The 72089-nt window shown below is 29.6% G+C and overlaps 1 protein-coding gene across 1 annotated transcript; it reads left to right on the forward strand.

Moving 5' to 3' along the window:
- The first annotated feature begins 33586 nt into the window (after positions 1 to 33586).
- Positions 33587 to 51255, forward strand: LOC139901012 (uncharacterized). Its single transcript, XM_071883755.1, has 4 exons — positions 33587 to 34790; positions 49899 to 49979; positions 50181 to 50372; positions 50444 to 51255. Exons 1-4 carry the CDS (start codon positions 33587 to 33589, stop codon positions 51253 to 51255), a joined length of 2289 nt encoding a protein of 762 aa, XP_071739856.1.
- The last annotated feature ends 20834 nt before the right edge of the window (positions 51256 to 72089 follow it).

The raw sequence follows: 72089 nt of genomic DNA on the forward strand, positions 1-72089 counted from the left end.
AATATTTAAAAACTGACGCGCGAGCAGAATTTTCTATAATGAACCTGAACTTGAGCCTTTCTGATATTGGACTTTTATTTATCGTATGTGGCCCTGGATAGAATTTTTGGAATTGATTTTAAGTCTAGTTATGATCTGGAGTTGATCATAATTTTATGAATTATGTGCTATGCGCTATGAGTGTATTTCTTTACGACGTATGATTTTCGAAGGTTTACTTTAAGATGTGAAAAATGCGATTTACTAAATTACGAGCGATAACATGATATATGACTTAAGTATGATTCATTGACTATGTTTGTATGACTTATTGAGATGTTTGACTTTAGTTGACCTAATTGACCGAGTTGACTTTTGGTTTGACTTTGGTTGACTTTCATTGACTTGCTTGGATTAGTTGACTTTTGCATGTTTGTTGAGTCAGTCTGAGCACTAGGACTTTACGTACACTATGGGTTGACTAAGTCTGACCTATTAGTGTATACTTAAGATGATTTACTTATTTAGGTTGCGTTGTTCAGTCAAGAGTTTCGACTACAGTACAGTTGCTAAGATCTTTACGAGTATGAAGAAGGCTGTAGATAAATCACAAAGATGGAACCTACCTTCAAAGAATCCAAATGATTCAGTGTTTGCTGAAGTTATGATCGAATACCTTGCCCCTGACTCTATACCCTTGTGGATGATATTCTTCATCATCCTCTGATCTTAGATATTGTAAGATATCATCATATCTTTCATTATAAATATCCTCCATATTTCTGAAGATATTTTCATAGCCATTCTTATCTGAAATCATTTATCTCTTCGCGTTATCTGTGTTACATTATAAAAGAAACTATTTTAGTTTCTAAATCCTGAAACTTTCGAGTTTAAAATAGGAATATTTTTGAAGCAGTGTTGGAAGCTGATGCATGAGTTAGTATAATATAATGACACTTGATCAACGTCATTATATTACAGTAATTCATGCTGAGTTTCTAAATGAAATGTGATGATTCACATATCCTAACGTCATCAGGTGCCATATTACACGACTCTTATATTCTATTTAACCTCTATCATATCAAGAAGAAAAAATATTTTCTTGATGATTCGGTCTTTTCCCGGGTATTCTGGTAATTTAACAAATCGAGATCGTGCCATTACCATTCCCTTCTTAGAACATTAACAAATGTTCATTCTGAAACTTATATCTGAGAATTCTAGACCATTACAAGAGATGCTTAATCGTAAGAATAAGAAACGGAGGGACAAGGTTCCGAAACAGAAATTAGAGTATAAATCGCAGCAAATAGGGGGAGTGTTAACTGTGGATGACAGTGATTATAGGAGACAGGAATAGGGACATTGAAATATAAGGGAGAATATAAAGCCCGATAACAACACATAAATTACAAACTGTGTATATCAATGTTTATCGCAACATAAAGACACGGGAGAATTATAAGTACTATAACTCCTAAGGCAAAGTAGAAGTAAGCAGATTCCTCTGATGGAAGTTGGAAAAGGAGAACAATTGTTGCGATAGTAAGGATAAGGACAAGGATTAGAACTGGATTAAGCATTTTCATAATCTTTTGAATTTAGGAATTGAGTATAGGAATGATAAAAATAATGGAAGGTGTAAGTTAAAAGGAAACGAAGGAGGTAGATTTATAGTAACATACCCGACGAAGAAATCGAGATGTATTATCGCATTAAATTGAAGCGGATCCTAATTTCCATAATCGCCGAAAAATCAAATCTTGTGTAGATTACAAAGATTTTCTTTAATTCAAAGATCAATCAGGATGACGTTAAAAGATAAGGCAAATCTCTATTATCTCATTTCATTCTTTTACGATAGCTTCATTCATACGCTTCAAGAAATTAAATTATTCTATCCGTATTTCCAAATCATGAATAAAACTCTATGTATCAGCTTATAATCATCATAATAACATTCTCATTGTTAACCATGACGACCTCTATCAAATTTCGGGGACAAAATTTCTTTAACGGGTAGGTACTGTGACGACACGGAAATTTCCGACCAAATTTAAACTTTGATCTTTATATGTTTCCGACACGATAAGCAAAGTTTGTTAAGTTAAATCTTAAGAATTTTAAACTATGTTCATACATCCATTTAACCTCGACCAATTCTTGATGATTCACGAACCATTAAATGAACATATATGATTAAGTATGTATATGTGTATATATATTTTAACTTGAAAACGTCAACAAAATAGTTAAACGAATAATACTTTACATGAACGTACTTTGTTTCAATACAAGTTATTATAGTTATCAACAAGATTAAAAGATAATATCAAATGATTGATTAATCAGATACATTGAATTATGATTACGAGTCCCTGTTATGAGGTCCACATTGATTTGAGAAATCTTTCCATTTTAACGATATTCAGAAAATGATAAAGTAATTTGTATGTAAGAACAAAGGTGTTTATTATCGAAAATTAGACAAAAGTTAGTGGAAGACTAAATTACATAATAATTGATTTAGTTCAAAATGCTTTACGATATAATAGAATTCGATTATTTAAGATGTCTTTGATTAAATAACGTAAGATGGAATATTGGTTGTAGATAACTTACAACGTGTATTTAAAACGTGTTTACAAATATTGAAGATACATATATAGATTCAAATTAAGTAACACTTGATTGATAATTAGATATGTCATCTACGACATTTGATAAACGTAGGCGCATAGATGGAGTACGCCAAAACAAGTTTTAAAGTATAAACGACAAGTATTATTTTATTTTCTAAATAAAATTTAAAACGCACTTTGAAATATAATTGATTTTTAAAGACTAAATATTATATTATTAAATAAATGTTTCAAACATATATATTAAAAATTCTAAATAAATAAATATATATATATATATTTTTTAACTTAGTCATAAAACGTCTCGAATTAAAATAATATATTTTGATAAACAACGAACCCCTGATTTATAGAAGCAAATGACCACAACACTCAAAAATATAAGTTACATTTCTTATAATATGATTCATTGACATTTAAGTCTAATTTTTGTAAAAGGTACACGTCGCGTAACGTAAACGGCTAGTTTTCTAAACGTACGAAAGTGCGCTCGAAAAACCGAAAGTGGTACATGAGTCGTGAGACCACGACCGCGTCATTTTTGTAAAAATTATATTTTTACCATGATCGTAAATATAATATAATATTTAATTAATTCTAAAGATTAAATATAGTAAATATTAAATAACATATAAAAGTTATGTATGTGTAATATAAACGTGAGTGTCGGCAGGAGAAAAGAGAAAAGAAGTGCATATGAGCTGTATTACTAACTCATGCAATCGCATGACTATTTGGGACACGACCAATCTATAAAATCCAATTCATTTCACTCGGATTACACACACATATATCTTATTACTCCGTATACATTTATATTTATATTATTATTATTAATAGTATTATTAATATTAATATTAAGATTGTTATTAATCTTAACTAGTAATATTAAGGTTATTATTCTTAGTGTTATATATAAAATACTACGACGAGGTTCTGCTCGCGTGTTTTCCAAAACGGTTTTTATGAGCGGGATAGAGCTAAGGAAATTATGAGTTATAGCTATGGAGGTTATTATGGATCATGGGTATGCTCATGAGGTCAATCTAGTGTTTATCATCTTCGTCACGTCTACGTACCTTTCCTGCAATATTGAATCTCAATATTGATACGTGAGCACTCATAACTTAACTTATATATATTAATAGTGTATCCCTGACTAGTGCTCGAGTATTTAGGATTATGCATGCTTGTACTTTTGATATTACCCTTAGTTATGTTATGTTGAATCTCGAATTAGTTACACCTACGGTTGAGATAAGGTATAAGATATGCATATCATTGGAAAGCTAGCGGAAAATTAAGAACTTTTCCTTTAGATGTCGAATAGTTTCGATGAACGGATTAGAAGTTATAGCCAATTGAATTTTTGATATTATTATTAAAAATGATTATTATTATCGTCGTTATTATCGTCGTTCTTGTTTTTATCAAATTACTATTATTATGATTATTATGATTATTATTATTATTCTTATTATTATTTTTATTATTATTATTATTATTATTATTATTATTATTATTATTATTATTATTATTATTATTATTATTATTATTAGTACCATTATCAATAAAAATTATTATCATTAAAAAAATTGTTATTTTTATTATTATTACTAACGTTATTATCGTTAAAGTTATAATTAAGTATTATCATTAATATTATTATAATATTTATTATCATTAGGATTATTACAATTAAAAACTAATAATAGTAACACCTAATTATTATGATTACTATTATTATCATTAATATGAACATGATATAAAAGACGATTAAAAACTATTAAACGAATCAATTAGGAAATAATGAGTATAAGTATCATGATGAAATTAAAATATTTTAAGATATTGATTTAGATAAAAATTAGCGTTCTTATTATTTTTATCATTTTATTATTATTAAAAGTATTATTAATATTTTTACTAAAAATATCATTTATAATAGAAATGTCATTATTATTATAAAATATCATTAATATTACCATTTTAAATAAAATTATTATTTTAAAGTTAATATTAAAAAGTATCATAAATATTAAAGTTATCATAATCAGAATTATCGTTTTATCATAATATCACTTTTAGTAAATAAAAATATTGATATCTTTATTAATAGAATAATAAGAATTATTATTACAAAAAAAATACAACTTTTACTTAATATTATTATCAATGATATTTTACCAAATAAATATGTAACACGAAGATATTTTATTACGTATAATATAATTACCTTATTAAAACCTATCATAATATTTTTATGATATTAAATGAGCTTTATAAATTTTATTATTTAAGATATATAAAAGTATATTATTATATAAAATTTTATTTATTAATAAATCAATTATATTATTTACTCTAATAAATTTTTTAAAAATATTTAAAAATATAAAACGACGATATTTAAACTATATAATAATCATGTATAAATTTTGGAAATCATTTGAGTTAAATTGACTTTTAGTGACTTTTGCATATTAGACTCGAGCATTAGGATTGTGGTACACTATGACATAACCTAAATTGTTAGACAAATTTTAACCAACATATAAATATATATAATTAATATAGGTTCGTGAATCCAAGGCCAACCCTACACTTGTTCAATGATGTTATATGTATTTTTACTGCAAAATACAGTATGGTGAGTTTCATTTACCTTTTTACCCTTTATATTTTTGGGTTGAGAATACATGCGCAATTTTTATAACTGCTTTACGAAATAGACACAAGTAATCGAAACTGCATTCTATGATAGAATTATCTGGGATTGGGATTGGTTATTATGACACGTATTATCACCGGTTTATTTGGTTAGAGCGAATGAGCTCCCGAGCCGGGTGGATGGTTTATTACTTATGATATTTTGGCACCGGTTATCCTATATTTTATATACATGTGTTCAGCCATGGGGGAGTAAAGACCGGCACAGAGGTTCTATATTTTGAAGGCACATGTATTCAGCCGTGGGGTGTAAGACCGGCACAGATGGTTACTATTATATTTTGAATCTCCACCAGGTGTTCTTCATATGAATGATATTTTTGTACAGTTGGAATGGGACTTCTGTACATTGTATTATAATATTTAAAATTTTGTGGTCTATTAAAATGATGGAAATGAATGATTTAGATAAACTAATGAACTCACCAACCTTTTGGTTGACACTTTTAAGCATGTTTATTCTCAGGATTGAAAGAAATCTTTCGTTGTGCATTAACTCATATTAAGGATATTACTTGGAGTCCTTCATGACATATTTCAAAAGACGTTGCATTCGAGTCCTTGAAGTTCATTAGAGATTATTAATAAGTAAATGATAGTTTAGGTCATTTATAGTTTGGATATTATGAAATGGTATGCACACCTGTCAACCTTCGATGAAATGAAAGTTTGTATTTTAAAAACGAATGCAATGTTTGTAAAATGTATCATATAGAGGTTAAATACCTTGCAATGTAACCAACTATTGTGATTCATTTGTAATCGATATGGACTTCGTCCGGATGGATTAGAAAGGGTCCTTTCAGTTGGTATCAGAGCGGTGGTCTTAGCGAACCAGGTCTGCATTAGTGTGTCTAACTGATAAGTCGTTAGGATGCATTAGTGAGTCTGGACTTTGACCGTGTCTGCATGTCAAAAGTTTTGCTTATCATTTTATGTCGAAAATCATCTACTTACCATCCTTAGGAAACTATCTGCTTATCATTCTTAGTCTAGACACGTCTTGCTGCATTAATTGCATGACTAGTGTATAGACAAAATTCATATCTTAGCGTATCTGTTGAAAGGACCCGTTCATATACATTATAAACGATTCACAATAGTTGATTACATTGCGAGGTATTTGACCTCTATATGATACATTTTACAAACATTGCATTCGTTTTTAAAAGACAAAATTTCTTTACATCGAAAATTGATAGGCATGCATACCATTTCATAATATCCACTATCCAACTATAAATTGATTTAATAATAATCTTTGATGAACTCAATGACTCGAATGCAACGTTCTTCGAAATATGCTATGAAAGACTCCAAGTAATATCTTTAAAATGAGCAAATGCACAGCAGAAGATTTCTTTAACACCTGAGAATAAACATGCTTTAAAGTGTCAACCAAAAGGTTGGTGAGTTCATTAGTTTATCATAATCATTTATTTCCATCATTTTAATAGACCACAAGAATTTCATTTCCAGTTCTCATAAATATACGTCCCATGCATAGAGACAAAAATAATCATTCATATGGTGAACACCTGGTAACCGACATTAACTAGATACATATAAGAATATCCCCTATCATTCCGGGATCCTCCTTCGGACATGATATAAATTTCGAAGTACTAAAGCATCCGGTACTTTGGATGGGGTTTGTTAGGCCCAATAGATCTATCTTTAGGATTCGCGTCAATTAGGGTGTCTGTTCCCTAATTCTTAGATTACCAGACTTTAATAAAAAGGGGCATATTCGATTTCGATAATTCAACCATAGAATGTAGTTTCAATTACTTGTGTCTATTTCGTCAAACATTTATAAAAGCGCATGTATTCTCAGTCCCAAAAATATAAAGGGTAAAAAGGCAAATGAAACTCACCATACTGTATTTCGTAGTAAAAATACATATAATGTCATTGAACAAGTGCAAGGTTGGCCTCGGATTCACGAACCTAAATTAATTATATATAATTATGTGTTGGTCAATATTTGTCTAACAAATTAGGCCAAGTCATAGTGTACCACAATCCTAATGCTCGAGACTAATATGCAAAAGTGAACAAAAGTAAATTTGACTCAAAATAATTTCCAAAAATCGATACATGATTAATATATAGTTTAAATATCGTCGTTTTATATTTTTAAATATTTTTAAAAGATTTATTAGAGTAAATAATATAATTTATTTATTAATAAATAAAATTTTATATTAAATTTATATAATATAATATACTTTTATATATATTAAGTAATAAAATTTATAGGGTTCATTTAATATCATAAAGATAATATGATAGGTATTATTAAAGTAAGTTATTACACGCAGTAAAATATGTTTGTATCACATATTTATTTGATAAAATAATATCTATAATGATAGTAAGTAAAAGTTGTATTATTTTGTAATAATAATAATTATTATAAAAATATCAATATTTATAATTACTAAGATGACATTATGATAAAACGATAATTCTAATTATGATAACTTTAATATTTACGATAATTTTTAATATTATCTTTAAAATAATAATTCTATTTAAAATAATAATAATAATGATATTTTATAGTAACAATGACATTTCTATTAAAATGATAATTTTTGTTAAAATGATAGTTTTAATACTAACGATATTTTTAATAATAATAGTAATGATAAAAATAATAAGAACGATAATTTTATCTAAATCAATATCTTATAATATTTTAATTTCATCATGATACTCTTACTCATTATTTCCTAATCGTTTCGTTTAATAGCTTTTAATCATCTTTTATATCGTGTTCATAATAATGATAATAATAGTAATCAAAATAATTAGGTGTTACAAATATTTGTTTTAATTACACTAATATTAATAATGATAGTTACTATAACATTTTTAACCATAATACTAATAATTATCTTAATGATAATATAGTAATAATAATAATAACAATGACAATATCCATTTTTAAATAATGATATATATATATATTAATAATGATAATAATAATAATAATACTAATAATAATAATAATAATAATAATAATAATAATAATAATAATAATAATAATAATTGGATAATAATAATAATAATACTAATTATAACTTTAACAATAATAACGATAGTAATAATAAAAAAAATAACAATTTTTAATGATAAATCCATTTTATTGATAAAGATAATAATAATGATAATAATAAGATAAAACTAGAACGACGATAAAAACGATGATAATAATAATCATTTTTAATAAAAATATAGAAAATTCAATTGATTATAACTTCTAATCCGTTCATCGAAACCATTCGATATCTAAAGGAAAAGTCCTTAATTTTTCGCTAGCTTTCCAAGGACATGCATATCTTATACCTTATCTCAACCGCAAGTGTAACTAATTCAATATTCAACCTAACCTATCTAAGGGCAATATCAAAAGTACAAGCATGTATAATCCTAAATACTCGAGCACTAGTCAGGGATACACTATTAGTATGTAAAAGTTAAATTATGAGTACTCACGTATCAATATTGAGATTCAATATTGCAGGAAAGGTACGTAGACGCAACGGAAATGATAAACACTATATTGACCTCACGAGCATACCCATGAACCATACTCAATCACCTCCATAGCTATAACCCATAATTTCCTTAATCCTATCCTACTCGAAAAACAATTTCGAAATCACTCGGACAGCACTCCGTCGTAATATTTTATGTATACTAATAATATCTTGAAATAATACGGAGTAAATATATATATATGTAAATCGATTGAGAGAGTTTAGAGAAAAATATTTTCAAGTTTCTATGAAATAATGAAACCTATTGAATTCTATTTATAATAGATTTTTGAATTATTAAAGTGAATTATTAAAGTATGAATTATTAAAGTGAATTATTAAAGTATGAATTATTAAAGTGAATTATTAAAGTATGAATTATTAAAGTATGAATTATTAAAGTGAATTATTAAAGTATGAATTATTAAAGTGAATTATTAAAGTATGAATTATTAAAGTAAATTATTAAAGTTAAAGTAAAGTAAAAATAAAGTAAAGGTAAAGTTTAAGTATAGTAAAAGTATAAAACTATGTACGTATAATACGCGTATAAATATATATAATATTAATTTAAATTGTTATATATATTTAATAAAATAAAATATAAATATCGTTATCTTTATCATACTAGTTAAGTAATGAGTTGTCAAAAGTGGTTCTAGATATTTATAAAAGTTATATACATTTTAATAATAAAGTTCTTTTTAAACTGAAAACGTTTTTGTACGTTTGAAACTAAATAGATCAATCGAGTCTTTATGAGATTCAATCTTCCACTATCCTTTGTCTAGTTCTCAATGATTGACAATTTGTTCTTATTTATAAATCACTTTACCATTTTCTGAATATTGTTAAAACGGAAAGATTTCTCAAATCAACGTGGGCCTTTCAACAGAGACTTGTAATCATAATTCAATATATCTGATAATTCAATCATTTGATCTTATCTTCTAATTCCATTGATAAATATTTTGAAACAGATACAATCATATAAAGTATTTAATCTAATATTTTGTTTATGTTTCAAGTTATAATATATATACACATATACATATATAATCATATTCGTTTAATGGTTCGTGAATCGTTGGACCATGGTCGAGGTTGAATGAATGTATGAACATAGTTTAAAATTCTTGCAATTTAACTTAACAAATATTGCTTATCGTGTCGGAAACATATAAAGATTAAAGTTTAAATTTGGTTGGAAATTTCCGGGTTGTCACAGTACCTACCCGTTAAAGAAATTTCGTCCCGAAATTTGAGTGGAAAGGTCGTGAATGATAATAAGTATGTTTTCATGATGCATACGGGCTGAAAATTAGAGTTTTATCATCAGCGAATAATTTGGATAAACAATCCATTTATATGAAGAGTACGAATGAAGCTAACATAGAAGAGTGAAATGAGTAAGTGTAGATTCATCTTATCATTTAACGTAGATATGATTGATTCCCAGATTTCAAGGGATTTGAAGAAAATCTTCTTAATAAGATTTGACTCTCCGGTAATTAAGGGAATTAAGAACTGCTTTAAATGCGATCGTCCATTTTAATTGTTCTGTAGGAGATTTTCTTATAAATTCACCTCCTTCGTTTCCTTACAACTCACACCTTCTGTTGATGCATTTTATGCAAGTTCCTAGACATCTACCCGCGTCCATTGCAGGTACAACAGTTTACAGGCCACCATGATTGCTCGTTATTATCCTATCCGTGTTTGTATGTGGTTACAGGAACTGCAGGAACGAGATTTAGATGTTTAACTATGTTAGACTTAGTCAGACGTACGAGTGAAGCCTCACTAGTACAGCTGACAGGCTCATACGCACGGTTGATGCTGAGCTAAGTCACAATTACAACCTAAATGAGAAGACACGAGTGAGTGATCACCCGTACGACTGATGAAGCCAACTCGTACGTGTGATGAATGAATCGTATAGGTGAGTCAACAGCAGGGGTATATAAAGTCTTATGTTCTTCATTTTAGGTTAAGCCTCTCATTTGTTACACACACTCAGATCTAGTGAGCTCCTCCGATTCTCTCTCAGTCCAAATCACCCAGGTGGTGAATAATAGCTCTAGGTGTTGATCTAATCACACTTGATTTAGTTGTGGTTTGACTAAATTAATCAAAAAAAAACTTAACCTATTCACTAGAGGGTTTGATTCACTTATTTCGCCATTGTGTGAGTTAAATCTGTTGATTTCTAAGTTCCTAGTCATGTTTCATCACCTTCTATTCTTTCCCCCTCAACTCATATTTTAAAGTATTCATCAATATGCTCCATCCAGTTCTGATTCTCGATATACTTCTAACTTTCATATCGGTCATTCTTCTTTTTCATCTACCGCCGGAAGAATCTATTTACTTCTACTATACTCTTGGTTTTATAGTGTTTTTAGTTCTCCCGTGTCTTTATGTTGCTATATGCATTGATATATACGGTTTGTGATTTCTGGGTTGTTGTTGGGTTTTATATCTTCCCTTATATTTCAAAGTCCTTGCTTCTTCTATAATCATTGTCATCCACAGTTAATGCTCTCTTCTATTTGCTATGATTTATACTCCCATTTCTAGTTCGGAGCTTTGTCCTTCCGTTTCTTCTTCTTGCGATTAAGCACCGCTTGTAATGGTCCAGAATTCGTAGATATAAATTTCGGAATGAACATTGTTAATGTTCTAGGAAGGAAATTGTAATGACACGATCTTGACTTGTCAAATTACCAGAATACCTCGGAAAAGGCCGAATCATCAAGAAATATTTTCTTGATATTTAGAGATCAAAGAGAATACAAGAGTCGTGTAACATAGCACATGATGACGTTATGATCTGTGAATCATCATGTTTCATTTAGAAACTCAGCATGAATTACTGTAATATAATCACATTGATCAAGTGTCATTATATTATACTAACTCATGCTTCAGTTTCCAACACTACTTCAAAAACATTCATATTTTAAACTCAAAGGTTTACAGAGTATAGGAACTAAACAGTTTCCTTTTTGATGTAATACAGATAGCGCAAAGAGATAAATGATTCCAGATAAGAATAGTTATGGAGATATCTTCAGAAATATGGAGGATATTTATAATGAAAGATACGATGATATCTTAGAATTTCTAATATCAGAGGATGATGAAGAATATTGTCTGTAAGGGTTTAGTGTCAGGAGCAAGGTATTCGTTAATGACTTCAGCAGACACTGAATCATTTGGATTCTTTGAAGGCAGGTTCAGTCTTTGTGATTTGTCCACAGCCTCCTTCATACTTTGCTCAATCCGTTTTCCAGTTCCAAAACTTCTCTATTTCTGAGCTTTGTTAATACACTAATCTTTATCATCAAACTTTTTACTGCTAAGGTCGTTTACAGTTTTTGTTGCTTCATTAGCATTTCGAGAACTAGTTCGCGGTTCAGAGTGTTTTTCAGAAACTTCACATTCGAAGTATGTAAGCCTTGGAAATAGACGTTATGTATAACTGTTGGCGTCAACATGCTGTGAGATTTTAAAATACTGATTGCTAATTCCCAATGATTCGTATGGCAATTCTCGTTACAAGAGGCAGATGAGTAAATGATGAGGTTTCGATAAATATAAAGATTCTTCGGAATGCCCAAGATCAGTGAAGTTGTTGGTAAGTTTATTGCTAATGTGGTGGAATATGAAAGGTTCTCCAGTAACAAAAGGGTAATCACATATATCAAAATTATGATAAGGCTACCCCGAATGAAAAAATCGAAGTTGTCTTGCTGGAGCTGTGATATAATTTGCTACTTTGCAAAGGAATTGCAAGGTTATTTTTTGCTAATAAATGCCAAAAGATCTGACACAGATATGTGTTGAATTATGACTTTGGTTTCGAGAACTTTTTAAGTACATAACTGTGGGTAATATGTGGTTGGATCATCATCTCGATTGCTCATTATTTGAAGTGTCTTCAGAGATTTTCGAAGGGTTTGAACACAGATTGTAATTGTTTGTATACGTTTGATGTTCTAACACACTTTTGAAGTCAAAGTATAGCTTTGAAAGATGTAGGAATCTAAAAGTGATGGTACCGGTTATATCTCGAATTGAATTCTGAGATTTTAAAATCAGAATATGTAATTGGGTTTGAATGAGTATGGTTGTTTTGATTTCTATGAAAGAATGTATATTATTGTGAAAGCAGGAAGTATAATTGATAATTTGCTTGATCTGATTCGAAGAATGTAACATATTAATTGTGAATTTATATATATCTCTCGGGTATTACCTACCCGTTAAAAATTTTTCACAATTAATATTTTGTACATAAGAATTTTATTACAGTCTTTATGAAAATATATATGTATATATTCTCCTCAGATGTAACATAGATTTTAATGAGTTAATACTAAATTAAACTCATTCGATTTACGGTTGGAACTAGAATTGAATAATTCCTTGAAGGCTTTAGAGGTTACATAAGTATTTCTTCAATAATATTGAAATTATGAATCAATACTTCGTTATTTGTTGAGATGTGATGTTGGTTTTCGTTAAATTCTTGTGAACTTCTCAAAGTACAAATGATGTTATCTGAAAAGTTTCGGTTACATCAATGATGAAGTGTAATATCAAATATATACTTGATTTATTAGGAATTGGAATTTGTTGAATTGAGACAGAGATTGTAGTTAACGATGGTTAAGTCGCGAGCGAGGGACGTACATTATTGCATATTTGTAATATGAATTAACCGAGTAGTTAAGATTCACACACAATAGCTTAGCACGGAAAGATTTATTTTTTATTTCAAAAATTATATATATAAAATATATATATAATTTCTTCAGAGGGAAGGAGTTAATTCTTCATAACTTGTTGATACAATATACGCGTTATTGATTCGTAATGATGTCCACAGTGATTCTTGAACTGACGGAGTTTGTGATATTATAGGTGTTGTTGATTCTGATGTTGACTGTACTGACGATGCTGGTGACGTTGACGGTACTGTTGATGCTGTTGGTAAAACAAGTTTAACTTGTTAATCACACACCATTTTTGTCAGGATTTCTACTCTTCCTTCTATCATTTTGGTTCGCTTAACTGATTTATGGTTAGTGCTAGATTAGATAATCTCTAAGACTTTAGAGATTATATAATCGCCGCGGAATGTTTCTCCAATGAAGTTATGAATTAATGCTTCGTCAGTTATTGTTGTTGGTACTCCTTGGTATCTATGGTGCGTATGACGTTGATACTAGTGGGACAGATTGTGAAGTTGAGGTTTACAACGCGGTTGTGGTTGGAGGTGGTAATGGTACTGTTGGCATTGATGATGGTGGTACTGGTTATACTGCTGGTGCTGCTGCTGGTGTTTGTAATCTCTGTACCATATTCTCCAAAGCCACTACCCAAGCGCGAAGTTCGTTGACTTCTTCTATTATTCCAGGATGATTGTCGGTCAGAACGAGAGGATAAATAAAATCTAGAATTTGATGGAGTATATAATCGTGACGAGATACCCTGGAAATGAGAGAGAAAATGGTGTCTCGAACAGGTTCGCCGGTAAGTGCTTCAGGTTCTTCGCCAAGAGGGCAATGTGGTGGATGGAAAGGATCGCCTTCTTCTTGTTTCCAATGATTGAGGAGGCTACGAACCCATCCCCAATTCATCCAGAATAGGTGATGACTGATTGGTTGATCCATTCCGGTCACACTGCTTTCGGAGCTTGAGTGAGATTCCATTTCAGAATCCGAGTGACTTGAACTGATGACAAATTCCATTTCGTACGATTGGATAAAGGATTTTCGATATAAAATGATTTTTCCGCTATCGGGTGGTATTCTATTTACATAGGATATCTATATATAGAGATCAAAAGATTTCATAGATTACGGAGGAATTTGCGGGGTATGTCAGGCAAAGTTTAAAGTAACAAATACGATAAGATATGATTTAGCAGATACGCTAAGATATGAATTTTGTCTATACACTACTCATGCAATTAATGTAGCAAGACGTGTCTAGACTAATAATAATAAGCAGGTAATTTCCTATGGATGATAAGCAGATGATTTCCGACTTGAAATGATAAGCAAAACTTTTGACATGCAGACACGGTCGAAGTCCAGACTCACTAATGCATCCTAACAACTTATCAGTTAGACACACTAATGCAGACCTGGTTCGCTAAGACCACCGCTCTGATACCAACTGAAAGGACCCGTTCATATACATTATAAACGATTCACAATAGTTGATTACATTGCGAGGTATTTGACCTCTATATGATACATTTTACAAACATTGCATTCGTTTTTAAAAGACAAAATTTCTTTACATCGAAAATTGACAGGCATGCATACCATTTCATAATATCCACTATCCAACTATAAATTGATTTAATAATAATCTTTGATGAACTCAATGACTCGAATGCAACGTTCTTCGAAATATGCTATGAAAGACTCCAAGTAATATCTTTAAAATGAGCAAATGCACATCAGAAGATTTCTTTAACACCTGAGAATAAACATGCTTTAAAGTGTCAACCAAAAGGTTGGTGAGTTCATTAGTTTATCATAATCATTTATTTCCATCATTTTAATAGACCACAAGAATTTCATTTCCAGTTCTCATAAATATACGTCCCATGCATAGAGACAAAAATAATCATTCATATGGTGAACACCTGGTAACCGACATTAACTAGATACATATAAGAATATCCCCTATCATTCCGGGATCCTCCTTCGGACATGATATAAATTTCGAAGTACTAAAGTATCCTGTACTTTGGATGGGGTTTGTTAGGTCCAATAGATCTATCTTTAGGATTCGCGTCAATTAGGGTGTCTGTTCCCTAATTCTTAGATTACCAGACTTTAATAAAAAGGGGCATATTCGATTTCGATAATTCAACCATAGAATGTAGTTTCAATTACTTGTGTCTATTTCGTCAAACATTTATAAAAGCGCATGTATTCTCAGTCCCAAAAATATAAAGGGTAAAAAGGCAAATGAAACTCACCATACTGTATTTCGTAGTAAAAATACATATAACGTCATTGAACAAGTGCAAGGTTGGCCTCGGATTCACGAACCTAAATTAATTATATATAACTATGTGTTGGTCAATATTTGTCTAACAAATTAGGCCAAGTCATAGTGTACCACAATCCTAATGCTCGAGACTAATATGCAAAAGTCAACAAAAGTAAATTTGACTCAAAATAATTTCCAAAAATCTATACATGATTAATATATAGTTTAAATATCGTCGTTTTATATTTTTAAATATTTTTAAAAGATTTATTAGAGTAAATAATATAATTTATTTATTAATAAATAAAATTTTATATTAAATTTATATAATATAATATACTTTTATATATATTAAGTAATAAAATTTATAGGGTTCATTTAATATCATAAATATAATATGATAGGTATTATTAAAGTAAGTTATTACACGCAGTAAAATATGTTTGTATCACATATTTATTTGATAAAATAATATCTATAATGATAGTAAGTAAAAGTTGTATTATTTTGTAATAATAATAATTATTATAAAAATATCAATATTTATAATTACTAAGATGACATTATGATAAAACGATAATTCTAATTATGATAACTTTAATATTTACGATAATTTTTAATATTATCTTTAAAATAATAATTCTATTTAAAATAATAATAATAATGATATTTTATAGTAACAATGACATTTCTATTAAAATGATAATTTTTGTTAAAATGATAGTTTTAATACTAACGATATTTTTAATAATAATAGTAATGATAAAAATAATAAGAACGATAATTTTATCTAAATCAATATCTTATAATATTTTAATTTCATCATGATACTCTTACTCATTATTTCCTAATCGTTTCGTTTAATAGCTTTTAATCGTCTTTTATATCGTGTTCATAATAATGATAATAATAGTAATCAAAATAATTAGGTGTTACAAATATTTGTTTTAATTACACTAATATTAATAATGATAGTTACTATAACATTTTTAACGATAATACTAATAATTATCTTAATGATAATATAGTAATAATAATAATAACAATGACAATATCCATTTTTAAATAATGATATATATATATTAATAATGATAATAATAATAATAATACTAATAATAATAATAATAATAATAATAATAATAATAATAATAATAATAATAATAATAATAATAATTGGATAATAATAATAATAATACTAATTATAACTTTAACAATAATAACGATAGTAATAATAAAAAAAATAACAATTTTTAATGATAAATCCATTTTATTGATAAAGATAATAATAATGATAATAATAAGATAAAACTAGAATGACGATAAAAACGATGATAATAATAATCATTTTTAATAAAAATATAGAAAATTCAATTGATTATAACTTCTAATCCGTTCATCGAAACCATTCGATATCTAAAGGAAAAGTCCTTAATTTTTCGCTAGCTTTCCAAGGACATGCATATCTTATACCTTATCTCAACCGCAAGTGTAACTAATTCAATATTCAACCTAACCTGTCTAAGGGCAATATCAAAAGTACAAGCATGTATAATCCTAAATACTCGAGCACTAGTCAGGGATACACTATTAGTATGTAAAAGTTAAATTATGAGTACTCACGTATCAATATTGAGATTCAATATTGCAGGAAAGGTACGTAGACGCAACGGAAATGATAAACACTATAATGACCTCACGAGCATACCCATGAACCATACTCAATCACCTCCATAGCTATAACCCATAATTTCCTTAATCCTATCCTACTCGAAAAACAATTTCGAAATCACTCGGACAGCACTCCGTCGTAATATTTTATGTATACTAATAATATCTTGAAATAATACGGAGTAAATATATATATATGTAAATCGATTGAGAGAGTTTAGAGAAAAATATTTTCAAGTTTCTATGAAATAATGAAACCTATTGAATTCTATTTATAATAGATTTTTGAATTATTAAAGTGAATTATTAAAGTATGAATTATTAAAGTGAATTATTAAAGTATGAATTATTAAAGTGAATTATTAAAGTATGAATTATTAAAGTGAATTATTAAAGTATGAATTATTAAAGTGAATTATTAAAGTATGAATTATTAAAGTGAATTATTAAAGTATGAATTATTAAAGTGAATTATTAAAGTTAAAGTAAAGTAAAAATAAAGTAAAGGTAAAGTTTAAGTATAGTAAAAGTATAAAACTATGTACGTATAATACGCGTATAAATATATATAATATTAATTTAAATCGTTATATATATTTAATAAAATAAAATATAAATATCGTTATCTTTATCATACTAGTTAAGTAATGAGTTGTCAAAAGTGGTTCTAGATATTTATAAAAGTTATATACGTTTTAATAATAAAGTTCTTTTTAAACTGAAAACGTTTTTGTACGTTTGAAACTAAATAGATCAATCGAGTCTTTATGAGATTCAATCTTCCACTATCCTTTGTCTAGTTCTCAATGATTGACAATTTGTTCTTATTTATAAATCACTTTACCATTTTCCGAATATTGTTAAAACGGAAAGATTTCTCAAATCAACGTGGGCCTTTCAACAGAGACTTGTAATCATAATTCAATATATCTGATAATTCAATCATTTGATCTTATCTTCTAATTCCATTGATAAATATTTTGAAATAGATACAATCATATAAAGTATTTAATCTAATATTTTGTTTATGTTTCAAGTTATAATATATATACACATATACATATATAATCATATTCGTTTAATGGTTCGTGAATCGTTGGAACATGGTCGAGGTTGAATGAATGTATGAACATAGTTTAAAATTCTTGCAATTTAACTTAACAAATATTGCTTATCGTGTCGGAAACATATAAAGATTAAAGTTTAAATTTGGTTGGAAATTTCCGGGTTGTCACATCTGTTACTGTATACTTTGCCTGACGTACTCCGTAAATTCCTCCGTGATTTACAAAATCTTCTGTTCTATATATATGGATATTCTATGTAATTAGAATACCATTCAATATTCGAAAATCAATTCATATCAAAAAATCCTTTATTCAATCGTACGAAATGGAATTCGTCATTAGTTCAAGTTCCTCAGATTCCGAAATGGAATCCCACTCAAGCTCCGAAAGTAGCGTGACCGGAATGGATCAACCAATCAGTCATCACCTATTCTGGATGAATTGGGGATGGATTCGTAGCCTCCTCAATCATTGGAGACAAGAGGAAGGCGATCCTTTCCATTCACCACATTGCCCTCTTGGAGAAGAACCTGAAGCACTTACCGGCGAACCAGTCTGAAACACCATTTTCTCTCTCATTTCCAGAGTATCTCGTCACGATTATATACTACATCAAATTTTAGATTTTATTTATCCACTCGTTCGAACCGACAATCATCCCGGTGTAATAGAAGAAGTCAACGAGCTTCGCGCTCGGGTAGTGGCTTTAGAGAACATGGTGCAAAGGTTACAAACACCAGCAACAGCATCAGCAGCATAACCAGTACCACCATCATCAACGCCAACAGTACCATTACCACCCCCAACCACAACCGCGTCGTAAACCTAAACTTCACAATCTGTTCCACGAGCATCAACGTCATAAGCTCTATAGATAACAAGGAAGACCAACAGCAACAAACGACGAAGTTTTGATTCATAACTTCATTGGAAAAGCATTTTGCAGCGATTATATGATCTCTAAAGTCTTAGAGATTATCCATACTAGCCCTAACCATAAATCAGATGAGTGAACCAAAATGATAGAAGGAAGAGTAGAAACCCTGACAAGAAGGATGCATGATTTTCAAGCTAGATTTGCTTTACCAACAGCATCAACAGTACCGGCACAGTCAGTGCCATCAGCATCGTCAGAATCAGCAGCACCTATGACATCACAAGCTCCGCTAGTTCAAGAATCACTGTGGACATTGTTACGAATCAACAACGAGTATGTTATATCAACGAGTTATGAAGAATTAACTCCTTTCCACTGAAGGATTTATATGTATATCTTATATCTTATATATATAAATCTTTAAATCAAAACAAATCTTTCCGTACTAAGCTATCGTGTGTGAATCTTAATTACTAAGTTAATTCATATTACTAATATGCAATGATGTTCATACTTCACGACTTAACCATCGTTAGTTACAATCTCTGTTTTAATTCAATGAATTCCAGTTCATAATAAATCAAGTGTATTATTCAAATATATATTTGATTTTGCACTTTCATCATCGATGTACTTGAAATTTTTTCGATAACATCATTCGTACCTTGTGAAATTCACAAGAATTTCACGAATGCCAATATCATGCAAAGTATTGATTCATAATTTCAATTACATTGAAGAAATACTAAATTGGTAGGGATTATTCAAATCTAAATTCAACCAAAAATCGAATGAGTTTATTTTAGTATTAACTCATTAAAATCTATATTACATCTAAAGAAAATATACACATAAATATTTTCATAAAGATTGTAATAAAATTCTTGTGTACAAAATATTAATTGTGAAATTTTTTTAACGGGTAGGTAATACCCGAGAGATATATATATGAATTCACAATTAAAATGTTACATTCTTCGAATCTGATTCAGCAAATTATCCATTATACTCCCTATTTTCACAACGATATGCATTCTTTCGTAAGGATCAAAGCAACCATTCGCATCCAAATTAGATTACATATTTTGATTTTGACAAATCAAAATCCAAGTCGAGATATAACCGATATCATCATTCTTAGATTCCTATATCTTTCGAAGCTATACTTTGACTTCAAAACTGTGCTAGAACATCATATGTATATCAACGATTACAAACTGTGTTCAAACCCTCTGAAATTCCTGAAGATACTTCAAATAATGAGCAATTGAGATGATGATCCAACCACATATTACCCACAATTATATACTTGAAAAACTCTCGAAACCAAAGTCATAGTTTAACATGTACCCATGGCATATCCTTTGGAATTTATTAGCAAAAATAACCTTACGATTTCTTTTCAAAATAGCAAATTTTGTCACAGCTCCAACAAGTCAGCTTCGATTTTTCGGTCAGACTAACCTTATTATAACCTTGTGATATACGTTATAGTTACCGGGGAACCATTTATGTTCCACCACATTATCAGCAGATGTACCAACAACTTCATTATCCTCTAACTTCAGTCTCTCCAAAAAGTCATTATATTTATTTATTAAAACCCTATCAAATACTCATCCGCGTCTTGTAACAATATTTGCCACGCCAATTACCGAGAATCAGCAATCAGTATTTTGAAATCTCGCAGCGTTCTACTTCAACAGTTATATATTCACATATAACGTCTACCTTCAAGACTTGCAGATTGCGAATGTGAAGTTTCTGAAAAACACCCAAATCTACGAATCAGATCTCCGAATTTTGGAAAAGCTGAATGAAACAGCAGAAACTGTTGACGATAGTAACAGTAAAAAGTTTGATGATAAAGAATAGTGTGTTGGTAGAGCTCAGAAAAAGAGAAGAATTGGAACTGGAAAACGAATTGAGCCAAGTATGAAGAAGGCTGTAGATAAATCACAAAGACGGAACCTACCTTCAAAGAATCTAAATGATTCAGTGTTTACGGAAGTTATGATCGAATACCTTGCCCCTGACTCTATACCCTTGTGGATGATATTCTTCATCATTCTCTGATCTTAGATATTGTAAGATATCATCATATCTTTCATTATAAATATCCTCCATATTTCTGAAGATATTTTCATAGCCATTCTTATCTGAAATTATTTATCTCTTCGCGTTATCTGTGTTACATTATAAAAGAAACTATTTTAGTTTCTAAATCCTGAAACTTTCGAGTTTAAAATAGGAATATTTTTGAAGTAGTGTTGGAAGCTGATGCATGAGTTATTATTATATAATGACACTTGATCAACGTCATTATATTACAGTAATTCATGCTGAGTTTCTAAATGGAATGTGATGATTCACATATCCTAACGTCGTCAGGTGCCATGTTACACGACTCTTATATTCTATTTAACCTCTATCATATCAAGAAAAAAAAAATATTTTCATGATGATTCGGTCTTTTCCAGGGTATTCTGGTAATTTAACAAATCGAGATCGTGACATTACCATTCCCTTCTTAGAACATTAACAAATGTTCATTCTGAAACTTATATCTGAGAATTCTGGACCATTACAAGAGATGCTTAATCGTAAGAAGAAGAAACGGAGCGACAAGGTTCCGAAACAGAAATTAGAGTATAAATCGCAGCAAATAGGGGGAGTGTTAACTGTGGATGACAGTGATTATAGGAGACAGGAATAGGGACATTGAAATATAAGGGAGAATATAAAGCCCGATAACAACACATAAATTACAAACCGTGTATATCAATGTTTATCGCAACATAAAGACACGGGAGAATTATAAGTACTATAACTCCAAAGGCAAAGTAGAAGTAAGCAGATTCCTCTGATGGAAGTTGGAAAAGGAGAACAATTGTTGCGATAGTAAGGATAAGGACAAGGATTAGAACTGGATTAAGCATTTTCATAATCTTTTGAATTTAGGAATTGAGTATAGGAATGATAAAAATAATGGAAGGTGTAAGTTAAAAGGAAACGAAGGAGGTAGATTTATAGTAACATACCCGACGAAGAAATCGAGATGTATTATCGCATTAAATTGAAGCGGATCCTAATTTCCATAATCGTCGAAAAATCAAATCTTGTGTAGATTACAAAGATTTTCTTTAATTCAAAGATCAATCGGGATGACGTCAAAAGATAAGGCAAATCTCTATTATCTCATTTCATTCTTTTACGATAGCTTCATTCATACGCTTCAAGAAATTAAATTATTCTATCCGTATTTCTAAATCATGAATAAAACTCTATGTATCAGCTTACAATCGTCATAATAATATTCTCATTGTTAACCATGACGACCTCTATCAAATTTCGGGGACGAAATTTCTTTAACGGGTAGGTACTGTGACGACACGAAAATTTCCGACCAAATTTAAACTTTGATCTTTATATGTTTCCGACACGATAAGCAAAGTTTGTTAAGTTAAATCTTAAGAATTTTAAACTATGTTCATACATCCATTTAACCTTGACCAATTCTCGATGATTCACGAACCATTAAATGAACATATATGATTAAGTATGTATATGTGTATATATATTATAACTTGAAAACGTCAACAAAATAGTTAAACGAATAATACTTTACATGAACGTGCTTTGTTTCAATACAAGTTATTATAGTTATCAACAAGATTAAAAGATAATATCAAATGATTGATTAATCAGATACATTGAATTATGATTACGAGTCCCTGTTATGAGGTCCACATTGATTTGAGAAATCTTTCCATTTTAACGATATTCGGAAAATGTTAAAGTAATTTGTATGTAAGAACAAAGGTGTTTATTATCGAAAATTAGACAAAAGTTAGTGGAAGACTAAATTACATAATAATTGATTTAGTTCAAAATGCTTTACGATATAATAGAATTCGATTATTTAAGATGTCTTTGATTAAATAACGTAAGATGGAATATTGGTTGTAGATAACTTACAACGTGTATTTAAAACGTGTTTACAAATATTGAAGATACATATATAGATTCAAATTAAATAACACTTGATTGATAATTAGATATGTCATCTAGGACGTTTGATAAACGTAGGCGCATAGATGGAGTACGCCAAAACAAGTTTTAAAGTATAAACGACAAGTATTATTTTATTTTCTAAATAAAATTTAAAACGCACTTTGAAATATAATTGATTTTTAAAGACTAAATATTATATTATTAAATAAATGTTTCAAACATATATATTAAAAATTCTAAATAAATAAATAAATAAATAAATATATATATATATATATATATATATATATATATATATATATATATATATATATATATATATATATATATATATATATAACTTAGTCATAAAACATCTCGAATTAAAATAATATATTTTGATAAACAACGAACCCCTGATTTATAGAAGCAAATGACCACAACACTCAAAAATATAAGTTACATTTCTTATAATATGATTCATTGACATTTAAGTCTAATTTTTGTAAAAGGTACACGTCGCGTAACGTAAAAGGCTAGTTTTCTAAACGTACGAAAGTGCGCTAGAAAAACCGAAAGTGGTACATGAGTCGTGAGACCACGACCGCGTCATTTTTGTAAAAATTATATTTTTACCATGATCGTAAATATAATATAATATTTAATTAATTCTAAAGATTAAATATAATAAATATTAAATAACATATAAAAGTTATGTATGTGTATTATAAACATGAGTGTCGGCAGGAGAAAAGAGAAAAGAAGTGCATATGAGCTGTATTACTAAATCATGCAATCGCATGACTATTTGGGACACGACCAATCTATAAAATCCAATTCATTTCACTCGGATTACACACACATATATCTTATTACTCCGTATACATTTATATTTATATTATTATTATTAATAGTAATATTAATATTAATATTAAGATTGTTATTAATCTTAACTAGTAATATTAAGGTTATTATTCTTAGTGTTATACATAAAATACTACGACGAGGTTCTGCTCGCGTGTTTTCCAAAACGGTTTTTATGAGCGGGATAGAGCTAAGGAAATTATGGGTTATAGCTATGGAGGTTATTATGGATCATGGGTATGCTCATGAGGTCAATCTAGTGTTTATCATCTTCGTCGCGTCTACGTACCTTTCCTGCAATATTGAATCTCAATATTGATACGTGAGCACTCATAACTTAACTTATATATATTAATAGTGTATCCCTGACTAGTGCTCGAGTATTTAGGATTATGCATGCTTGTACTTTTGATATTACCCTTAGTTAGGTTATGTTGAATCTCGAATTAGTAACACCTACGGTTGAGATAAGGTATAAGATATACATATCATTGGAAAGCTAGCGAAAAATTAAGAACTTTTCCTTTAGATGTCGAATAGTTTCGATGAACGGATTAGAAGTTATAGCCAATTGAATTTTTGATATTATTATTAAAAATGATTATTATTATCGTCGTTATTATCGTCATTCTTGTTTTTATCAAATTACTATTATTATGATTATTATGATTATTACTATTCTTATTATTATTATTATTATTATTATTATTATTATTATTATTATTATTATTATTATTATTATTATTATTATTATTATTATTAGTACCATTATCAATAAAAAGTATTATCATTAAAAAAATTATTATTTTTATTATTATTACTAACGTTATTATCGTTAAAGTTATAATTAAGTATTATCATTAATATTATTATAATATTTATTATCATTAGGATTATTACAATTAAAAACTAATAATAGTAACACCTAATTATTATGATTACTATTATTATCATTAATATGAACATGATATAAAAGACGATTAAAAACTATTAAACGAATTAATTAGGAAATAATGAGTATAAGTATCATGATGAAATTAAAATATTGTAAGATATTGATTTAGATAAAAATTAGCGTTCTTATTATTTTTATCATTTTATTATTATTAAAAGTATTATTAATATTTTTACTAAAAATATCATTTATAATAGAAATGTCATTATTATTATAAAATATCATTAATATTACCATTTTTAAATAAAATTATTATTTTAAAGTTAATATTAAAAAGTATCATAAATATTAAAGTTACCATAATCAGAATTATCGTTTTATCATAATATCACTTTTAGTAAATAAAAATATTGATATCTTTATTAATAGAATAATAAGAATTATTATTACAAAAAAATACAACTTTTACTTAATATTATTATCAATGATATTTTACCAAATAAATATGTAACACAAAGATATTTTATTACGTATAATATAATTACCTTATTAAAATCTATCATAATATTTTTATGATATTAAATGAACTTTATAAATTTTATTATTTAAGATATATAAAAGTATATTATTATATAAAATTTTATTTATTAATAAATCAATTATATTATTTACTCTAATAAATTTTTTAAAAATATTTAAAAATATAAAACGACGATATTTAAACTATATAATAATCATGTATAAATTTTGGAAATCATTTGAGTTAAATTGACTTTTAGTGACTTTTGCATATTAGACTCGAGCATTAGGATTGTGGTACACTATGACATAACCTAAATTGTTAGACAAATTTTAACCAACATATAAATATATATAATTAATATAGGTTCTTGAATCCAAGGCCAACCCTACACTTGTTCAATGATGTTATATGTATTTTTACTGCAAAATACAGTATGGTGAGTTTCATTTGCCTTTTTACCCTTTATATTTTTGGGCTGAGAATACATGCTCAATTTTTATAACTGCTTTACGAAATAGACACAAGTAATCGAAACTGCATTCTATGATAGAATTATCTGGTATTGGGATTGGTTATTATGACACGTATTATCACCGATTTATTTGGTTAGAGCGAATGAGCTCCTGAGCCGGGTGGATGGTTTATTACTTATGATATTTTGGCACCGGTTGTCCTAAATTTTATATACATGTGTTCAGCCGTGGGGGAGTAAAGACCGGTACAGAGGTTCTATATTTTGAAGGCACATGTATTTAGCCGTGGGGTGTAAGACCGGCACAGGTGGTTACTATTATATTTTAAATCTCCACCAGGTGTCCTTCATATGAATGATATTTTTGTACAGTTGGAATGGGACTTCTGTACATTGTATTATAATATTTAAAATCTTGTGGTCTATTAAAATGATGGAAATGAATGATTTAGATAAACTAATGAACTCACCAACCTTTTGGTTGACACTTTTAAGCATGTTTATTCTCAGGTTTGAAAGAAATCTTCCGTTGTGCATTAACTCATATTAAGGATATTAGTTGGAGTCCTTCATGACATATTTCAAAAGACGTTGCATTCGAGTCCTTGAAGTTCATTAGAGATTATTAATAAGTAAATGACAGTTTAGGTCATTTATAGTTTGGATATTATGAAATGGTATGCACACCTGTCAACCTTCGATGAAATGAAAGTTTGTATTTTAAAAACGAATGCAATGTTTGTAAAATGTATCATATAGAGGTCAAATACCTCGCAATGTAACCAACTATTGTGATTCATTTGTAATCGATATGGACTTCGTCCGGATGTATTAGAAAGGGTCCTTTCAAGTATAGGGTAAACGAAAGACGTGGGCTCGGCCTACGCAAAGGTTAAAGTTTTATAATCAAGTGCTCATGATAATGTATACTTTTCCTATGATGTTTTTCAAAAACATCTTGTGGCCTAACTTACAAATGATTTTCTAAACCTGTAGATTTACTCAACGTTTTTCTTTGATGTTTTGCATGTTTCATCTCAGGTACATAGAGCTAGTGCTTCTGCTTTATTTGAAGTTATGTGCTGTTTGCTGCTAGAACTGGACAGCGTCCAGCATGATTTCTATTTTTATTTCAAGAATAAATATTCGCATTTAAACAGTTTTCTGTGATGTTTTGGGTTTATATACTTTAGTCATTGATGTCAAATGTTTCCAGTTACATTTTCTTTATTAAATGACTTTCTTTTCATGATTAATGCGAATACTTTTCGGAAATGTCTCAAATAGAGGGCGTGACTGCTAAACTATGGGGCCAGGAGTTAATATTCCGTTAGTGGATTCTGACGGGATATTACATTTAGTATCAGAGCAGATCGGTTACCTAGGACTAGGCTGCATTAGAGAGTCAAACGTTAGGATAACTAGTGCGTCTAGACTGTAACCGTAGACTCGTTAAGTTGCACGAACCCTAATAGATGAAATTGCTATGATTACTTGGTATCTAATATGTATGATTACTAAGTGACTAACTTTGTGTTTTCTTTGAGTGCTAGATGACTTCTTCTAATCCTATCATTCTTACCGACTCCGACACGGAATCCGAGGAAACCGTGCAAGCGCAAGGAAACACGATACTCGAGTTTGTGGATGATACCGAATCAGAACCCGAGATGGAGACCGAGCATGAGAATGAGCCTAAAGGAAAGGAACCTGCAGAGGATTCCGGAGAAGAATCGAAACGCGAATCCGAATCCGAATCTGATGTACCCGATTCACCCCAAACACCTTTTGCTAAACCCGATTATGTTAACCCCTATGGATCGAGAGGCCACCGTAGGATAAAGAAAGGACCTGCTCGGCGTAATAACCCATTTTATAATAGTTTTCGTTATGATAATCAGTCACTTGAGATGTGTCACCGTTTTCATCCCTATGATGCTTCTACATCTACTCCTAAGCCTAGTACCTCCACTGCTGCTACTAATGACAACAACCCAAATGATCTCACCGTGCGAGTTGAAAATTTGGAGAAAATGGTCAAGTACTTGTTGAAGGAACTCCAGAAACGCAAATAGAGATCGCTCGACTAGATTATTCCACGCAATCAAACATTATTTGATTATTACTATTTATTATATGATGTTCACACATACATTATTAGTTGTGGCTTTACTTATGTGGTTTTACTTATGACATGAGGAATATGTTACTTTTACTGGTTATGCATGAATTTTGGAACAAGAAGTTTATTTCTTTAAGTGTTGGTTTACTAATGGCAATTTGTGTTAGTGATAATGTTACTAGTGTACATTGTTCTTACTACTGCTACTACTAAACGTTATGTATCGCTATTATATATCACTAGTGCTACTAGAATCGCTACGATTTAATATTAGTTACTACGCATCGTTCCGTTGCTAGTATATTTTATATGTCGATTTCATTGACACTAACCGAATGTGTTATCTTGACCAGAAAGAAAATGCCGCCCAAGCCAGTTTCCTAAGCTAATGTTCGTCAGTGGATTTCCGAAGGAATAACCGAAGCTGTGGCAGAACTCCAAAATGGAACTAATAGTAACAATGTAAACGCTACAAATTAGCACAATCAAGATACGACTAATACTCAAAACAATGGACAAGTAGGGTGTACGTACAAGACTTTCTTGAGTTGTGAACCACACTCGTTTAATGGCACCGAAGGTCCAGTTGGTTTGACTCGTTGGTTTGAGAAGCTTGAGTCAGTTTTCCGTATCAGTGGTTGTAGAGAGACGGATAAAACAAAGTTTGCGTCTAGTATGCTATCTGATGGTGCGTTGACATGGTGGAATACCTATGCAAACTCAGTAGGTATGGATCAAGCATTTGAGACCTCATGGGAGGATTTGAAACGACGAATGATCGCAGAGTATTGTCCCTACGCCGAAACTGTTAAGATGGAGCGAGAACTCCAAAACCTGAAGCTAGTGGGTACTGATTTGACTAGTTACAATAAGAGTTTCTTTAAACTTGCCCTTATGTGTCTACATATGGTTACTCCCGAACGTCGCAAAATCACTCTTTATGCGAACGGTTTGACCGAGAAGATTCAAAGTGGTGTAACTACTTCGAAGCTGAGAACTATACAAGAAGCTGTTGAGATGGCTAGTGAGTTAATCGATCAGGCCGAACAGCGAGGAAAGACTCCTGCCTCAAATGAGATTAAAACTCATGATAACAAGAGGAAATGGAATAATAACAATAACTCAGGGAAGAATTACAATCATTAGCTCTTTAAGAAACAAGATACTGCTAAGAGTAATGCTGCAATCCCAAATGCTAATACTGGTTATAAGGGAAAGTCCCCATTGTGTGCTAAGTGTAATAGGCATCATCTGGGGGATTGTTTGAAAAAGTGTGATAAGTGTAAGAGGAATGGACATTTGGCTGCCGAGTGTAAGAATGGTACGAATATGTATTATGGGTGCGGAAAAGAAGGTCATTTTCGGAAGGATTGCCCAACTACTAGTAAGACTAATGAACCTGCAAGAGGAAGGGCTTTCAACATTAACTCCAATGAAGCTCGTGATGATCCTAAGCTAGTCACGGGTACGTTTCTTCTCGATAATCAACATGTTTATGTACTTTTCGATTCTGGAGCTGATAGAAGCTTTGTGTCTAGAGATTTTTGCCATAATCTTAAAAATGATGTATCGTCATTAGAAAATTTATATTCTATAGAACTAGGAAATGGTAATCTAATGAGTGCAGATAAGGTTTACAGTGATTGTACTTTGACTTTCGCTGGAATGTCATTTAAGATATATGTGATACCTACTAAGCTAGGAAGTTTCGACCTTGTGGTTGGAATGGATTGGTTAGCCGAGAATAGAGCCGATATTGTCTGTCATCAGAAAGCGATTCGTATTCCTGTTGTTGAAGGTGAACCTTTAATGGTGTATGGAGAGCGAAGCAATACGCCGTTACATTTTATTAATTGTTTGAAGGTGCAAAAACACATGAGGAAGGGTTGTATTTCTATGTTAGTTCATGTAAGTAAAACTGAATCTGAAGGCAAGAAACTCGAAGATGTGGCCATTGTTAGAGAATTTCCCGATGTTTTTCCAGATGAGTTACCCGAATTACCTCCGTATAGAGACGTAGAGTTCCAGATTGATTTAGTTCCCGGAGTAGCATTAGTAGCGCGTGCGCGGTATAGACTTGGCCACCCGAATTACAAGAATTGTCTAGTCAACTGCAAGAGCTTTTAGATAAAGGATTCATTCGACCGAGCTCATCACCGTGGGGAGCTCAAGTACTGTTTGTGAAGAAGAAGGATTGATCCATGAGACTCTGTATTGATTATAGAGAGGTGAATAAGTTGACTATCAAGAATAGATATCCGTTGCCTAGGATTGATGACTTGTTTGTTCAATTGCAAGGATCAGTATGTTATTCTAAGATCGATCTAAGGTCAGGTTATCATCAAATGAGAGTGAAGGAATCAGAAATAGCGAAGACAGCGTTTAGGACACGCTATGGTCATCATGAATTTACAGTAATGCCGTTTGAATTGACGAACGCACCGGCTGTGTTCATGGATCTCATGAACCGTGTGTGTAAGCCATATCTAGACAATTTTGTGATAGTATTTATTGATGATATATTGGTATATTATAAAAGTGAGAAAGAACATGAACAACATCTCCGTTTGTTATTAGAGATGCTCAGGAAGGAGCAGTTATACGCGAAGTTTTCAAAATGTGACTTTTGGTTGCGAGAAGTGCAATTCTTGGGTTATATTGTAGGTGTCAATGGTATTCAAGTTGATCTTGCAAAGATAGAGACAGTGAAGAAATAGGAGACTCCTAAGTCGCCAACTCAGATACGACAATTTTTAGGTCTTGCTGGTTACTATAGGAGATTCATTGAGGGATTTTCTACTATTACCCGACCGTTAACAGCTTTGACTCACAAGGGTAAGAAGTATGAGTGGACAGAATTGAATGAAGCTGCATTTCAGTTGTTAAAGGAAAAGTTAACGACTGCGCCGATTTTGTCTTTATCCGAAGAACCGAGGATTTCGTAGTCTACTGCGATGCTTCACGGAAAGGTTATGGTTGTGTGTTAATGCAACATACGAAAGTGATTGCATATGCATCCCTTACAATGGAAGATACACGAATTGAATTATACGACTCATGATCTAGAACTTGGTGCTGTAGTTTTTGCATTGAAGATGTGGAGACACTATTTGTATGGTACGAAGTTCACTGTATTCACGGATCACAAGAGTTTGCAACATATTTTCGATCAGAAACAGCTTAATATGAGACAGAGATGTTGGATTGAGTTGTTAAACGATTACGACTACGACATTAGCTATCATCCTGGTAAGGCTAATGTAGTGGCATATGCTTTGAGTAGGAAGGAGAGAATTAAGCCTATTCGAGTTAGAGCATTGAACTTGAATATTCCAAGGAACCTTACTTCCTAAATACGTGACGCAGAGCTAGAGGCCTGGAAAGAAGAGAATGTTGCTACCGAATCACTTCGAGGAATTGATAAGAAGTTTGTCACTCGAGATAATGGAACCCGGTATTTTATCAATAGAATATGGGTACCGAAATTTGGCGGATTAAGGGAGCTAGTGCTAGAAGAGGCACACAAGACGAGGTATTATATTCATCCTGGATCCGACAAGATGTACCAAGATCTTAAGGAACTGTATTGGTGGCCTAATATGAAAGCTGAAATTGCTACTTATGGTGGTAAGTGCTTGACTTGTGCTAAAGTTAAGGCAGAGCATCAGAAGCCGTCAGGACTACTGACACAACCAGAGATTCCCCAATGGAAGTGGGAGAATATTACGATGGACTTTATCACTAAGTTGCCTAAAACGGTAGGAGGTTATGACACGATATGGGTTATCGTGGATCATCTTACGAAGTCTGCTCATTTTCTACCGATTAAGGAAACGGATAAGATGGAGAGGTTGGCACAGATTTACATAAAGGAAGTAGTTTCACGACCAGGGCCGGATTTTGGGCCAGGCCCAAAGTGCAACCGCACTGGGCATCATAAATTAGGAGGCATCAAATTGTTAGTCCAACTTCTTGTATACTAGGCTCAGTTAAGGTCCAAATTTTAGCCCAAAGTCCAGGTTATAGCCCAACAAGAAGTTATACGGGGTTTTATTCCCTTCCCCCCTTCTGAATAAATTACGGAGTAAATTAAAGGGGCGCAAGAACTCGGTCATTGAATCGACCAAATCAAAGAATTAATTTTCTCCCAATTTCCAATTCAAGATCATCTCCATCGGTTTATTTTCTCTTACATTAAACACCATAAATAATCCCTCCACCACCATGATTCAGGAATATTTTTTGTTCTATACCTTTTCCCCAATTTGTTTGATTGATTCATTGCTCGATTCAATCCTGATTTCGTTACTGATTCAAGAATATTTTTGTTCATCTTCATCTTCTGAATCGTTGGTTTATCTTCTTCCTCGATTCATTACCGATTTTGTTACCCTCAACAATCAAGGCTGCAACAATTTTTTTGAGTAAGTATGAGTATTAATTTTTATGTTTTAATTTATTTAATGTATTATTCTCCGAATTCTTAACTAACGATATTTCAACCTAAAGCAGGAGAAGAATACATAAATTAGTGCTTAATTGTTCTATCTTTCTCTATTGGCTATTATTATTGATCGATTATGGATGTTTTTTTATTGTTATTGGTAACTGGTAATGGTATTATTATTGATCAGTTTGTTCAATTGTTCAATATGTCAATATGTTAAAATCAGTATGTTTAATTTTTTTCAATATGTTAAAAACTTAAAATCACAATATGAGTTTGTTTAATTTGTTTATCAGTATGTTTATCACAATATGACAGTTTGTATTTGTTTATCACAATATAAGTTTGTTTAATATGTTAAAATCCGAGTTATTAAAGATGAGTTTGTTAAAATCTGAGTTCGTTAAAATCTTAGTTTTCTAATCAGCTTGTTAAAATCTTAGTTACTGAATCTGAGTTTGTTAAAATTTTGATGCTTTATTCTGAAACAGTTTGTTAAAATCTGAGTTTTCTATTTTTGCCTATTAATGTTTATGTTTCTGATTTAATTTCTCTTTGTAGGAAGAAGAAAATATCCAGATTGATATACTTGCTTAGGTCATAACTAAGGATTAAGGAAGTAAGAAAGATTGAAGAAGAGAACTAGAAAAAATAAGGTGATATCTTTCCTTGATTTTTGCTTGTCTACATTTTTTATTGGTTTATATAAATTTCGTTAATATATATTAAAATTATGCATCGTACACAACCATCCGGTGCTCAAAATAGAAAAAGAAAAAGACAACAACAAGCACTTACCCAATCTTTACAAGGATCTTTAAATAAGTTTTTTGTTAAACCTCAAAGTAATGTTAATGTTAATGAAAATTTAGTTGAAGAAAATAATGTGGTAGAAAATGATATTGAAGTAAATGATGGTTGTGAAACTTGTGTTGAAGAGAATAATGTGGATGATGAAAATGAAAACATAAACGAAAACGAAAACAATAAAACATTTGGAGATAATGAAAATCAAAGTCCTATTAAAGAAAATAATGAATGTCTAGATAGTTCTTGCGATAATAGATTTAATTGCAATATTTTTGATGTGAGAGTTTGGGATGGTTTAAGTTCAAACATGAAAGATTTACTTGTAAGTAAATGGCCCGTTAGAGAAACTATTTTAGATTACCCAAGAGATAAATCAAATAGACACTTTTCTAATGTATATTATGTACGTACGTTACGAAATAATGACACAATTGATAGAAAATGGTTAGTTTATTCAAAAGAGCTTGATAAAGTATTTTGTTCCAAGTTATTTAAGAAGCCTATATGTAAAAGTGAATTAGGAAATGTGGGAATAAATGATTGGAGGCATCTTAGTGAAAAGTTAAAGAATCGTGAAAGTAGTTCGGAACATATGCAAAATTTAGAAAATTGGGCTGAGTTACGGTTGAGGTTGAATATGAATCAAGCAATTGATAAAGAGTTACAAGAGCTTATTAAAAAGGATACCGATCATTGGAAAGAAGTTTTAGTTCGAATAATTGCTACTGTTAAATGTTTAGCTATATATAATTTGCCTTTTCGTGGTACAAATGGAAAGCTTTATGAAAATTCTAATGGAAACTTTTTAGGAATACTTCAAATGATTGCTGAGTTTGATCCCGTAATGAAACAACATTTTCGTAGAATTGAAAACAAAGAAGCTCAGTTTCATTATCTTAGTCATAAAATTCAAAATGAATTAATTGAAATGTTAGCAACCGAGGTGAAAAAGGCAATAGTTGATAAAATTAAAGAATCAAAATATTTTTCAATAATTCTCGATTGTACTCCGGATGTAAGTCACAAAGAACAAATGACCTTAATCATAAGATGCGTTGATGTGTCTAGCTCACCAATAAAAGTGGAAGAGTTTTTTTTAGAGTTTCTAGTTGTAGAAGATACATCAGGTGTGACGATCCGGAAATTTCTGACCAAATTTAAACTTAATCTTTATATGGTTTCGACATGATAAGTAAAGTCTGTAATGTTGAAGTCTCAAAAACTTTGAATTGTGTTCATGTATCCATTTACCCTTTGACTATTCCCGGCAATTCACGAACAATTAATTTTAAATAAATGTGTATATATATTATATTTTTCTATTTAAAACTTAATTATATCAATTGTGTGTATTTATAAGGATGTATACTCATTAACTAATCATAATATGTGGCTACCATATCCACTAATAATGTTCTTTGAAAGAAACCTCATATTGCAGAATGATTCACTAAATGTAAGTACAAGGGTCTTGTGTGTCTTACACAATATTTTGTTTATTCTAACATTATCTTTTAACCGTAGAAGATTCACAACCAGACTAAAAAATTTTGGTAATAAAATAAAGTCCCATATTTTAATTATTTTTTTAAGGATAAAACTTGAACATTGGCAACTTTAACAAATAGTTACGGTTTTTCCTACAAGCACATGGCAGTTGTGTTAAGTTTTGCAAATATTGTTTTGTAACCAAATGTGATATAATATGTATCATTTCATTCATCTGACCACTTGTAAACTTTCTCTTATTCTTAATCGACAATCTTTACCAACTCACTTGTTTTCATTTACTTTTGTCAAACTAGGCACATCACTTACATATAACTAATTATATATTACTCCCTTTTGTGACTTAAACACACATACATGTATCATTCACTATCACTTTTAATTTTCTTTTTCCACCACTCAAAACACACTCATACAAAAATTACAACTTAAAAATGGATTCAATTTCTAATCAAACAAACAAGCGTATTATTCTTTACAGTAGCATCTCAAGGTCATGTAAACCCAATGTTAAGATTAGGCAACCTTCTTGTATCCAAAAGTTTTCATATCACTCTTGCTACACACGATCACGACCTCAACCATCTCCACCACTCGATCGAATTATTTCTATTTTGGTTCGAACCAACACCAAACCGTCACTGCACCCCACATACAACTTGCAAACACCACCACTTTCTTCACCAAGATCACCATCACGACCCGCCAACTTTAACCACCATAGACCCACGACAACCCATGAACAACCTGCCCTTTTCTTTCTGTTTTCTTACTCGATCAAATGACTAAACATGATCACCAACCCTGGTTAAATTGCTATATGGTTTCATCAATGTTTCATTACTATCATAACAACCATACCATCTTCACTATATTTGTCATCACTGTCTAGTACACGAGCTGCAACTGCAGCTATCCATTTTGCTGCTACTCGTATGCAACTGATCTACTTACTGGCAGCAACTAATGTCTGTGTTTCACTTCCAACGAATCAAAACATCAACAAATTATTAATACTATTTTGGGGAGTAATCAAGAACTAAAACACGCACCATATACATATGATTTCGATCAAGAGCACCTCCTATTTCTATTACAAACCTGTTGGAACTTTGGCAGCTGCCACTATTTGGTTTCAGTTTCCTGTTCGATCATCAAACTATACAATCTGCAACTTTTGTTACTAAAATAGTTGCTTCTAACTTCTGTTCAGGTACCACCATAAAAACCTATATCAATAACTAATTAGCCGACCACATATTATTACTTCTTAATTTCTGTTTCAATCTAATAACATATGCTGCTGATGTTCTACATTATTCATTATTGCTGCAAATAATAAACAAAACCATAAACAAGCCATTAATTATAATTGATTATCACCAAACCCTTCAAGAATATCAATTATTACAGCTCATGTTCAATTTATTTAAAATACAAAAAATATATAAATGGATGGAGAAATTAAGAGAACATCAAAGAACCAAATATCTAATTAATCAAGTGATGAACCGATTACCTAGTCGATTGATAAAGGATGATAAGATAATGATTATGATACAATAAAGACTGATAAAGATGACCAATTATTAGGGTTGATTGATGTTCGAACGATGATGAAGATGATGAACCAATGACCTATTAAACATCGATGGGTATTGCGTAATCAATTGATCAATTGTTGAACCAAGGATCCCAGGAACCATCGTGATATTCCTTTCTGTGTTTTTGCTTCTACTTTCTCGATCTATTTGGAGCCACTAACAGAACCCACAGTTTCCCTTTGTATTAGGTATTATTATTATTATTATTATTATTATTATTATTATTATTATTATTATTATTATTATTATTATTATTATTATTATTATTATTATTATTTTTATTATTATTATTATTATTACTAATATAAATATTATACTCATTATTATTATTATCATTAAAATTCATTATTATTATCATCATTAAAATGAGCATTTGGATTATTAGTAGTTATTACTATTATTATTACTAATAATATTATTATTAGTATATCCTTAAAATTATCATTTTTGAAATTAATATTATTAACCAAAGTATTTTTATTAAAATTATCATTTTCATTATAAGTATTATTATTTTTATTATCATTACTAACATTATTATTACTATTACTATTATTTTTTACCACTTTTATTATTATTATTTTCATATAACATTTTTATCTTCTTATTAATATTAGTAATATTATTATTATTAAAAGTATTTTTTATTATTTATCATTTTTATTAGTATTATTATTGAAATTAACATTTTTTTTAAAACTATCATTTGTATTATTAAAAGTGTCACTTTTATTACTATTAGAAATATCATAATTTTTATCATAACTAGTTTTATTTTTATCATCATTATTATTAGTATTATTAATTATTAATATATCAAATAAAGATTTACTATATAAAAAATATATTTATGACATAAAGCCTAACTGTATTTATACTTTGGTAATAAATGTTAATTGTCTATAAAAAAATTAATTATATCTAATTAAGTTATTAATAAAATACATGATATAAAATAACAATTAAAATCACTAATAATATATATATTTGTTCGATTTCCATTATACGTGTTAATATACATAATTGAATATAGGTTCGTGAATCCGAGGCCAACCATACACTTGTTCAATGTTGTCATATGTATTTTTACTACAAAATACAGTATAGTGAGTTCATTTGATTCCCTTTTACTCTTTACATTTTTGGGACTGAGAATACATGCGCTGTTTTTACAACTGCTTTATTAAATATTTTTGAAATATATTTTGAACTGCGAATACATGAAATGCTTTTATAAATGTTTGACGAGATAGACACAAGCAAAACATTCCTCGAACGAATTATTATGCAGACAGAAGTTCTGTGGATTATTATTGAATTATGTGGACTTGATAATTGCCACTAATTGTTGTGAATATTTTTTCCCTGATTATTATTGGTTTGTAACCTAAGAATTTGGGAACATCACTAATTTTAAGAATTAGTGCACGCCTAATTGACGCGAATCCTAAAGGTAGCTACCGGGTTTAACACCCCCACCAAGAATGTTCACTAGACGGAAGGGGTAGTGGGCGTGGTGTTTAGTACTTCGAAGTTTATATGATTATTATACAGACTAGATGTTCTGTTTTGGGGATATTATTTATGCGCATTATATGTTAAGGTCGGTTACCAAGCCAAGCTATGAAAGAAATGAAAAATTAATGTTATGTATCGAGAGAATGATTTTTATACACAGGTTACGTGTATGTTATTTTTGTGCACAAGATATGTGTACGGTTACTAAGATTTATGAAAGATGATTTCGTACACGAGAAAGGTGTACTGTATTTAAAAGATATCGCATGTACATTACAGGTGGGTATAGGATTCGGGCCCATTTGTACCATGCAGGATTTAAATCTTGTGGTCTATCAAAATGATGAATTTTATTGTTTTATGATAAACTTATGAACTCACCAACCTTTTGGTTGACACTTTAAAGCATGTTTATTCTCAGGTATGAAAGAAATCTTCCGCTGTGCATTTGCTCATTTTAAAGACATTATTTGGAGTCGATCATCGCAATGGGACCAGATGTTGGTGACTTCGTCCAGATGGATTAGGACGGGGTATGACATGTGGTATCAGAGCAGTGGTCTTTGCGAACCAGGTCTGCATTAGTGTGTCTAACTGATAGTTGTTTAGATGCATTAGTAAGTTTGGACTTTGACCGTGTCTGCATGTCAAAAGTTTTGCTTATCATTTCGTGTCGAAAATTACTTGCTTATCATCTTAAAGTCTAGACATGTCTTACTACCTCTATTGCGTAGATAATGTATAGATAAATTCATATCTTAGCGTATCTGTTATTGTTACCTTTGTCTGACAGCTTCCGTAGATTCCTCCGTAACTTATGGTATTTTAGTATTATATATGCATATGTAAAATTATGCATTGCAGGGTACTAATCTACATCCTATAATCTATTTCTTATCAAAAATCCTTCATCTGATCGTACGAGATGAATCCCTCAACCAATTCGAGTCCCTCAGATTCCAATAGCTATTCTGATAGCTATTCTGACAGCTATTTCGACATGGATGTTCACCTAAGCTCCGGAAGCAGCGTCACCAGAATGAATCAAACAATCAGCTATCCCCAATTCATCTGATAGGTTCGTAGTCTACTTAATCAATGGAGACGCGAAGAAGGCGATCCATTTCACCAACCAAATTCACCTCTTGGCAATTAACCTGTAGAACATACCGGCAAACCAGTCCGAAACACCATATTCACCCTCATTTCTAGGATATCTCGTAATGATTATATGATATCCCAAATTCTAAACCTTATTTATCCGCTCGTTCCGACCGACAATCATCCCGGAATAATAGAAGAAGTCAACGAACTTCGCGCTCGAGTAATCAATTTGGAAAACATGGTGCAAAATGTAACAGCTTCAACAACATCACCGACACCAACAGTACTACCAATATCAACAGTAGTACCACCAACAATCCAAGTATCAACAATCCATGCCTCAACATCTTATTCTGTACCTCGAGCATAATCATCATTCTACATGACGTTCTGCATCATTTATCTTCGTTCAACATGGCGAATATGTAATCTCTAATGTTTTAGAGATTATATATTCTTGTTCTAACGTAAATCAAATGAGTTTAATATCATATTAACTCATTAAATCCATGATTGCATCTGAAGAAAATATATATACAAGTATATTTTCATAAAGATAGTAATTAAAAATTCTTTCGTACAAACTGTTAATGGTGAAAATATTTTAACGGGTAGGTAATACCCGAGGAATATTTAGATTTCACTTTAATAAGTTACACTGTACACTCGACGAAGCTGATTCAACAGTCATTTACTATCCTACTTACAACCACCTATATATGTATCCGTTCACCATAGAATAACTATTTTCATTCAATTTCATATTTGGATTTTGACCTATCAGAATCCAACAAGTGGCATAATGAAGAAAACCTTTGACGAAATAAAAATTTGATAGAAACAAACAAATTAACTACGAAAAAAAATTTTTTGTTAAGAATCCACGCTAACTGTTCCTAACTAACTGTTCCTAGCTAACTGGTTACATTTTATTTATATCAATTTAATTATCGCAATTTATATTCTCGCAATTTTATTTATCGTCATTTAATTTCTCTTATTTATTTTACGCACTTTAAATATCGGGACATGTATACAAGGTTTTGACATATCATATCGACGCATCTATATATATTATTTGGAATAACCATAGACACTCTATATGCAGTAATGCTGGAGTTAGCTATACAAGGTTGAGGTTGATTCTACAATAATATATATAGTTTGAGTTGTGATCGAGTCTGAGACATGTACACGGGTCACGATACGTATTAATTAATTCGAATATTATATATTAAATTATATATGAATTATTGGACTATTAACTGTGGACTATCGACTGTGGACTAATGACATTGGACAATTAAAATGAATTAAAATATTGATTATATCATATGAAACTAAACATTTCTTCAAGTTTGCCACTTGATTTCATCTTAAACCTCATTTGTATCTTGACGATTACAATCTGCGTTCAACCCTTTCCTGATTCTTGAAAACACCTCAATCGAGAGGATGAACTAACCGCACATCATTTATGGGAGGAAAGATTTATCCATATAGTTATGCACCTGAAAAACTCTCGAAAACTTAGTAAACGTTTAACACGTAGTTGTGCTAATTCCTTTAGTGTTATTATTACCCAAAATATCTTTGCAGTTCTTTTTCAAAATAGCCAATTTTGTGACAGCTCCAACAAGACAACTTCGACTTTTCATTCGAAACAACCTTATTATAACCTTGATATATATGCGTGCTTTTATTGTTACCGGGGAACTTTTTCATATTCCACCATATTACCATCAGCGTTTAATCATCTAAAAATGCAATTCTCCTGAAAACACCTTGAATTGATAACCGATGATTCAGATATGGTAGCAGTAAATGCAGAGGAAACAGCAAAATTGTAGATGGTTTAAACGGCCAAAAGTTGATAAAAAGGAACAGAAGGTTGGAAACGCTCAATAGAAAATTTAGTACCAAAAAGAAAATTATGCGAAACTATGAAGGAAGCAGTGGACAAATCACAAAGACTAAACTCGCCTTCAAAGAATCCAAATAATTCAATGTCCGATGCAATTTTTAGAGAATATCTTGCTCCAAAGTCATGTTAAAATCTTGCGAAAAAATTTTCTTCATCAACCTTCGAACTTAGAAATTCCAAAATATCATCATAAATATCTTTGATATTTCTGAGGATATTTTCACAAATATTCTTGTCCTAAATTATCTACCTCTTCGTGTTTTCTGTATTCCATTATATTGGAAACTTCTGTAAAATCTAAGTATTAATTATGAATGAATTGTGGAGAAGTATTGGGAATTGAAGCATGTGTTAGTATAATATAATGACGCTTGGCCAACGTGATTATATTACAGTAAGCCATACTGAGTTTCTAATGAAACGTGATGATGGTTCACAGTAGATCATACCATTATCATGTGCCATGTTACATAACTCTTTCATTCTACTTAATTTCTGAACATATCAAGAAAATGTATTCTTGATGGTTCTATCTTTTGTGATATTGATAAATTTGAAAATCAAATCGTGCTATCACGTTCCTTCCTGCTTAGAACATTATAATCATTCGAAATTCTGTATCACCGAATTCTGGACTATTATTCGCTTGACTTGAAGTCGGGAAGAGAAAACAAAAGCATAGAGCTTCGAAATATAAGGGAGAATATAAAGTCCGATAACAACACATAAATTAAAAAATGTATGTCAATGTTTATCTCAACATAAAGACACGGGATAATTAAAAACACTATAACCCCAAGGGCGAAGTAGAAGAAAGCAGATTCCTCTGGTGGAAGATGGAAAAGGAGAATGAATGTTGCGATAGAAAGGATGAGGACAAGGATCAGAACTGGATTAAGCATTTTCACAATCGTTTGAAGGTATGAATCGAGAAAAAAAGAATTGGAGTAGTGAAAATAATGGAACGAAAGAAGTTCATTTATAGAGAAGATACCAGACAAAGCAATCGAGACAGATAATCGCATTAAATTAAAGAGGATCCTAATTCTCCATAAATCCCGAAGAATCAGATCTTATAGACTTCCAAGATTTCTTGTAAATTCCTTGAATTCCGGAATTCATCCATGACTACGTCAAAAGTAAAGACGAATATCTATTACCTTATCTCAATCTTTTGTGATAGCTTCACTCGTACACTTCGAGTAATCTAATAGTTTTATCTAAATTATTCAATAGTGATAAAACTCTATTTATCACCTCATATTCGTCAGGAAAACATTATTATCGTTAACCATGATGATCCCACTCAAATTTCGGGACGAAATTTCTTTAACGGGTAGATACTATGACTACCCGAAAATTTTCGACCAAATTTAAACTTAATTTTTATATGGTTTCAACATGATAAGAAAAGTCTGTAATGTTGAAGTCTCAAAAACTTTGAATTGTGTTCATGTATTCATTTACCCTTTGACTATTCCCGGCGATTCACGAATAATTAATTTTAAATAAATGTGTATATATATTATATTTTTCTATTTAAAATTTAATTATATCAGTTGTGTTTATTTATAAGGATGTATACTCATTAACTGATCATAATATGTGGCTACCATATCCACTAATAATGTTCCTTGAAAGAAACCTCATATTGCAGAATGATTCACTAAATGTAATTACAAGGGTCTTGTGTGTCTTGCACAATATTTTGTTTATTCTAAAATTATCTTTTAACCGTAGAAGATTCACAACCAGACTAAAAAAATTTGGTAATAAAATAAAGTCCCATATTTTAATTATTTTTTTAGGATAAAACTTCAACATTGGCAACTTTAACAAATAGTTACGGGTTTTCCTACAAGCACATGGCAGTTGTGTTAAGTTTTGTAAATATTGTTTTGTAACCAAATGTGATATAATATGTATCATTTCATTCATCTGACCACTTGTAAACTTTCTCTTATTCTTAATCGACAATCTTTACCAACTCACCTGTTTTCATTTACTTTTGTCAAACTAGGCACATCACTAACATATAACTAATTATATATATTACTCCCTTTTATGACTTAAACACACATACATGTATCATTCACTATCACTTTTAATTTTCTTTTTCCACCACTCAAAACACACTCATACAAAAATTGCAACTTAAAAATGGATTCAATTTCTAATCAAACAAACAAGCGTATTATTCTTTACAGTAGCATCTCAAGGTCATGTAAACCCAATGTTAAGATTAGGCAACCTTCTTGTATCCAAAAGTTTTCATATCACTCTTGCTACACACGATAACGACCTCAACCATCTCTACCACTCGATCGAATTGTTTCTATTTTGGTTCGAACCAACACCAAACCATCACTGCACCCCAAATATAACTTGCAAACACCACCACTTTCTTCACCAAGATCACCATTACGACCCGCCAACTTTAACCACCATAGACCCACGACAACCCATGAACAACCTGCCCTTTTCTTTCGGTTTTCTTACTCGATCAAACGACCAATCATGATCACCAACCCTTGTTAAATTGCGGTTTGGTTTCATCAATGTTTCATTACCATCATAACAACCATACCATCTTCACTATATTTATCATCACTGTCTAGTACACGAGCTGCAACAGCAGCTATCCATTTTGCTACTACTCGTATGCAACTGATCTAATTACTCGCAATAACTAATGTCTGTGTTTGGCTTCCAACGAATCAAACCATCAACAAATTATTAATACTATTTTGCGAAGTAATCAAGAACTAAAACATGCACCATATACATATGATTTCTATCAAGAGCACCACCTATTTCTAATACAAACCTGTTGGAACTTTTGCAGCTGCTACTATTTGGTTTCAGTTTCCTGTTCGATCATCAAACTATACAATCTGCAACTTCTGTTACTAAAATAGTTTCTTCTAACTTCTGTTCAGGTACCACCATAAAAACCAATATCAATAACTAATTAGCCGACCACATATTATTTCTTCTTAATTTCTATTTCAATCTAATAACATATGCTGCTGATGTTCTAAATTATTCATTACTGCTGCAAATAATAAACAAAACCACAAACAAGCCATTAATTATAACTGATTATCACCAAACCCTTTAAGAATATCAATTATTACAGCTCATGTTCAATTTATTTAAAATACAGAAAATATATAAATGGATGGAGAAATTAAAAGAACATCAAAGAACCAAATATCTAATTAATCAAGTGATGAACCGATTACCTAGTCGATTGATAAAGGATGATAAGATAATGATTCTGATACAATAAAGACTGATAAAGATGACCTGTTATTAGGGTTGATTGATGTTCGAACGATGATGAAGATGATGAACCAATGACCTATTAAACATCGATGGGTATTGCGTAATCAATTGATCAATTGTTGAACCAAGGATCCCAGGAACCATCATGATATTCCTTTATGTGTTTTTGCTTCCACTTTCTCGATCTGTTTGGAGCCGCCAACAGAACCCACAGTTTCCCTTTTTATTAGGTATTAATATTATTATTATTATTATTATTATTATTATTATTATTATTATTATTATTATTATTATTATTATTATTATTATTATTATTACTATTATTATTATTATTATTACTAATATAAATATTATACTCATTATTATTATTATCATTAAAATTCATTATTATTATTATCATTAAAATGAGCATTTGGATTATTAGTAGTTATTACTATTATTATTACTATTAATATTATTATTAGTATATCCTTAAAATTATCATTTTTGAAATTAATATTATTAACCAAAGTATTTTTATTAAAATTATCATTTTCATTATAAGTATTATTATTTTTATTATCATTACTAACATTATTATTACTATTACTATTATTTTTTACCACTTTTATTATTATTATTTTCATATAACATTTTTATCATCTTATTAATGTCATACCCCCAAATAGGGCCGGGGAAATATGACTTCACAATATCACAACACAAGTATGTATAAACGAGAACGACTCTATATGAGACGTTTTATTTGATAACCAATGTATTAAAGCAGCGAAAAGTGTTAAGTCATTACAATTGTAAACTTTAATGTTCTAATGCAATAATATGATTATATAAATGCGGACTCCAAAAGCAGTAAGGTCCAAATAGCAAATAATCTTTAGCAATCTTCACCTGAGACAAAACATGCTTAAAGTGTCAACCAAAATGGTTGAGTGAACAACATAGGTTTAATAATTATCACAAGTTTTAGACCACAAGATTTAAATAAGCGGTTTAATCAGTTCGGTAGTAGTGCTGGTGTATATGATATCGATACTAACCATAAGTTACCCTAAACACATCACGTTCGTGTCATTTATCGTTATTATGTATCCATTGACCAGCGGTCATCCGGATAGAGACGTCACCCTCAATAGCGCTATCACAATAACTAAGCTTACCAAATTTCAGTAATTAACGATATCATGGTAGGGATTAAGCATGAATCAAAGCATGTTAGCAAACAATTTGAACTGATCAAAAATAAAGTTTGAGTACTTGTGTCTAAGCATAAAACAGTTTGAAAGCAAGCATATGTCTCACACCAAAGTTATAAAACAGTTAAGAAATAGTAAAAGAGGGGCTATGAAGTTCACCTTATTAGCAGATAGGTATTCCACGCAAGTAGTAAGAATGGAGTGTGTAAGCGGAGATCTCAACCTAGAGATGTAATGTTCGATTAGGTAATGTCTAATAGACATATAGCTTGTTTATTAATATAGTAAACTATATTAACAGTGACCGTTTTCGAGAAATTTATATGTATATAAGTGATATTATACTTAGTGTTATAAGTGTTACTATATAGGTATGTGTACATGTTATACTAATAATAGTATTATTAACTACATTAATTATTCAACTATTGTGTAAGTTATCATTATATGTTACGTATATAATTATATCTATGTGATACTTACATATATATTCTTTATTATTATTATTCATGTATGTGTTCAACATTATATGATACATATATAGTAGGCGTACGTGTTACGTATATACTAGTGTAAGATGGTACATATACATATAATTATTACTTATATAATACACGTCCATACATACATACTCACGTACATACACATACATATATACACATACATATACACGTATGTATATATTTTCATATACACACACACATATACATACAGTGTATACATACACATACGTACGTATGCATGTATACATGCACATGTATTATTATTATCATTACATAAAATCATAATCAAATCTTTTAATCACAATCTTTATAACTTAACATAAAATCATATGTTTTTAACTTAACAACTAGTAATCTTTTTAATCAATTCATAATCTTTATCTATTTTAATCTATTTTCAACACAAAGATCATGATCATATTTAACCCAAATCTTTTATTCATAACAATACCTTTTCATTACCTATCTTATTCGTTATTATTTACAAATCAAATATTATCATTAACTACTTATTAATCAAACACTAATCTTCTTTTTAACAATATTAACTCATATTCATAATCCACTTTAATCTTTTTCACCTACATAAAATAATAAACCTCATATTTGGATTAACCATATTATTAACATAACCCTTACAATTTAACCTACTTATCTCATTATCATAACATCTTTAACATAAAATCATAATCATTCATCTTTTATTAACTAGCTTGTTGTTAACCAATAACCCTAATCATTATCCTTTTAATCTTGATCATCTCCATAACATTCATAAATCTTTATTAACTTATTATAATACTTGATCAACATCACTTCATACTCATAATCTTTATTCATACTTGCTAGTTATCTCATAAAATCATAGACTACTTTCATAATTTATTCACATTGCTAATCATAATTCATACTTAATATAATACTTATATGAATAACTTAAAAGTAGTAAATTTAAATGCATGTTTAAGCTAGGGTTTATTAGTTATACCTTAGGGTTTAAGATCAAGATTTGATGATGGGTTTGGCACGTACAGAAAAACAAAAAACAAGCAGCAGCAGCAGCAGGTAAGCACGACCCAAAAAGAGGCTTTCTTGACCCGTTTGATTACCACAGAAACCAGCAGCAACAGCTCGACAGATGCAGGTACAGCAGCAACAAGAAAACGGGATGATTATGGACACCTTGGGTTGTTTGATCACGACAATCACAGCAGGAAAAGCAGCAACAAGAACGCAGCAGTTATGCAGCAACAGAAATGCAGAATACACAGCAGGTTTGTAGGCGAATTGCAAAAGGGTTTGACGATTGCAAGTAGGGTTTGTGTGGAGGTTATTGTCAACAGAAAACTAGGAGGATTGCAGGAGATTGGACCTACTGAATTGGAGATGGTTTAGGGGTTTTTAGTTGACAAGAATCTGGAGACAGGAAACTAGTCGACACTTTGCAGATTGTTTGTGGTGAGTTAACATGGAAATCATGAGGCTTTATATAGGTTATTTGGGTTTCCTAATCCTACACAAAAACTTGGTGATCAAGGATGCTTAATTGTAGTTTATCTAGGATATGGAAACTTAAGGATCAAGACTAAAAATCCTACAGCATCTAAACAGCCGAATTATATGTGCATTATATTTATTTTTTATTTTTTACGGCATTTTTATTTATTATGTATTTTGTATATATTTATTATTATTATTATTATTATTATTATTATTATTATTATTATTATTATTATTATTATTAAGGTTTCATTTATTTTAATTACATTTTATTAATTATTAGACCCTATCTTTTATTTAGTTCCAAGTAGTCTACATAAATTCTTATTTGTTTAAATCTTATAAATATTTTCACATTTTAATTTGTGTCATATTATTTATATTATTTGTTTAGTAGTAGGGTTAGGTTTTTTTTTATATTCATTATTAAATGCCATTAGGGTTTCGTATTTAATGTATAGGGTTAGGTTTAGGGTTTTAATTTTCATTAGAGTTTTAACAATACACTCGATCATTTACTGGAAGCATAAAAGTTCGTTTGTCGAAATGGATAACAACACTAATGATGTTGCACAGAATATGGCATTGAAACCCTAGGGACAACTTGGTAAATTCAGAAGGAAAAGTGAGGGTTGTTATAATTAATATTAGTATTATTATTATTATTAAAATTATTTTTTATTATTTATCATTTTTATTAGTATTATTATTGAAATTAACATTTTTTTTAAAACTACCATTTGTATTATTAAAAGTGTCACTTTTATTACTATTAGAAATATCATAATTTTTATCATAACTAGTTTTATTTTTATCATCATTATTATTAGTATTATTAATATATCAAATAAAGATTTACTATATAAAAAATATATTTATGACATAAAGCCTAACTATATTAATACTTTGGTAATAAATGTTAATTGTCTATAAAAAAATAATTATATCTAATTAAGTGATTAATAAAATACATGATATAAAATAACAATTAAAATCACTAATAATATATATATTTGTTCGATTTCCATTATACGTGTTAATATACATAATTGAATATAGGTTCTTGAATCTGAGGCCAACCCTACACATGTTCAATGTTGTTATATGTATTTTTACTACAAAATACAGTATAGTGAGTTCATTTGATTCCCTTTTACTCTTTACATTTTTGGGACTGAGAATACATGCGCTGTTTTTACAACTGCTTTATTAAATGTTTTTGAAATATATTTTGAACTGCGAATACATGAAATGCTTTTATAAATGTTTGATGGGATAGACACAAGCAAAACATTCCTCGAATGAATTATTATGCAGACATAAGTTCTGTGGATTATTATTAAATTATGTGGACTTGATAATTGCCACTAATTATTGTGAATATTTTCCCCCTGATTATTATTGCTTGGTAACCTAAGAATTAGGGAACATCACTAATTTTGAGAATTATTGCACGCCTAATTGACGCGAATCCTAAAGGTAGCTACCGGGTTTAACACCCCCACCCAGAATGTTCACTAGATGGACGGGCTAGTGGACGTGGTGTTTAGTACTTCGAAGTTTATATGATTATTATACAGACGAGATGTTATGTTTTGGGGATATTATTTATGCGCATTATATGTTAAGGTCGGTTACCAAGCCAAGCTATGAAAGAAATTAAAAGTGAATGTTATGTATCTAGAGAATGATTTTTATACACATGTTATGTGTATGTTATTTTTGTGCACAAGATATATGTACGGTTACTAAGATTTATGAAAGATGATTTCGTACACGAGAAAGGTGTGATGTATTTAAAAGATATCGCATGTACATTACAGGTGGGTATAGGATTCGGGCCCATTTCTACCATGCAGGATTTAAATCGTGTGGTCTATCAAAATGATGAATTTTATTTTTTTATGATAAACTTATGAACTCACCAACCTTTTGGTTGACACTTTAAAGCATGTTTATTCTCAGGTATGAAAGAAATCTTCCGCTGTGCATTTGCTCATTTTAAAGACATTATTTGGAGTCGATCATCGCAATGGGACCAGATGTTGGTGACTTCGTCCAGATGGATTAGGACGGGGTATGACATCAGGTTTAGGTCTTTTCAAAAAACTGCAAGAGGTTTTGAAATCCCTTGATTTAGATATTAAATATGTAAGAGGACAAAGGTACGATAATGGATCAAACATGAAAGGAAAACATTCAGGTGTAAGTACAAGATTACTTTAAATAAATCCTAGAGCTTTTTAAGTGCCATGTGGTTGTCATTGTCTAAATTTAGTGTTATGTGATATGGCAAATTCTTGTCATAAAGCAAAAACTTTTTTTGGAACTTGTCAAACAATATATAACGTGTTTTCTAATTCTACAAAACGGTGGACTATTTTACTTAAATATATTGACGATTTGACTTTAAAATCATTGTCCGCTACTCGTTGGGAAAGTCATGTAGAAAGTGTAAAAGCTATAATAACTCAAATTCCTCAAATAAAAGAAGCTTTAATACAATTATCTGAAGTATGTGGAGATGGAAAAGTGTGTAGAGATGCGAAATCATTGATAGATGGTGAATTTTCAAGTTTTGAATTTATTTTAAGTTTGGTTATTTGGTATGAGATTTTATTTTAAAAAAATTAGTTAGTAAAAAATTTCAATCGAAAGATATGCTTCTTGATGTTGCGATTCAAAGTTTGGATGGATTGGTTACGTTTTTTGATAATTATAAGGAAACTGGATTTGAAAAAGCTATTATTAAAGCTAAAAAAATTGCAGAAACCATTGATGTTGAACCTGAATTTCATGTAAAACGTGTTTCATGTAGAAAAAAACAATTTGATGAGATTCCAAATACCGAAAGAGAACAACAATTGGCTAAAGAAAAGTTTAAAACTGATTACTTTCTTGTTTTAGTTGATATGGCTCTTTTACAATTAAAGACTAGATTTGAACAAATGAAAAAATTTGAAACTATTTTTGGTTTTATGTTTGATGCATCAAAGTTTTATTATTTAGATGATGACCTCTTGAAAAGAAGTTGTTTGAATCTTGAAACTGCTTTGACATATGAAAAAGATTCGGATATTGATGGAGATGACTTGTTTAGAGAGTTGCAATCTTTGCAGAAAATGTTGCCGAAAGGAGCATATGAGGGAGCAAGGCCGTGGACGTCACTTGAGATTATGGAGTTTACAAAGAAGATGGATCTTTTTCCAAATGTTTTACTTGCGTACAAGATTTTGCTAACCGTTCCGGTTACTGTAGCATCTGCAGAACGGAGTTTTTCAAAATTGAAGTTGTTGAAGAATTATTTACGAAATACAATGAGTCAAGAACAGTTAAACAGATTAGCAATTATAAGTATTGAAAATAGATTTCTATCAAATATAGATTATGATAAATTGATTGAATTATTTGCATCAAAAAATGCACGTAGACGTCATTTTAGGTGATTTGTAGTTCCGAAAATGTATACTTGAATTGTATTCATTAAATAAAAATCGGCGTGGGGAAGAGCCGCCTAGCTTGACTAGGTTCTAAACCCCTAAATATTTGTGTTGTGTTATTTTTTTTTTTTTTGAGGGGGGGCATGGTGTGACGACCCAGAAATTTCCGACCAAATTTAAACCTAATCTTTATATGATTCCGACACGATAAGCAAAGTCTGTATTGTAGAGTCTCAATAGTTCTTGAACTGTTTACATGAATACATTTAACCTTTGACCATCCCCGACGATTCACGAACAATAAGTTACAAATAAATATATATGTATATATAATTTTTAAATATTCAATATCTGACAAAAGATATTATGTAAAATTTATATTACATACCTATTAAATATTACATCAAATTAATTTCAAGTCTAAAATATAAATTGTTATACCAATGTTATTATTACTTCAATTATTATTATTAACAATAATATTAATATCACTACTTGTTAATTTATTATCTTCAATATATATAATATATATATATATGAGGTTTAATGCATGTAAGATGTTATAATTACTAATATTATTATTATCATTATTAATATCATTACTATTATGATTTTATTGATTAGTATTATTATCATTACTAAAAAAAAATGTTATTTTTTTTATATAAAAATTATCATTTTCATTAATTTTATTACTTTTATCATTTGTGATGTTATTATTATTTTAATTATTATTATTATTAATTCTATTATCATAATAATTATTAGTATCTTTGTATTATTAATAAAATTATCCATACAATTATTATTAATATATTTATTAGTTAATAATATTAATTAAAGATAAATAATAAAAATTATAACGCTGTACTATTATGTTATGTGTCCCAATCGATTTCTCCTTTTTATTTGTTTGAATATTACAAGTTGATTCTTCATATCAATAATTTTCACTACATACAAAAATTTAGCACTTTATAGTACTACATCAAATATTCAGTTTCTAGCTGTATATGCTACTATCCACACTGCAATAATTATCCTCTTTAACTAATTAGTGAATAATCTATAATGGCATATGCATATTTTACAAATTACAACACATATGCATATTCTACAAGAACAATATCAATTACATGCATATTACTCTAACATTCATACAGAGAGATAGAGAGATCAATCGTTAACCAAAATCACCTCTCCATTCAGCTACCTTTCACCCCGAAACCACCATCAACCACCGATCACTCTATTCTATTTTCTTCTCACTCGATGAGCCATCACCCTTATCACATCAACATCTTTGAATTACTTTTGCTGCTACCATTATGCTGTGTTCATCACCAAGACAGCCCCACCATCGACTATCATTACAAACCACTACAAAACACTTTCTGTGATTTCAAACACCATCGGACATCACCCTCACTACCACTTTAAACTTCTTTGTTTTCCTTCCTTGTTCTCCATACTATCAAACCATCAAGAAACCACACAGCCGACTGTAACCCACCTACTATTGGTACCCATCTGTTTTGCTATCGACAAAGACCAAAACCATCATTAAAGATCATCACATGACCCATCATTGTTACTACTGCTGTAAGTATTACGGATTTTACAGCTGCAACTAAACTTGTTTATCATATTTGACAAGGTAGCTCAACTTCACCTTCGTTTTACAATCACAACTACAATATTACTACCTCTATTGAACACAACAATATGTATTTTTTTTCCTAAATTATTCGATCAAAACAAACAAATATCAAACCTGCAGGCTTCTTAGTTGTATACCGCTTGCTGCAAATGTCTCTCTAGCTCGAACCTCATCATTGAACCAATTACTTTTACAAGTGCTGCTGCTATAATTACTTTCTGTTCCAGGCAACCAGTTAGTCTTCTTCAGCTTGAATCAAACCACCTGGAGAAGGTATATGCCTTAATAATCATCTTCAAATAGAAAGAGTAATTTAACTTATAAAAACAAATTAACCTTTACAAATTGTGACAACTAATTTATCAATCAAAATAACTTACCTAATTCTAAATTAAACAATAATAATTCTTGTGAGATCAGTGGAGAGAGATCGATAGCTGAGAATGATACGAGGACCACAATAATTTAAAGAAAGTAAGAATATATCATATAATCGATTAACTATTTGATGATTAATGAATGATGAACAATGATGATTCTGATACAATGAATCGATTACCTGCTATATCCTGCGTTTCTGTTGTGAATAACAACGATAAATCGATCGGTTGCTGAAGGATGATTAACGAGGAGGAAGAAGACCGATGACGTTTAACGAACATGATGAAGAATCAATAGTCTGTTACCCATCGTTAATTGCTACTTGATTTATCGATTGATGATGAAGATGATGGATAATCGATGAATAGATGATGATGATGATAGTAAAGATGACGATCGATGGTGAACCAGAGAGAATCAAAACCCTATTTAGTGATAACTTCATCGTTAATTATGGAGATCTTAATTTTCTTACTCACCGAAGAATCAAATCTTTTAGATTTCGAAGATTTCCTTTAAATCTCTTGAATTCCGGAATTCAAACGTGACCACGTCAAAGGTTAAGACGCACCTTATTTTCTAAATTCAACTATGACTAGTCAAAAGTTATGATGAAACTTGTCTTTCTCATTTCACTATTTAGTGATAACTTCATTCGTACTCTTCGAATAATCGAATTGTCTTATTTATATTACTCATTGGTGATAAAACTCTATTTATCAACTCATATTCGTCACGAAAACATTCTTATTGTTAGCCATGACGACCTCACTCAAATTTCGGGACGAAATTTCTTTAACGGGTAGGTACTGTGATGACCCGGGAATTTCCGACCAAATTTAAACTTGAATCTTATTTGATTTTGATACGATAAGCAAAGTCTATAATGTTGAATCTCAAAATTTTTGAACTATTTACATGTATCCATTTAGTCTGTGACTATTCCCGACGATTCACGAACAATTGTTTGTAAATAAATATAGTTATATAAATAAATGTAAGTATATATAAAATGTATAAATAATAAATATTCAACATATGTAATATTAATAATTAGATGTAAACACAAGATAAAAATATATTTGTTATAATATATCAATAACATTAATATTGTTATGGAAACATATAACATGTTATATCTTCATTATTATTAGTTATGATTATTATAAAATGTAATATATTATATAGTTATGTTACATAATCTAAAACATTTAATATTAATATATTAAACATAGTTGTTATAATAATAATTGCTATTACTTTTAATATTAATATCAATACAAGTGTTATTAATATTATTATTTTATATAGATATGAAACTTGTTATATCATAATTATTATTTGTATTATCATTAGATATTATTATTAAGAATTAATATTTTAATATTATCATTAGCATTTTTATTATTATTAATGTTATTATTATTATTATTATTAATAAAATGATTGTATTATTAATATTATTGGAATTATTATTATTTCTATTATCAATAACAAAATATTATTAGTATTTGTAATGTAATATAATTATTATTATAAGTATTATTATTATTATCATTAATATAATTATTATTATAATTATTAGTTACTAATATTTATTACCAAAAGCAAGAAAATCGTATACCACCAAAAAGCTGTTGTGATTTTCAACCCAAATCTTTCTTCTTTTGATTCTGATCTCATATATCGAGCATATCTACAGAAACAACCAAAATCGATTAGGTATTAATATCTAATTCCTTTTTTCTTTTATTTTTTTATTTATTTTCTGAGTTTTTCTTGTCTGTAATTCATTTTACGTCCCAATCAGTTCACAATCGATTATAACACATATACTAACTCCAATTATTTGATTGTCATCCATATAACATGCTATCCACCTCTACAATTCGATGAAAAATCACATTTTAATTTTTTTTTTATCGAACACCTCTGCTCTTTAGTTTTTTTTGTCAAATTTTCGAATTAGAGTGTTATTTAAACATCTGTAAATGTAGTGTTATTAGAAATAATGTGTTTAAACTATCTACCATGATTCAAGTCTCAATTTCTAATATCGAACTATAATTTCGCAAGTCAAACTTTTATTTCAAAAAGTCAAACGAGGTGTTCATGATGAAATTCGAATTTATTTCAAAGATTTAAGTTTAATTGATGTTTCAGTTAGGTTGTAATAACCATTTACAATCTCTTTCATGTTGTGAGTTTTAATTAAATCGAGCTCTAAATCAAAAATCAAAATTTATAATATATTTTTTTTTACGAAGACTGCAGTAGCAGTTTACTAATTTTTTTTTTAGTTTTTCTCGTTTTCCTTTTATTACAGAACATGATATTTTATTATTGACGAGTGTTTTCAAATGTATTAATTTTGTGGGATGATTTTTTACTCTGGTCGAAGTGTATGTTGAAGAAGAAGAAGAATTTGAGAATAGAAAGAGACGTGTTATATTAATTGTTTTGTGTAGGATTTCAGAAAAACAGAACTTGGTGATATGGTTAAGAGTGTTACCGGGTAGGCGAGAGGTCGCGGGTTCGAGTCCCGGCTTGGGCAATTTTGATATTTTTGAACCATTAAGGTAGTAACCATTTTTATTAATATTATTATTATTATTATTATTATTATTATTATTATTATTATTATTATTATTATTATTATTATTATTATTATTATTATTATTATTATTGATATTAGTGTTATTACTATAATAATAATAATAATAATTATTATTATTATTATTATTATTATTATTATTATTATTATTATTGTTAGTATATGTAATATATTAGTTATTACTAGTATCATAAAAAGTGTTATAACGATTATCGTTATTATTAATAAAAGTATTATTAATGTTATTATTATTAATATATCATTTTAGTACTACCATTATTATTATGAATATGATTAGGATCATTATTATTGTTATTATAAAAATAATACAAGATATTGTTATTTTCACTAGTATTAGTATTAATAACATTTTTTGTAATTATTAGTACTATTATTATTATTATTAACATATGTACCATTTTTATCAATATCGTTATTTTTATTAGTATTATCAATACCAAGAAAGTTATTATTATTAATCAATCATTATTATCTAAACTATCATTTTTGTTACAAATAAATATTTTGTATCTAAAACATATTTAATACATATATAATAATTATATGATTGTTTATATATTTACATGTAAAAACATAATAATTTTTTTTAAATAAATACTTATATATAACAAACTAATAATTTTTTTTTACATAATACTAACCATACATATATATATATATAGATATATTAATGTAACTAAATATATAAATATTAAACATTTTGAATATATACACAAACTAAATAAGTATAATATATAATTTAAGATAATATACATATTTGTTCGATTACGATTATACGTTTTAATATATACACAAATAATATAGGTTCGTGAATCCGAGGCCAACCCTACACTTGTTCAATGTCGTCATATGTATTTTTACTACAAAATACAGTACCGTGAGTTTCATTTGCTCCCTTTTTAAATGCTTTTGCAATATATATTTTTGGGACTGAGAATACATGCGCTGCTTTTATAAATGTTTTTGACGAAATAGACACAAGTAATCGAAACTACATTCTATGGTTGGATTATTAAATCGAATATGCCCCTTATTAAGTCTGGTAATCTAAGAATTAGGGAACATACACCCTAATTGACGTGAATCCTAAAGATAGATCTATCGGGCCCAACAAGCCCCATCCAAAGCACCGGATGCTTTAGTACTTCGAAATCTATATCATGTCCGAAGGAGGATCCCGGAATGATGGGGATATTCTTATATGCATATTGTTAATGTCGATTACCAGGTATTCAATCCATATGAATGATATTTTTGTCTCTATGCATGGGACGTATGTTTATGAGAAATGGAAATATGAAATCTTGTGGTCTATTAAAATTATGAAATGATTATTTATGATAAATTAATGAACTAACCAACCTTTTGGTTGACACTTGAAAGCATGTTTATTCTCAGGTACGAAAGAAATCTTTCGCTGTGAAATTGCTCATTTTAGAGATATTACTTGGAGTCATTCATGACATATTTCAAAAGATGTTGCATTCGAGTCTTTGAGTTCATCAAGATTATTATTAAGTCAAATTTAGTTGGATGTATTATGAAATGGTATGCATAATGTCAACTTTCGATGAAAAGAAAGTTTGTCTTTTAAAAACGAATGCAATGTTTGTAAAATGTATGATATAGAGGTCAAATACCTCACGATGTAATCAACTATTGTGAATTATTTATAATCAATATGGACTTCGTCCGGATGGATTAGGACGGGGCGTTTCAGTTGGTATCAGAGCGGTGGTCTTAGTGAACCGGGTCTGCATTAGTGTGTCTAACTGATAAGTCGTTAGGATGCATTAGTGAGTCTGGACTTCGACCGTGTCTGCATGTCAAAAGTTTTGCTTATCATTTTTGTCGGAAATCATTTGCTTAACATCCTTAATAAATTACCTGCTTATTACTCTTAGTCTAGACACATCTTATTGCATTGACTGCATGAATAGTGTATAGACAGAATTCATATCTTAGCGTATCTGTTAATTCATATCTTAGCGTATCTGTTATTGTTATCTTTGCCTGACAGCTTTCGTAGATTCCTCCGTAACTTATGAGATTTTAGTATTATATATGCATATGTAAATTATGTATTGCAAGATACTAATCTACATCTTATAATCTATTTCTTATCGAAAATCCTTCATCTGATCGTACGAGATGAATCCTTCAACTAGTTCGAGTCCCTCGGATTCTGACAGCTATTCCGATAGTTATCCCGACAGTTATTCCGAATGGATAGTCATCTAAGCTCCGGAAGCAACGTCACCAGAATGAATCAACCAATCATCCATCCCCAATTCATCTGATGGATTTGTAGTCGACTTAATCAATGGAGACGCGCAGAAGGCGATCCCTTCCACTAACCGAATTCACCTTTTGGCGAAGAACCTGAAGCACTTACTGGCGAACTTGTTCGTTACACCATTTTCTCTCTCATTTCTAGAGTATCCCGTTACGACTATATCACAAGTCAGATTCAAAGCCTTATTCATTCGCTTGTTCATACTGACAATCATCCCGGAGTAATAAAGTCAATGAGTTTCGCGCCCGAGTTGTAGCCTTGGAAAATATGGTGCAAAATGTACTAGCATCAGCAACATCAACGGCATCAACTGTACCACCAGCAACAACACAAACCATAACAAGACACGCCTCAACATCACAATCGGTACCTCGAGTATAATCATCGTTCTACATGACGTTCTACATCATTTATCTTTGTTCGACATGACGATTACATAATCTCTAATGTTTTAGAGATTATATATTCTTATTCTAACGGTAACTCAAATGAGTTTAATATCATATTAACTTATTAAATCCATGATTACATCTGAAGAAAATATATATGTATATATATTTTCATAAAGATTGTAATTAAAAATTCTTATGTACAAACTGTTAATGGTGAAAATATTTTAATGGGTAGGTAATACTCAAGAAATATTTAGATTTTACATTAATAAGTTACATTGTACGTTCTTCAAATCTGATTCAACATTCATTTACTATCCTACATACATTCACCGATATACGAATTTGTTCACCACAAAATAACCATTTTCATTCAATTTCATATTTAAATTTTGACTTCTCAGAATCCAACAAGTGGCATAATGAAGAAAACATTAGACAAAATAAAACTTGTTAGAAACAAACAAATTAACTATGAGAAATTTTGTTAAGAATCCACGCTAACTGTTCCTAGCTAATTGTTCCCAGCTAATTGATTACACTTTATTTATCGCAATTTAATTATCACAATTTACATTCTCGCAATTTTATTTATCGTCATTTAATTTCTGTTATTTACTTTACGCATTTTATTTATCATCATTTAATTTCTGTATTTATTTTATGCACTTTAAATATCGGGACACGTATACAAGGTTTTGACATATCATATCGACGCATATATATATATATATATATATATATTATTTGGAATAACGATAGACACTCTATATGCAGTAATGATCGAGTTCTCTATACAGGGTTGAGGTTGATTCTACAATAATATATATACTTTGAGTTGTGATCGAGTCTGAGACATGTACACGGGTCACGATACGTATTAATTAATTCGAATATTATATATTAAACTATATACGAATTATTGAATTGCTAACTGTGGACTATCAACTGTGGATTATCAACATTGGACAATTAAAATGAATTAAAATATTGACTATAACGTATGAAACTAAACAATTCTTCAAGTTTGCCATTTGATTTCATCTTAAACCTCATTTGTATCTTGACGATTACAATCTGCGTTCAAACCTTTCGTGATTCTTGAAAACACCTCAATCGATAAGATGAACCAATCGCACTTCGTCTACGGAAGAAAAGATTGATGCATATAGCTATGCACTTGAAAAAACTCGGAAACTGAGTAAACGTTTTACACATAACTGTGCTAATTTCTTTAGTGTTATTATTACCCAAAATAACCTTGCAGTTCTTCTTCAAAATAGCCAATTTTGTCACAGCTCCAGCAAGACAACTTCGAATTTTCGTACGAAACAACCTTATTATAATGTTGATATATACGCGTGCTCTTTTATTGTTACCAGGGAACCTTTCATATTCCACCATATTACCATCAGCGTTTAATCATCTAAAAACACAATTCTCTTGAAACCACCTCAGATTAATAATCGATGATTCAGATATCATAGCATTAAATGCAGAGGAAATAGAAAAATGGTAGATGGTCTAAACGGCCAAAAGTTTGATGATAAAGAAAGGAGTGTTAGGAACGCTCGATAGAAAATTGGGTATTGAAAAAAAAAACAGATTGAGCTATCCATGAAGGAGACCAAGGACAAATACAAGGACTAAACCCTATATTCAAAGGATTCAGGTAATTCTGGATCCGATGAAATCTTTAGAGAATATCTTGCTCCGAAGTCATGTTAAAATCTTACAGAAAATCTTTCTCCATCAACCATCGAACCTAGAAATTCCAAAATATCATCATCAATATCTTCGATATTTCTGAGGATATTTTCATAAATATTCTCGTCCGAAATTATATAACTCTTCGTGCTTCCTGTGTATCATTATATCGGAAACATTTAATAGAAAATTTTGTATCGAAAAGCAGATTATGCAAAACTATGAAGAAAGCCGTGGACAAATCACAAAGAATAAGTTTGACTTCAAAGAATCCAAATGATTCAATGCCTGCTGAAGTCTTTAGCGAATATCTTGCTCCTTACCCTAAACCCTTGCGAACAATAGTCTCCATCATCCTCTGATCTTAAATATTCAAAGATATTATTGTATCTTTCATTATAAATATCCTCCATATTTCTGAAGATATTTTTATAACTATTCTTATCTGAAATCATTAATCTCTTCGTGCTATTAGTGTTACATCATATAGAAACTGTTAGTTTCTATATTTTGTAAACTTTTGAGATTAAAATATGAATGTTATTGAAGTAATGTTGGGAATTGATGCATGAGTTAGTATAATATAATGACACTTGATCGACGTGATTATATTACAGTAAGTCATGCTGAGTTTCTAATGAAACGTAATGATTCACAGACTCTAACATCATCTTGTGCCATGTACACGACTCTTACATTCTATCTATTCTCCAAACATATCGAGAACATATCTTCTTGATAAATCTATTTTTTCGGGATATTCTGGTAATTTGACAAGTCAAATTGCTCTATTACCGTTTCTTTCTTAGGACATTAACAATGTTCATTTTGAAACTTATATCTGCGAATTCTGGACCATTACAAGAGATGCCCAATCGCAAGAAAAAGAAATGAAGGGACAAAGCTCAGAAACAGAAATTGGAGTATAAATCGCAGCAAATAGGGGGAAGTATTAACTGGGGATGACAATGATTATAGAAAATAGAAGCAAGGACTTCGAAGTATAAGGGAAGATATAATGCCCGATAACAACACATAAATTACAAACCGTGGATATTAATACGAATAGCAATATAAAGACACGGTATAACTAAGAATAGTATCACCCCAAGGCGATACTAGAAGTAAGCAGATTCTTCTAGTGGAAGATTAAAAAGAAGGATGATAGAAATGATAATTAAGAAAATATCAAGGAGTAGAACTGGATGAAATATTTTCCCAACCTTTTAGAAGTAAGAATTAAGAATGAAAGTATAGGAATGATGAAAATAAGGGAACGGAAGAAGTTCATTTATAGTGAAGATACCAGACAAAGAAATCGATACAGATCATCGCATTTAATTATGGAGATCTTAATTTTCTTACTCGCCGAAGAATCAAATCTTTTAGATTTCGAAGATTTCCTTTAAATCTCTTGAATTCCGAAATTCAAACGTGACCACGTCAAAGGTTAAGACGCACCTTATTTTCTAAATTCAACTATGACTAGTCAAAAGTTATGATGAAACTTGTCTTTCTCATTTCACTATTTAGTGATAACTTCATTTGTACTCTTCGAATAATCGAATTGTCTTATTTATATTACTCATTGGTGATAAAACTCTATTTATCAACTCATATTCGTCACGAAAACATTCTTATTGTTAGCCATGACGACCTCACTCAAATTTCGAGACGAAATTTCTTTAACGGGTAGATACTGTGATGACCCAGGAATTTCTGACCAAATTTAAACTTGAATCTTATTTGATTTCGATACGATAAGCAAAGTCTATAATGTTGAATCTCAATATTTTTGAACTATTTACATGTATCCATTTAGTCTGTGACTATTCCCGACGATTCACGAACAATTGTTTGTAAATAAATATAGTTATATAAATAAATGTAAGTATATATAAAATGTATAAATAATAAATATTCAACATATGTACTATTAATAATTAGATGTAAACACAAGATAAAAATATATTTGTTATAATATATCAATAACATTAATATTGTTATGGAAACATATAACATGTTATATCTTCATTATTATTAGTTATGATTATTATAAAATGTAATATATTATATAGTTATGTTACATAATCTAAAACATTTAATATTAATATATTAAACATAGTTGTTATAATAATAATTGCTATTACTTTAATATTAATATCAATACAAGTGTTATTAATATTATTATTTTATATAGATATGAAACTTGTTATATCATAATTATTATTTGTATTATCATTAGATATTATTATTAAGAATTAATATTTTAATATTATCATTAGCATTTTTATTATTATTAATGTTATTATTATTATTATTATTAATATTAATAAAATGATTGTATTATTAATATTATTGGAATTATTATTATTTCTATTATCAATAACAAAATATTATTAGTATTTGTAATGTAATATAATTATTATTATAAGTATTATTATTATTATTATTATCATTAATATAATTATTATTATAATTATTAGTTACTAATATTTATTATCAAAAGCAAGAAAATCGAATACCACCAAAAAGCTGTTGTGATTTTCAACCCAAATCTTTCTTCTTTTGATTCTGATCTCATATATCGAGCATATCTACAGAAACAACCAAAATTGATTAGGTATTAATATCTAATTCCTTTTTTCTTTTATTTTTTATTTATTTTCTGAGTTTTTCTTGTCTGTAATTCGTTTTACGTCCTAATCAGTTCACAATCGATTATAACACATATACTAACTCCAATTATTTGATTGTCATCCATATAACACGCTATCCACCTCTGCAATTCGATGAAAAATCACATTTTAATTTTTTTTATCGAACACCTCTGCTCTTTAGTTTTTTTTGTCAAAATTTCGAATTAGAGTGTTATTTAAACATCTATAAATGCATTGTTATTAGAAATAATGTGTTTAAACTATCTACCATGATTCAAGTCTCAATTTCTAATATCGAACTATAATTTTTCAAGTCAAACTTTTATTTCAAAAAGTCAAACGAGGTGTTCATGATGAAATTTGAATTTATTTCAAAGATTTAAGTTTAATTGATGTTTCAGTTAGGTTGTAATAACCATTTACAATCTCTTTCATGTTGTGAGTTTTAATTAAATCAAGCTCTAAATCAAAAATCAAAATTTATTATATATATATATATATTTTTTTACGAAGACTGCAATAGCAGTTTACTAATTTTTTTTTTTGTTTTCCTCGTTTTCCTTTTAATACAGAACATGATATTTTTATTATTGACGAGTGTTTTCAAATGTATTAATTTTGTGGGATGATTTATTACTCTGGTCGAAGTGTATGTTGAAGAAGAAGAAGAATTTGAGAATAGAAAGAGACGTGTTATATTAATTGTTTTGGTTAGGATTTTAGAAAAACAGAACTTGGTGATATGGTTAAGGGTGTTACCGGGTAGGCGAGAGGTCGCGGGTTCGAGTCCCGGCTTGGGCAATTTTGATATTTTTGAACCATTAAGGTAGTAACCATTTTTATTAATATTATTATTATTATTATTATTATTATTATTGATATTAGTGTTATTACTATAATTATTAGTATTATTATTATTATTATTATTATTATTATTATTATTATTATTATTATTATTATTATTATTATTATTATTATTATTATTATTATTGATAGTATATGTAATATATTAGTTATTACTAGTATCATAAAAAGTGCTATAACGATTATCGTTATTATTACTAAAAGTATTATTAATGTTATTATTATTAATATATCATTTTAGTACTACCATTATTATTATGAATATGATTAAGATCATTATTATTGTCATTATAAAAATAATACAAGATATTGCTATTTTCACTAGTATTAGTATTAATAACATTTTTTGTAATTATTAGTACTATTATTATTATTATTAACATATGTACCATTTTTAACAATATCGTTATTTTTATTAGTATTATCAATACCAAGAAAGTTATTATTATTAATCAATCATTATTATCTAAACTATCATTTTTGTTACAAATAAATATTTTGTATCTAAAACATATTTAATACATATATAATAATTATATGATAGTTTATATATTTACATGTAAAAACATAATAATTTTTTTTAAATAAATACTTATATATAACAAACTAATAAATTTTTTTTACATAATACTAACCATATATATATATATATATATATATATATATATATATATATATATATACATATATATATATATATATATATATATATATATATATATATATATATATATATATATATATATATATATATATATATATATATATATTAATGTAACTAAATATATAAATATTAAACATTTTGAATATATACACAAACTAAATAAGTATAATATATAATTTAAGATAATATACATATTTGTTCGATTACGATTATACGTTTTAATATATACACAAATGATATAGGTTCGTGAATTCGAGGCCAACCCTACACTTGTTCAATGTCGTCATATGTATTTTTACTACAAAATACAGTACCGTGAGTTTCATTTGCTCCCTTTTTAAATGCTTTTGCAATATATATTTTTGGGACTGAGAATACATGCGCTGCTTTTATAAATGTTTTTGACGAAATAGACACAAGTAATCGAAACTACATTATATGGTTGGATTATTAAATCGAATATGCCCCTTATTAAGTCTGGTAATCTAAGAATTAGGGAACATACACCCTAATTGACGCGAATCCTAAAGATAGATTTATCGGGCCCAACAAGCCCCATCCAAAGTACCGGATGCTTTAGTACTTCGAAATCTATATCATGTCCGAAGGAGGATCCTGGAATGATGGGGATATTCTTATATGCATATTGTTAATGTTGGTTACCAGGTGTTCAATCCATATGAATGATATTTTTGTCTCTATGCATGGGACGTATTTTTATGAGAAATGGAAATATGAAATCTTGTGGTCTATTAAAATTATGAAATGATTATTTATGATAAATTAATGAACTCACCAACCTTTTGGTTGACACTTGAAAGCATGTTTATTCTCAGGTACGAAAGAAATCTTCCGCTATGAAATTGCTCATTTTAGAGATATTATTTGGAGTCATTCATGACATATTTCAAAAGACGTTGCATTCGAGTCGTTGAGTTCATCAAGATTATTATTAAGTTAAATTTAGTTGGATGTATTATGAAATGGTATGCATAATGTCAACTTTCAATGAAAAGAAAGTTTGTCTTTTAAAAACGAATGCAATGTTTGTAAAATGTATCATATAGAGGTCAAATACCTCGCGATGTAATCAACTATTGTGAATCGTTTATAATCGATATGGACTTCGTCCGGATGGATTAGGACGGGGCGTTTCAGAATCAATAGTCTGTTACCCATCGTTAATTGTTACTTGATTTATCGATTGATGATGAAGATGATGGATAATCGATGAATAGATGATGATGATAGTAAAGATGATGATCAATGGTGAACCAGAGAGAATCAAAACCCTATTTTGCTACTCCACTGTGCAAGTTTAATTATTGGTTTCAGTTTTGATCGGATGAAGATTTCAGCCGAAACCCTCGAAAACCTTTGTGTTAAAAACCAGACTAATTACAACTTGGGTCAATTACTGTTTGAGGATCGGGCTAATAAGGTTTAAATGGTCAGGCTTAATGGACTGTTAAAATTTTAGGCCTTATATTCCAGTTTTATAAAATGGGCTGAAACCAAGAATTACTAAGTATTATTATTATTATTATTATTATTATTATTATTATTATTATTATTATTATTATTATTATTATTATTATTATTATTATTATTATTATTATTATTATTATTATTATTATTATTATTATTATTTTAATTATCATTATTAATAAAAATATATATAAATTTTAATATTATTATCATTATATTATTAATGATATTACTACTATTATTATTATTACTACAAAGAAAATGACTAATGTTATTAACAAAATTAATATCATCAATATTATTATTAAAGCTAATTATTAGTATTATTATTATTTTAGTATTAACATTTTTTTTAAACAAACAAAAAGATATTTATATAGAAACATAACTATTACATATATCATAATTATATCTAATTTACTATTTAAAATAAAAATAATATATATATATATATATATATATATATATATATATATATATATATATATATATATATATATATATATATATATATATATTGAGATATAAAACATTTAAAATAATAAATACATTACCATTTTAAATAATTAATATACTATATAATTAATATATATGAACTGGTTTGATTACTATTATGTGTTCATTATATGTTTTAATATATATAATTGATATAGGTTCGTGAATCCTTGGCCAACCCTGCGTTGTTCAATGTCGTCATATGTATTTTTACTACAAAATACAGTATAGTGAGTTTCATTACTCCCTTTTTAAATGCTTTTGCAATATATATTTTTGGGACTGAGAATACATGCACTTTTATAACTGTTTTATGAAATAGACACAAGTAATTGAAACTACATTCTATGGTTGGATTATCGAATCGAATATGCCCCTTTTTAGTCTGGTAATCTAAGAATTAAGGAACAGACACCCTAATTGACGTGAATCCTAAAGATAGATCTATTGGGCCCAACAAGCCCCATCTAAAGTATCGGATGCTTTAGTACTTCCAAATTTATATCATGTCCGAAGGAGGATCCTGGAATGATGGGGATATTCTTATATTCATATTGTTAATGTCGGTTACCAGGTGTTCAATCCATATGAATGATATTTTTGTCTCTATGCATGGGACGTATGTTTATGAGAAATTGAAATATGAAATCTTGTGGTCTATTAAATTATTGAAATGATTGTTATGATAAACTAATGAACTTACCAACCTTTTGGTTGACACTTTAAAGCATGTTTATTCTCAGGTATGAAAGAAGTCTTCCGCTGTGAAATTGCTCATTTAAAAGATATTACTTGGAGTCATTCATGACATATTTCAAAAGACGTTGCATTCGAGTCGTCGAGTTCATTAAGATTATTATTTAGTCAATTATAGTTGAATATATTATGAAATGATTTACATGTCGTCAATTTTTGATATTAAGCAAGTTTGTCTTTTAAAAACGAATGCAATGTTTGTAAAATGTATCATATAGAGGTCAAGTACCTCACAATGTAACCAACTATTGTAAATCGTTTGTAATCGATATGGACTTTGTCCGGATGGATTAGGACGGGTCATGTTGAAATGTCCCGTTCTTATTGATTAAAAACGTTCCATATTAATTGATTTCGTTGCGAGGTTTTGACCTCTATATGAGACGTTTTTCAAAGACTGCATTCATTTTTAAAACAAACCATAACCTTTATTTCATAAATAAAGGTTTAAAAAGCTTTACGTAGATTATCAAATAATGATAATCTAAAATATCCTGTTTACACACGACCATTACATAATGGTTTACAATACAAATATGTTACATCGAAATCAGTTTCTTGAATGCAGTTTTTACACAATATCATACAAACATGGACTCCAAATCTTGTCCTTATTTTAGTATGCAACAGCGGAAGCTCTTAATATTCACCTGAGAATAAACATGCTTTAAACGTCAACAAAAATTTTGGTGAGTTATAGGTTTAACCTATATATATCAAATCGTAACAATAGACCACAAGATTTCATATTTCAATACACATCCCATACATAGAGATAAAAATCATTCATATGGTGAACACCTGGTAACCGACAATAACAAGGTGCATATATAAGAATATCCCCATCATTCCGGGACACCCTTCGGATATGATATAAATTTCGAAGTACTAAAGCATCCGGTACTTTGGATGGGGTTTGTTAGGCCCAATAGATCTATCTTTAGGATTCGCGTCAATTAGGGTGTCTGTTCCCTAATTCTTAGATTACCAGACTTAATAAAAAGGAGCATATTCGATTTCGATAATTCAACCATAGAATGTAGTTTCACGTACTTGTGTCTATTTTGTAAATCATTTATAAAACCTGCATGTATTCTCATCCCAAAAATATTAGATTTTAAAAGTGGGACTATAACTCACTTTCACAGATTTTTACTTCGTCGGGAAGTAAGTCTTGGCCACTGGTTGATTCACGAACCTATAACAATATATACATATATATCAAAGTATGTTCAAAAATATATTTACAACACTTTTAATATATTTTGATGTTTTAAGTTTATTAAGTCAGCTGTCCTCGTTAGTAACCTACAACTAGTTGTCCACAGTTAGATGTACAGAAATAAATCGATAAATATTATCTTGAATCAATCCACGACCCAGTGTATACGTATCTCAGTATTGATCACAACTCAAACTATATATATTTTGGAATCAACCTCAACCCTGTATAGCTAACTCCAACATTCACATATAGAGTGTCTATGGTTGTTCCGAAATATATATAGATGTGTCGACATGATAGGTCGAAACATTGTATACGTGTCTATGGTATCTCAAGATTACATAATATACAATACAAGTTGATTAAGTTATGGTTGGAATAGATTTGTTACCAATTTTCACGTAGCTAAAATGAGAAAAATTATCCAATCTTGTTTTACCCATAACTTCTTCATTTTAAATCCGTTTTGAGTGAATAAAATTGCTATGGTTTCATATTGAACTCTATTTTATGAATCTAAAAAGAAAAGTATAGGTTTATAGTCGGAAAAATAAGTTACAAGTCGTTTTTGTAAAGGTAGTCATTTCAGTCGAAAGAACGACGTCTAGATGACCATTTTGGAAAACATACTTCCACTTTGAGTTTAACCATAATTTTTGGATATAGTTTCATGTTCATAATAAAAATCATTTTCTCAGAATAACAACTTTTAAATCAAAGTTTATCATAGTTTTTAATTAACTAACCCAAAACAGCCCGCGGTGTTACTACGACGGCGTAAATCCGGTTTTACGGTGTTTTTCGTGTTTCCAGGTTTTAAATCATTAAGTTAGCATATCATATAGATATAGAACATGTGTTTAGTTGATTTTAAAAGTCAAGTTAGAAGGATTAACTTTTGTTTGCGAACAAGTTTAGAATTAACTAAACTATGTTCTAGTGATTACAAGTTTAAACCTTCGAATAAGATAGCTTTATATGTATGAATCGAATGATGTTATGAACATCATTACTACCTTAAGTTCCTTGGATAAACCTACTGGAAAAGAGAAAAATGGATCTAGCTTCAATGGATCCTTGGATGGCTCGAAGTTCTTGAAGCAGAATCATGACACGAAAACAAGTTCAAGTAAGATCATCACTTGAAATAAGATTGTTATAGTTATAGAAATTGAACCAAAGTTTGAATATGATTATTACCTTGTATTAGAATGATAACCTACTGTAAGAAACAAAGATTTCTTGAGGTTGGATGATCACCTTACAAGATTGAAAGTGAGCTAGCAAACTTGAAAGTATTCTTGATTTTATGAAACTAGAACTTTTGGAATTTATGAAGAACACTTAGAACTTGAAGATAGAACTTGAGAGAGATCAATTAGATGAAGAAAATTGAAGAATGAAAGTGTTTGTAGGTGTTTTTGGTCGTTGGTGTATGGATTAGATATAAAGGATATGTAATTTTGTTTTCATGTAAATAAGTCATGAATGATTACTCATATTTTTGTAATTTTATGAGATATTTCATGCTAGTTGCCAAATGATGGTTCCCACATGTGTTAGGTGACTCACATGGTCTGCTAAGAGCTGATCATTGGAGTGTATATACCAATAGTACATACATCTAAAAGCTGTGTATTGTACGAGTACGAATACGGGTGCATACGAGTAGAATTGTTGATGAAACTGAACGAGGATGTAATTGTAAACATTTTTGTTAAGTAGAAGTATTTTGATAAGTGTATTGAAGTCTTTCAAAAGTGTATAAATACATATTAAAACACTACATGTATATACATTTTAACTGAGTCGTTAAGTCATCGTTAGTCGTTACATGTAAGTGTTGTTTTGAAACCTTTAGGTTAACGATCTTGTTAAATGTTGTTAACCCAATGTTTATAATATCAAATGAGATTTTAAATTATTATATTATCATGATATTATCATGTATGAATATCTCTTAATATGATATATATACATTAAATGTCTTTACAACAATAATCGTTACATATATGTCTCGTTTAAAAATCATTAAGTTAGTAGTCTTGTTTTTACATATGTAGTTCATTGTTAATATACTTAATGATATGTTTACTTATCATAGTATCATTTTAACTATATATATATCCATATATATGTCATCATATAGTTTTTACAAGTTTTAACGTTCGTGAATCACCGGTCAACTTGGGTGGTCAATTGTCTATATGAAACATATTTCAATTAATCAAGTCTTAACAAGTTTGATTGCTTAACATGTTGGAAACATTTAATCATGTAAATATCAATCTCAATTAATATATATAAACATGGAAAAGTTCGGGTCACTACAGTACCTACCCGTTAAATAAATTTCGTCCCGAAATTTTAAGCTGTTGAAGGTGTTGACGAATCTTCTGGAAATAGATGCGGGTATTTCTTCTTCATCTGATCTTCACGCTCCCAGGTGAACTCGAGTCCTCTACGAGCATTCCATCGAACCTTAACAATTGGTATCTTGTTTTGCTTAAGTCTTTTAACCTCACGATCCATTATTTCGACGGGTTCTTCGATGAATTGAAGTTTTTCGTTGATTTGGATTTCATCTAACGGAATAGTGAGATCTTCTTTAGTAAAACATTTCTTTAAATTCGAGACGTGGAAAGTGTTATGTACAGCCGCGAGTTGTTGAGGTAACTCTAGTCGGTAAGCTACTGGTCCGATACGATCAATAATCTTGAATGGTCCAATATACCTTGGATTTAATTTCCCTCGTTTACCAAATCGAACAACGCCTTTCCAAGGTGCAACTTTAAGCATGACCATCTCTCCAATTTCAAATTCTATATCTTTTCTTTTAATGTCAGCGTAGCTCTTTTGTCGACTTTGGGCGGTTTTCAACCGTTGTTGAATTTGGATGATCTTCTCGGTAGTTTCTTGTATAATCTCCGGACCCGTAATCTGTCTATCCCCCACTTCACTCCAACAAATTGGAGACCTGCACTTTCTACCATAAAGTGCTTCAAACGGCGCCATCTCAATGCTTGAATGGTAGCTGTTGTTGTAGGAAAATTCTGCTAACGGTAGATGTCGATCCCAACTGTTTCCGAAATCAATAACACATGCTCGTAGCATGTCTTCAAGCGTTTGTATCGTCCTTTCGCTCTGCCCATCAGTTTGTGGATGATAGGCAGTACTCATGTCTAGACGAGTTCCTAATGCTTGCTGTAATGTCTGCCAGAATCTTGAAATAAATCTGCCATCCCTATCAGAGATAATAGAGATTGGTATTCCATGTCTGGAGACGACTTCCTTCAAATACAGTCGTGCTAACTTCTCCATCTTGTCATCTTCTCTTATTGGTAGGAAGTGTGCTGATTTGGTGAGACGGTCAACTATTACCCAAATAGTATCAAAACCACTTGCAGTCCTTGGCAATTTAGTGATGAAATCCATGGTAATGTTTTCCCATTTCCATTCCGGGATTTCGGGTTGTTGAAGTAGACCTGATGGTTTCTGATGCTCAGCTTTGACCTTAGAACACGTCAAACATTCTCCTACGTATTTAGCAACATCGGCTTTCATAACCGGCCACCAAAAATGTTTCTTGAGATCCTTGTACATCTTCCCCGTTCCAG

Source organism: Rutidosis leptorrhynchoides, chromosome 3 (assembly GCF_046630445.1).
Source record: "Rutidosis leptorrhynchoides isolate AG116_Rl617_1_P2 chromosome 3, CSIRO_AGI_Rlap_v1, whole genome shotgun sequence".
NCBI lineage: Eukaryota > Viridiplantae > Streptophyta > Magnoliopsida > Asterales > Asteraceae > Rutidosis > Rutidosis leptorrhynchoides.

Bases quoted from the DNA above. Each gene is read 5' to 3' on its own strand.
- LOC139901012 (XM_071883755.1), top strand. From the start codon at position 33,587: ATGCATCGTACACAACCATCCGGTGCTCAAAATAGAAAAAGAAAAAGA. The intron at 34,791-49,898 runs GTGTGACGATCC...GTATGACATCAG, and splicing joins AGTTGTAGAAGATACATCAG to GTTTAGGTCTTTTCAAAAAA. The intron at 49,980-50,180 runs ATAATGGATCAA...ATTCTACAAAAC, and splicing joins TGTAAGAGGACAAAGGTACG to GGTGGACTATTTTACTTAAA.